The 64,610-nt window shown below is 46.0% G+C and overlaps 8 non-coding genes across 8 annotated transcripts; 5 read left to right on the top strand and 3 right to left on the bottom strand.

Annotated features, from left to right (window-relative positions):
* The first annotated feature begins 15,887 nt into the window (after positions 1–15,887).
* Positions 15,888–15,961, top strand: TRNAN-GUU (transfer RNA asparagine (anticodon GUU)). The gene has a single exon. It is a non-coding gene; the product is annotated as a tRNA-Asn (tRNA).
* Positions 15,962–23,136: 7,175 nt separating this feature from the next.
* On the top strand, positions 23,137–23,209 carry TRNAV-CAC (transfer RNA valine (anticodon CAC)). The gene has a single exon. It is a non-coding gene; the product is annotated as a tRNA-Val (tRNA).
* Positions 23,210–35,771: 12,562 nt separating this feature from the next.
* Positions 35,772–35,845, bottom strand: TRNAN-GUU (transfer RNA asparagine (anticodon GUU)). The gene has a single exon. It is a non-coding gene; the product is annotated as a tRNA-Asn (tRNA).
* A 4,570-nt stretch (positions 35,846–40,415) lies between these two features.
* TRNAE-UUC (transfer RNA glutamic acid (anticodon UUC)) lies at positions 40,416–40,487 on the top strand. Its single transcript has one exon. It is a non-coding gene; the product is annotated as a tRNA-Glu (tRNA).
* Positions 40,488–46,724: 6,237 nt separating this feature from the next.
* Positions 46,725–46,795, top strand: TRNAG-CCC (transfer RNA glycine (anticodon CCC)). The gene has a single exon. It is a non-coding gene; the product is annotated as a tRNA-Gly (tRNA).
* Positions 46,796–51,132: 4,337 nt separating this feature from the next.
* TRNAG-CCC (transfer RNA glycine (anticodon CCC)) lies at positions 51,133–51,203 on the bottom strand. The gene has a single exon. It is a non-coding gene; the product is annotated as a tRNA-Gly (tRNA).
* A 6,237-nt stretch (positions 51,204–57,440) lies between these two features.
* Positions 57,441–57,512, bottom strand: TRNAE-UUC (transfer RNA glutamic acid (anticodon UUC)). Its single transcript has one exon. It is a non-coding gene; the product is annotated as a tRNA-Glu (tRNA).
* Positions 57,513–62,078: 4,566 nt separating this feature from the next.
* TRNAN-GUU (transfer RNA asparagine (anticodon GUU)) lies at positions 62,079–62,152 on the top strand. The gene has a single exon. It is a non-coding gene; the product is annotated as a tRNA-Asn (tRNA).
* Positions 62,153–64,610: the final 2,458 nt, after the last annotated feature.

Below are 64,610 nucleotides of genomic sequence, written 5' to 3'. Positions count from 1 at the left end.
CCCTCACGGGGAAGCATGTCGGCTTTTCATTAAGACTGAAGTCAAGTTTGACATTCCCACTTCCTAGCCCCACTGTCTTTCTCTACAAGCTGGTTGCTCTGTGTTTTAATCTCTACATACATTATTTTGTGCTTGTCACTTTGTAACCAAGAATGAATGAGTTAAAACTTTCCCTGGATTAGAGTGAAACTGTGCCTGGTACCCACAAGGTTAACATGGGAAACAAAGTAACCAAGTTTCTGAGCTCTTTGCAGAACAACAGGAAAACCACTGATAAAAGAGCAGCTTGCTGACAGCCCCCACCCCTGCCTGAGTAACTATCACACAGCTACACTGAGAAGCTGAAATGACAGATTGTAAACTTTAGACTTCACAGACTAAAAATCCACTGCATGCAACACGTAGAACTCCTCCAAATTTGCACGTGACCCATGAAGAATTATGAAAGACAGTTGCCCCTATGCAGAGGACCCTTAAAAAACTTCAGTCCCCAACACCTTCCTACTCCCTCTTCTTCCCCAAACCCTAGATAAAAAGCTCTATCTTTTTCCCTTTGAGGATGTGGATTTGAGTTTTAGCTCCCATCTCCTCATCTGGCTGCCATTCAATAATAAACCTCTTTCCTTGCTACAAGCCTGATGTTTTGGTAATTGGCTTTGGTGCCTATCAGGTAAATGAACCTGTGTTTGTGTTTGATTTCAACTTATGAATTTCATTCTAGCTCCACAAGATCTCCTTCCAATTTGTCAAAGTCATTGAAATAGTTTTTGTACATTTCTTCGAGTACACGCAGTGGCTGCTGAATTTCGAATGACTTATAAACTAATGCTGTTCCTTATTTTCAGAGCAGTTTTTATAGAACATTGATTGATAGTTTGTGTTGACCCAAAACCATTGATCTGTGGTTGTATTCCCAGACAGAGCATGGTAAAAATCAAGGTTTATGATGGTTAGTGGTGATCCACAGCATTCCTGTGGGATGGGATTTAGTGACATAGAATCTGGGATTTTAAAGAGGCACAGACTGGCAAGAGAGAAAGTGTTCCGCTGACATCTCCTTACTTCCTATGTATCAATTCCTCCCTGGTTTTGTGAACCTGAAACAAAGAAAACTTCCTTGGAATATCTATCTCTTCCCTTCAGCTGCCTACTTTTCTGGGCTAGTGTCCTACATACATATGTGACCATGGCCACTTCCATATGTGCTACTGAACATTTATGACAAAGTGAAGGAAGGAGGACCAGACAAACTACCCACCCCACTTGCCGACCTGAAACTGTACTGTGTGATAGTATTGGTTTGTGAGATGTCTCAAAATTTTATATGATTTCAGTCTTTTTAAGTGTATTGATGCTTATTTTATGGCTTAGTGTATGGTCTATCCTAGACAATGTTCTTTTTTTTTCCCCCCCCTGAGGAAGATTTACCCTGAGCAGACATCTGTTGCCAATATTCCTCTTTTTTTTTTTTTTCATGTGAGCTGCTGCCACATCATGGCCACTAACAGATGAGTGATGTCACTTCTCACCTGGGAACCGAACCTGGGCTGCCAAAGCAGAGCATGTTGAACTTTAACCACTAGGCCACTGGGGCTGGCCCTTTGAGAATGTTCTAAGTGCACTTAAGAGAAACTGTATTCTGCTCTCATTGGGTGGAGTGTTCTATAGATGTCCGTTAGGTCACGCTGTTCTTCTATTTCCTTGTTGATTTTCTGCCTGGCTGGTCTATCCATTATTGAAAGTGTGGCAGCAAAGTCTCCAACTCTTATTGTTGAATTGTCTACTTCTCCTTTCAATTCTATCAGTTTTTGCTTCCTGCATTTTGGGACGCCGTTGGATATAAATGTGCTTATGTCTTCCTGATGGATTAACCCTTTTATCATTATAAAATATCCATCTTTATCTCTGGTAACATTTTTAGTTTTAAAGTCTCCTGTCTATTTTGTCTTGGATTAGTATAGTCATGCCAACTTTCTTTGTGGTTACTATTTGTATAATTATCTTACATTATATGGCAAAAGTGATTTTGCAGATGTAATCAAGTTGACCTTAAAATGGGGAGATTAGGGCTGGCCTGGTGGTGTAGTGGTTAAGTGCGCATGTTCCGCTTTGGCAGCCCGGGGTTCGCCAGTTCAGATCCCGGGTGTGGACATAGCACCACTTGGCATGCCATGCTGTGGCAGGCATCCCACATATAAAGCAGAGGAAGACGGGCATGGATGTTAGCTCAGAGCCAGTCTCCCTCAGCAAAAAGAGGAGGATTGGCGGCAGTTAGCTCAGGGCTAATCTTCCTCAAAAAAAAAAAAAATGGGGAGATTATCCAGGTAGACTGACCTAATCACCTGAACCCTTTAAAGCTGGGTGTAGAGATCAGAGAACTAGAAAGTCAGAGAGAGTCAAGCTTGTCAGAGATTCAATGAGGGAGAAACTCTTCATTGCTGGCACTGAAGATGAAGGGAGTCATGGGCAAAGTCCTCAGTCCTACAGCTTCATCATTAGTGCTACCTACAAACATAAGCTGGTAATTTTTAAAAATGTATTTATGATATGTGCTGCACAGATTCAGACACTCTCACTGCCCCCGGCCTCCTTCTCTTCTGCTCTGTCCTTGCACATTGCTATGTCTGTCTAGACTGGGGGTCACAACTGCCAGTGCTTCGTTCAGCCTTTTCTCCTCTCTCACATGTGCAATGGCTCTCTGGAGCCAGATGACACTGCTGAGGGGGGCTGAGCACTGGCAGGTAGTGTTATTGGAAGGCACAGGCTCTTGATTCATCTAGACTTTGACCTTCACCCACCTGGAAGGCCCAAGTGCCCTTCTCACAGCTTTCTATCAGCAATATATGGATTATTATGTACAAGCCTTGCCTTTCCCTGGACCTCTAAGGCCATGACTTCTAACATCTTTCTCACTTTTGGGGTATCTAGCCCTCTCCTTCCTGGAGGCTCAGTTACCTCATCCCTACCGCATAGTGAGAAGCTACCAGGTAACCAGCCCAAGGCCCAGCATGCATATCGGTGTTAAACAGTGACCTGATGATATGCTGTCTAAAGCAACCAGAGGTGTAGGCAAATGTGCCAAGGATATTATTTCTAATGTTCTACACTAGAGAAACACACCAGAACTTACTTCCCACCTTGGAAGATACAACTTGGAGGAATGGTTGTTACACCTCAGGCCAACCACTAATCCATCCAGGATCACAACCTGGCCCCCAAGGCTGCCAAGCTGCTGTTTAGAGAAACTCTTGAATATCTTTTATTTCAAAATCACTGCTGGATTCCCCACAATTACTCCGGTTGACAGCAGCATTGCTCCTGGCTGGCAGATCTCTGCATAGACCAGACTTACGTGTGAAATACATATTCCAGTAGAGGTAGTAAAAAGGATTACTGTTCTAATCTTGCATGCACAATAAATATCCCCACAGATGCTCTGCAGAGGCAGTGAATGAACTGTGGTAGAGTGAATGGCAAACATGTACATTGGCCAGGAATCAAAAATGGGCACTCCACATGAAACCACAGGTCCTGCCATTGAACCGCCAATATTCAGAATTCAAGGTTGCTTACGTAGCTCATAACACTCTCAATGGTTCAGGTTCAGCAACCACTATACTTAGACTCAGTGACACCACAGGTCCCAACTACACTGAGAGCCCTTCTGTTTTGGAATCTTGGTCTGGAAAGAACCAACTGAAAGAGAACTGCAACTAGGATCAAACTCCTCTTCAAGCTTACAAATAGCCAGCTGAGGTCTGGAGTTCCAAAATGCCCCTGTTCAAAAGTCTCTGTGGTCCAATGGCAACTTTGAGACCTGACTACTAAGAATTCCCCTAAGGCAAGTTCCATAACATTTCTTCCAGGGAGCTTCCTTAGAGGGATCTTTCGTGGCCTTCATCCTAGCTGCTGCCTTGAATGGATTCAGAAGCCAGAAGGTCAGGCACACCAGAGTTGTTACTTGATTTGGTCCCTGCTTCCTAATTTCTGAGCACTGGCAGAGGCTCTTGGTTCTTCCGATATGAATCTGTGTTTCAAAGCTAACAAAAGTACAGTCGCCACTACCTCAGCTGAACTCTGTTCCAGGAGGCTGGGCCCTGCAAATGTTCTCCCATCACCTCTCAGGATCAGCACAGCCCTAAAGGCCAAGGGAGAGAAGATCGCTGTTGATCGGTTACTCCTCTGATTAGTGTGGTCCAGATGCCTTCAGGACCTTGATAATTAGGAACCAACACATCAGGGTGGTGCAAATCTTTAGAATTTTGTGTTCAAGGAGTAACACCCAGGGAAAGCACAAACTCAGTCTCAAACCACTATAAATTTTGCTGTATATCTTTCCACACTTGGGAAATAAACCAGTATCATTTGGAAGAGCCAACTGAGAACTCCCTGACAGCATTTAGTGAAATTAAGCGTGTACATATCCTGTTCTCCAGCCATCCTATCCTTGTGTGTATACCACAAAGAAAGAGTTGTGTGATTCCATGATGAGATGTGGATGGGAATGATCTTTTTACCTTTACTTGTAGTGTCCTGGAAGTGGGAACAAACTATTATCTATTTTATTATCTATGTGGGAATAGATAATAAAATGTGGTAAAAACATGCCATAGTATTCTGTGTAGCACATGGATATAATGGGTAAGATCCTGAAAAGAGTGCTAGTAGAAAAAATCAGGAAATAGAAAAAAAGATTTATTGTTATTCAATAATCTTATTGAATCAACTACAGTTCAGTTTAGGAAACAAATTGCCAAGAAGCTGTTAATTCCACCTTGGAAAGGCTGGAGAATTAGTATTCAGGTGGAAGCACTGGTACATGAAATTCAGTGACTTTCCTCCCTAACTGCCATCTAGGAGTCAGGAAGTTTTGATTTCCGTAGGAAGGGAATCCTTTGATTTCCATAGGAAAGGGCCTTACTCAGAGCTGCCACTATTGTGTGTTCTGAACTAAGGAGTGAAGTTATCTTTATCTTATGTATCTGAGACCTACGAAAATACATTAACTAATCGGTGACATAGGCTTTCAAAAAATGCTATAGGGAAACAGAAATTTTTTTCTGAACAGACTAATCTGGTTTAAATAGGCACAAAGGAATTTTTTTTTTATCCCCAAATCCCCCCAGTACATAGTTGCATATTTTAGTTGTGGGTCCTTCTAGTTGTGGCATGTGGGACGCAGCCTCAGCATGACGTGATGAGCGGTGCCATGTCCACACCCAGGATCCGAACCAGTGAAACCCTGGGCCACCAAAGCACAGTGTGAGAACTTAACTACTCGACCACAGGGCCAGCCCCAGAAAGAAATATTTTTAAAGCACAGAAATCACACAATCAGGTGGTAAAAATGAAAGCAACTCTGTCAGCAATCTTCAACTAACACTAAATACAAGTAATTATAACGGATCCAAATCTTCTTGGATTGGGTATAAAAGTAAATTTCAGCTATAGCCGTGCATTAGACAGAAAAATGTTATATGTTGAGAACAGCACAAGTCTGTACCAGGCTAATTGTAAATAAAAGAACGAAAATAGGACTCTTAGGCAAAGGCAAATGGGAGGGAGAAGCTTTAAACTAAAGGAATAATGTTCTAGGAAATTGTCAAATTGTTTTTCCCTAACACGTTTTTCTTTCTGTGGCCAAGAGGATGTGATGAAGGGAAGAAATCTTGGAATGAATTTTCACTTTAATTCATCCTGTGTAGGTCTCTATAAGACGTCACAGTTTAAAGTGGGACTATTTGATGTTCGGTCTTTTCCAGACACTCAAAAGAGGCTCCAGAGGAGAGAAATTCAATTATCAGCCAGATTTTTCTGAGTAACTCAGCACATACCCAAAGATCCAGCCTCCTGACCTGAGTAAAGAACTGGCATGTGAAAAATTGGGAGGAAAGAGTTTGGAAGACACCAAGCAATGGGAAGGCAAAGAGATTGCTTCAGCCAGTGAGGAAATGAACTTTCCATAAGACACACTAGATCTAGGACCAGACACATAGGCCTGAATGAATTTTTAATGTTTTTCTACAGAGGTCTAGTATCTACTCGGAAAAACCTTTTTTCAGAATTAGGCTCTTTCAAATCAAACTTTTTTATTTCTGTGCCGTAACTTTATAGTGCTTCCTTATATAAATCCCCTATGCAAGCCTTTGCTCCAGGTATTTCTATGTGCTATGTGTCTTCCAAAGAAAACTGTTGTGTAAACCTATTTTAGAACTGCTTTTTCAAAGTCCTTCCAGGAACTATTCCTTATTAGACCTACTCCAACAGTTGAGAAGCAAGCATCAGTGGGTCAGGAGCAGAATCTTGGTCTCCCATGCAGCGGGTCTGGGTTCCATTCCTGGTCAAAGGAGGGTTTTCCTTATGCTCTTACGTGTCCAGTGCTCTCTCTGCTGTGCATTAAATATTGCAGCAGCAGGATGAGTTATTACAGGGTTTGGGCCTCAGGAGGCAAAGATAAAAAGAAAGAAAGGACAATCATACTCCTTGGGTTAATTCCAGAGCAGAAGAGATTAAGGTCTGAACAAGGAATTTTTCCGAACTCTGTCTTTGAAACTACACATGAGGATGGTGGGTCATTTTGAATACTTGAAACCAAAACCTTTGCTACTTCTATCCTTTCTCTTGGCAGGTATCTGGAATTTAAAGAGTCAGCAAGTCATTGATTCATGTGCTGGACCTTGGGCTGACTTTTGAGCAGCGTCTCACTATGGAGTGAGGATCGAGAAATGAAAGTCAGGAGAAGAGAGAAGCTGCAGGCCCAGCAGACAGTCTGGTGGTAGAGAAGGCATTAGAGGCCCAGGAAAAGGGAAGGTGTGTGGAGGAGTCAGCACGGACATGAGGGAAGCTGCAGAAAGGGGCCTCAGACCTTTCTGTGGAGGTAGGCCGAAGACTTTGCTGATCTCGGTAAAATTAAGGACAAGGGTGAGCCCCAAGAGGGCAGCAGCAGGTACAAGAAAATCATTTTGATCACCCTTGTTTATTTCATACCCCACCAGGCCAGACTTTTGGTCAAGGGCTCATTTTTAATGCTTATGGGTAAGCAACATTGAGAGGAAGCTATGACAAATCATTGGCTCTGGAGGTTTGGAGGAGGAGGCCCTGGAAAAGGAAACCCTTATTTTCATCAACTCTTTTCCTCAGCAAAGCTTATGTGGGTCTCAGATATCCCATTGCAGCTACCATATGTAGATTGAATGAGTGCTGCTGATGATTTCTTTCTTGAAAGGGCAAGCAGTGATTGACCCATAGTTATGACAACGAGATGCAAGAGCAGAGCTTAAAATACTTTTCTCTATCTTGTCTTCTTTCTGCCACTTCTGAATATCAACCTTTCACACATACACTGGTTTGAAATAGCTCTGAGTCTCCATGGAGAGTTACAATTTTTTCATAGGTTCTGAAACCATGTTTCTCTTCTGTTTCTATAATTCTTCTAGAGGAAGCTGGCTTTTTAGGAAGCCAGTCTGCAGCCCAGACTTGTTCAGCATGCTATATTATTTGAATATTCCCAGCTCTCAATAAATATCACGTAATGCTCAGTTTTATTTTATTTCATTTTTCCTGAATACTTCCCACATTGAGTCCTCCATCCTTCTGCTGACATTTCCTCTAATTGCTCTCTAAGCTAACATCCTACTTGTCATCCTGCAGTTTCCCTACCCTCCTCTATTGTGTTGCATTTCCTGTGTTTTAGATTTTATGTCTTTCTCTTCCTTGATTTTCACTCTCATTTTACTGGGAGCTACTGTTCCTAAGACACCTTCACACGTTTGATAGTTTGTGTATAAAATTCTAGTTTAAAAGTAGTTTTCCTTGATTTTTTTTATTGCTTTAATGCTGTTTTAAGACCCTCAGTGACATTCTGAGATTTAATCCTTTGTGTACAGTCTTCTTTTTTCTCTAGAAGTCTCTAGAGACTTTTCTTCAACCCTGGTATTCTGAAATTCCAGGATGGTGTAACTTACTGTGATTTTTCATTCCTTCTTTGGGTCAGGCTATCCACCTAGCCTTCCAATAAGGCAATGTATGTGCTTAAGTTGTAGGATATTTTCTCATAATGATTATTTCCTAATTTCCTCTGCTTTCTTTTCTCAGCAAGTATAAGAAATGGTTTCTGTTGGTAGTGGTATATTATGTACCCTCTTCACAGAAAACCATGTTTTTTCATGAGAGATATTTTTTTGTATTATAGAAAGTATTACCAAATATCAAATTACAAAATATATACATAGAGAGTTATACTCAAATTCTGAGGAGATACCAAAAGGAGGACCTTGAGGAGAAGTTCATTTACATTTCCACCCAGTCTATGATTTTCCAATGGTTAGTTCTAGGAATGTTAGCCAAGCCCAAAAGCCTGCTAAAAGACAAACAAGCATACTATTATATTTTGTAGAACAATTTTCACAGAGAACTAACTGGAGATAATTTCTCTCACACTCCTGAGTCTTTGGAATTTACTATAATTAGTAGATTTGTGCAGGCAGGAGAAAGTAGAATGTATTCCTACTTTTCAAGAGCTGTTGAAGAAATCTTTGTCTGGAGTTTTAGAAGCATTATCTTTCAGTGCAAATTATGCTTATAGAATCAATTGTGTCACTGCCTGTCTTGACTTTGAAAACTAGCCTTAAATGTTACCTTGAAAGATTGACACCACTAGATGAGCAGTGAAACAATGTGGGATTCCTCTGGACCTCAATCCTCTGCATGTTAACAGGATTGTCAGGAGCCAAAATGCTTCCCCAACAAATCATGTCACTCAGCATCTCTGACTCTCAAAAGTACCTTGGATGGACTAATCCTTTGAGTCTTGATTTGGGTGGGGCGGTTGAAAACCTTATCTTAGATTTTAATTAATAAAACTTTATATAGCTATCCTAGATATCAACCTTATCCTAGATATCCTAGATATAATAGCTTTTCTTATATAAGTACACAAGTACTTTCTCCAATTTTTCCCTTTTCCTTGTAACTGGATACCCAGTTTTTTTATGTGTACATATTCATTTTTTCATCTTTAAATAGTGAATATTTTGATTAATAAGGCTAACTGAATGTGTGATTAAAATGCTAAAGATGGTAAATTTTGTGGGTTTTTTTATTGAGGTCATAATAGTTTATAACATTGTGAAATTTCAGTTGTACATTATTATTTGTCAGACACCATATAAATGTGCCCCTTCACCTCATGTGCCCACCCCCCCAGCCCCCTTCCCATCGGTAACCACTAAGCTGTCCATGTGTTTGTTTATATTCCAAAAATGAGTGAAATCATATGGTGAAATCAAATGGTGTTTGTCTGGCTTATCTCACTTAATATAATACCCTCAAGGTCCATCCATGTGGCTGTGAATGGGACGATTTTGTCATTTTTATGACTGAGTAGTATTCCATTGTATATATATATATACATCTTCTTTATCCAATCATTAGTCGATGGGCACTTTGGTTGCTTCCACATCTTGGCTATTGTGAATAATGCTGGAATGAGCATAGGGGTGCATAAGTCTCTCTGTATTGTTTATTTCAAGTTTTTTGGATAAATACCCAGTAGTGGGATAGCTGGGTCATATGGTATTTCTATTTTCAAATTTTTGAGAACTCTCCATACTGTTTTCCATAGTGGCTGCACCAGCTTGCATTTCCAACAGCAGTGTATGAGGGTCCCCTTTTCTCCACAACCTCTCCAACATTTCTTAATTTTTTTCTTGGTGATTATAGCCATTCTAACGGGCATTAGGCGATATCTAAGTGTAGTTTTGATTTGCATTTCCCTGATGACTAGTGATGTTGAGCATCTTTTCATGTGCCTCTTGGCCATCTGTATATCTTCTTTGGGAAAATGTCTGTTCATCTCCTCTGCCCATTTTTTGATTGGGTTGTTTGTTTTTTTGTAGTTCAGTTGTGTGAGTTCTTTATATATTGTGGAGATTTATATCCTTTATATCCTTGTTGGATATATGGTTTGCAAATATTTTCTCCCATTTGGTAGGTTGTTTTTTCATTTTGATCCTGATTTCCTTTGCCTTCCTGAAGCTCTTTAGTCTGATCAAGTTCCACTTGTTTATTTTTTCTTTTATTTCCCTCATCTGAGTAGACATGCTATTCGAAAAGATTCTTTTAAGGCTGACATCAAAGAGTGTACTGCCTATATTTTCTTCCAGAAGTTTTGTGCTTTCAGATCTTACCTTCAAGTCTTTGGTCCATTTTGAGTCTATTTTTGTGTATGGAGAAAGATAATGGTCCACTTTCATTCTTTTGCATGTGGCTGTCCAGTTTCCCCAGCACCATTTATTGAAGAGGGTTTCCTTTCTCCATTGTATGTTCTTGGTTCCTTTGTTAAAGATTAGATGTCTGTAGATGTGTGGTTTTATTTATGGGCTTTCAATTCTGTTCCATTGATCTGTGTGCCTATTTCTGTACCAGTACCATGCTGTTTTGATTACTATGGCTTTGTAATATATTTTGAAGTTAGGGATTGTGATGCCACCAGCTTTGTTCTTGTTTCTCAGTATTGCTTTGGTTATTCAGGGCCTTTTGTTGCCCCATATGAATTTTAAGATTCTTTGTTCTATTTCTGTGAAGAATGTCATTGGGATTCTGATTGGGATTGTAATGAATCTGTAGACAGTTTTAGGTAGTATGGACATTTTAACTATCTTTATTTTTCCAATCCATGTGCGTGGAATATCTTTCCATTTCTTTATGTCGTTATCAATCTCTTTCAGTAATGTCTTATAGTTTTCCTTGTATAGGCCTTCCACCTCTTTGGTTAAATTTATTCCTAGATATTTTATTCTCTTTGTTGTGATTGTAAATGGGATTGTATTTTTGAGTTCTCATTCTGTTAGTTTTTTATTGGCATACAGAAATATGTTATGCGTTTTTTATGACAATTTTTAATTATTTTTTTATTTATATTTTTGAGGAAGATTAGCCCTGAGCTAACATCTGCCACCAATCCTCCTCTTTTTTGCTGAGGAATACGGGCCCTGAGCTAACATCCATGCCCATCTTCCTCTACTTTATATATGGGATGCCTGCCACAGCATGGCTGGACAAGTGGTGCGTGGTCCGCACCCAGAATCCAAACCAGCAAACCCTGGGCCGCTGAAGCGGAAGGTACAAACTTAACCACAGCACCACAGGGCTGGCCCCACCACAATTTTTTTTTAAAGTCTCACCCACAATTTGTTCATGAGGACTGTTGAAGAAAAAATTATGCAGTGACACTTGTTAAACCATGGTAAGGAAAACTTTATTCAAGGGAGACCATGGCTATAGGTGTCGGGATCACTGCGATGGGGTCTCGCAGTGGGGGAGAGAGATTGGCTTCAACTCTGAATACAACAATGAAAAGTGGGAATTTGTAGCCAAGGGGTAGGGTGAGGGATCAGTGGATAGGAAATTACTAAGGGTAAACATCAGAGGTTAGGAGAATTCTGGCTAAACCAACCCAACAGGATTCTTGCTGAAGGCAGGCCAGGGCGATTAGGCATCACATGGGGGATGGCTGAGGAAGAGGAACCTGATTAAACATTGAGGGTGATCAGATATGGAGGGTGGGGGATTCTGGTTAAACTGACTTAGCAAGATTATTACTAAAATTAGACAATGCTGAGACAAACACAGAAGTCCACAAGTTGAGGCCTGGTTGAAAGTTCAGAGGACAGTGAATAGAGTTTGATCAAGGAGAGAATCTTTGTCAGCATCTGTCAAAGGTTTATTTCAAACTGATCCCAATAGAAGAAGCTTATACGTAAGCCAATTCAAATATTTGTGTCTTGATAGAGAATATAAAAAGTCATTGGTAATCAATGCTAAGTTGAATACAAAAAAAAAGAATGTCTGGATAAAGACAGTTACATTTATATGAAAATGGATCAAGATTATTTGGCTTCACCCAAAATTGATAATAAACTAGCCAGAGTTCTCAGAAAGAACTCTTAAACTCATTGTAATCTATCAACATTTTATCAGTGGTGCTATTGTTTTCCCAGAGGAAGTAGCTTATCATATCAGATTGCAAAAGTTCTTTCCAAGCTCAGGTTGATACAATTTTCTACCTCAATGTTATCCTTTATTCATTTCTGAATTTAAATAGTTTAATCCACATTTATTTTGCATAGTATGTATTAATGTTTTACTGCAACGACAACAAACCAAATACTAAATACCTCAAGCCAAGAAAGGAAAGGTGGTCATCAGGAAAATTTTCAAAGACTGAAAATAGGTAAAAGAAATTACTGGGTATCTTTTCTAGGAAGTATTGGGCATAATTTCATGCAGAGTTCGACAAACTTGCTCTGTAAAGAGCTAGAGAGTAAATATTTTAGGTTTGAGGGCCAAGAGGCAAAAGCAAGGATATTATGTAGGTACATATAAGAAAGAAAGCAAATTTCCATAGAGTTTTTATTGACAAAATTCATAATTAATAGTAACGAGCACAACTTCTTGGATAGTAAATGTCCTTGGCATCCAGAACCTGGCACTGCCCAACTTGCATGGGCTCCCTGGTGCCACCCACCCTCCCCTCCACTCCCCTCCCGTCCCTTCCCCACAAGCTGTTCCCTCCCAGCTTTTTCCAAAAGGGGAGCCCCACACGAAAGGCCTAGTGCTCTGCCGGACAGTGATCTGCCGTGAGGCCGGCCAGATCCACCAGTCCCGGAGGGTGACACCTCAGAACTGCCCTGGAGACACATCTTTGCGAGGCACCCACGTGTGGAGGGAAGGTCACCGGGGCCTGGGAGCGGACGTGGTTGCCAGGAGGAGGTGGGAGGAGAGGCGTCCAGGTGAGACCCCGGCATCTCCAACATCATAAAGGACCCTGAGGGATGCAGGAACGGAGACGGCTAGGATGGAAAACTCTTTGAAGGAAGGCCCCAGGGCTCTGGACTAAATTCCAGGTCTTTCCCCTAAAACCCGCTGCGCCTGTACTTTGAACCTACCTTAGTTGATGAGTTTGCTCAGACCAAAACACAGAGTTCTCTTTGACGCCGGTCTTTCTCTCACACCAGACATCCAGTTTGTCACAAAATCGTGTTTCCTCTCTGGTTAATTGCGGACTATAGTCCACACAATCTTTTCTCTTTCTTAGTCTCTGATCTTGGCAAACGAATCTCCTGATAAAGGCGTGGAGATCGAGTCAACTCCCAACCCTCGTCCGTTAAGACTTTAGGGTTTGAGACCTTTAATCTCGGGATCCTGGGGTTGGGCCGCCGTTGAGACTTCCTTTGGCTCTGCCCGTCAACATCAGCCTCTTCCGGTCCTGTCCTCCAGGGCCAGTGGCGAAGCCCCCTCAGCGCGGCCCCTCTCGCCGGGTCAGGAGCCCCACACACGCCTCCAGCGGCGCCTGCACAGAAGCGTCGAGAGGCGTTGATGCAGTTTGAGCCGAGCTCGCGGGGCGCGCGGGCGCCGACGGCGCGTTTGTGGGTTCCGGCACCGCTGTGCTCCGCCCCCCGGTTCTCAGCCGCCGGCAGTAACGTCCGCGTTAGATTGAGCGGCGAGCACGCGCAGGCAGGGAGAGAGCGGTAGGAGAAGGTCGGCTTCCCCAAGTCCTGTCCAGTAAGGATCAAAAAACGATCTTGAAGAGACAGAAAGGGAGAGGTAGAAACAGAGCAAAGGGAAAGGAAGAAATCCTATGAGATTTCCATGAAGATCAAATCGGAGTCCTCTGGGACCCGGTCCTCCTGTTGCTGGTGAAGGTGAGTCCAGTTCCCGTCTATAGCTGGAGCCAACGCAGACAAACTTGGCCTGATTACCAGCGAGTAAGCAGCTGCTCTTCCTCCCTCATTGGGCAGCACGTGGTCTTGTGGTGCTTGAACGTCTCTTTCTGGGCTTTCTATTGTAGGGGAGGAAAACATTTCCTCTACCCGCTCTGGGTTCTTCTGGCTGGAGAAGGAGTTAAATTCACATGAGACAGAATAACAGGAGAAAATTAAACAAAGCTTTATAACATGTATACATGGGAGAGGCTCAGACAACCTGAGTAACTCACCAAAATGGCTGAAGTCACCACCGTAAATATCTTCAGCTAAAGACAAAGGAGGATGTTGGGGGTGGGGGGAGTCAGTTACAGGAGTTTACCAGACAAGTTCAGTAAACCAGAGGAAGATTATTATGCAGATTTAAGTCCTTGCCTTCAGGATGGATTAAGAGTTTCTAGAGATAAGGTCATTCTCCCCTTCTTCCTGGTACAGAGAGGGAGACACCTTTACAGATGGAGATTTCCTTTACAAATGTAAACGTCTCTTAACAAAGGGTAAGTAAATTCTACTTTTCAGAGTTTCTTTCCTGTTTGCAGTTTTTTAAAAGTGACCAGCCCCAAATAATCCTCATGCCAAAGAGACATATCTTGGCGTGGCCAAGTCCAGTCCCCTACAAATGGAATATTACTCAACAATTTAAAAGAAAGGAAAATTTGATATACTCAGTGACACAGATAAAACTCAAAGACATTGTGCAGAGAGAAAGAAGTGGACACAAAAGCACATATACCCTTTGATTCCATTTAGAGGAATTTCTAGAAGAAACAAAACTAATTTAAGGTGAAAAAAAAATCAGGATAGTGGTGGTCAAAAGATTCAGAAGATAAGGACAATAATATTCACGATTCTGCTGCTTATAACGTTATTGATCCAGTAGTTACTAAATCCAGGCATATCTGACAGCAACAGAATGAAGGAGAATATCCTTATTAGTCCCATTTTACAGAAGAAAGAAGTGAGGCACATAAAGTGTACTTTATTTGTCCAAGGCCACACGAGGGCAGAACCAGATTTACAGCCCAGAGCTGATAGTCTTGAGGACGGATTAGGTTGGGTCTTTCTTTTCAGATTTGGATATTTCAGGATTTCTCAACTGTAGGGATGGGGAGAAGAGCGAGAAGGAGAGAGGGCAAGAGAGGGAGTGAAAGAGGGATGGAAGCACAAATTCTCTCCCCGCCCCCCCATTCCTTCCTCCCTCCCTCTGTCGTTTTCTCTCTTGCTTTCTCTCCCACTTCAGCTCTCTCCCTCCTTCCCCATTCTGCTATATACCAAAACCAATTCTCATCTTTATGGATCTGGCCTGGGGTTTCTTGGCTCTTGTCCAAACCCCACCTACCCCGCTGGTTTTCTCTGGGTACCATTTCCCTGTTGGCCCCGCCCCTTTCCCTCTCCTGGGGATCTACTCCGCAGAACAAGTGGCCTAGTGGAGCACCAGGAGCCCACAGCGCAGACTGGCATCGTAGGCCTTTCCCGTTGCCCGCCCCACGAAATCAATTAACCGGAGTGAAGTCCGGTTCTTTTAGAAAGAACTTTCCGCTTTGAAAGACCTTTCATTATTTCCATTCTCAGGATTCTTCATGGAACTAAAAGCTACAGACGACAATGTATTCATTCAACAAGTCCTAGTAGAGAGTCCTGTGGAGTGGCAAATCCTATTGTCGACAAAGGGACACAGGAGCGACCACTGCCCTCGTGGAGCTCCGGTGCTGGACACAGGAACCTGCAGCATCTTTCCGAAGGCGTCTCAGAAGCCTGGGCAAACGCTCATTCTTTTAGGTGAAAATGAAGAAAACGGCAAGAGCCATCACGAGAGCCCACAGGCTGTTCACCTTCCCTAGGCCCCCACGTGGCCCGGGGGATCGCGCACCCGGGCGTCTCCAGGGACGCTGGCCTCTGAGGCGGGTGACGGGCAGGGCGGGACGAGGCCGTTCTGCTGCCCTTCTAGTTTCGGAATCATCAAGTGCACCAGTTTCCAACGCGACAAACAGCATGATTCATCGCTCTGGTCTCTCCGTTTTTCCGAGGCTTTGGACTTGCAGGTGGACTTCAGGGCGGGCGACACATCGTGGGGGCTGAGTAGGTGCTCACATCCTAAGGAGACCAGGAGGCGGAAGCGCTCGAGTCCCTGTGGCGCAATCGGTTAGCGCGTTCGGCTGTTAACCGAGAGGTTGGTGGTTCGATCCCACCCGGGGACGTAAGCCCGTGGATTCCAACTTCGTCCTACGTGTTTCCTGCTCTCCATCTCCTGTGGATTTTTCTCTTACACAATTTACCCTCCTGTGTTCTGGGCTCTATCCTCCTCACACCTCCACAACCAGATTCTCACACAGTGTCTGCTGGGATGTCAGGTTTCTACATGCAGTAGAGGAATTCCTGAAACAGAGTTCTGCTTCTGGTGTGGTGAGATAAAATCTTTATTCTGCCCTTTACAGGCTTGAAGAGTAAGCTGAACTTTTGGTGCTTCAGCATTTCTCTGTGCGTGTGTGTGTGTGTGTGTGTGTGTGTGTTTAATTTTCTAGACATACTTGCATTCCTTTTTCAAAATGCTTACTTTGGGAAGATTGAGCTTCTCAATTGTGCTTACTTTTTTGTTTTAATTAAGACTAATATTTAGAGCGTTTCGGGTTCACAGCAAAATTGGAGGGGAAGGTACAGAGATTCCTCGCACGCTCCCTGTCTCCCTCCCATATGCATAGCCTCCCTCTTTATTAGCATCCCCTAACAGAGTGGTACATTTGTTGCGGCTGATGAATCTACATTGACACATCACAATCTCCAAAGTCCGTAGTATACATTACAGGTCACTCTTGGTGTTGCACATTCCATGGGTTTGGAGAATTTATAATGACATGTATCTGCCATTATAGTCTCATACAGAGTATTTTTACTATCCTGAAAGTCCTTCCTGCTCTGCCTATCCATCCCCCTCACCCCACCGCTGGCAACCACTGATCTTTTTACATACAGTATGGAGCCTTTTCACATTGGCTTCTGTCACTTAGGAATATGCATTTAAGATTCCTTCATGTTTTTCATGGCTTGATAGCTTATTTCTTTTTAATGCTGAATAATATTCCATTACCTGGATGGACCACTGTTTATCCATTTAACTAGTGAAAAACATCTTGATTGCTTCAAAGTTTTGGCAATTATAAATAAAGCTGCTATAAATATCTGTGTGCAAGTTTTTGCGTGGGCATAACTTTTCGACTCCTTTGGATAAATAGCAAGGAGTGCAATTGCTGGATCATATGTTAAGAATATTTTTAGTTTTGGAAGACACTACCAAACTCTTGCAAAGTGTCTGTACCATTTTGCGTTCCCACCAGCAGTGAATGAGAGTTCCTGTTGCTCCACATCCTTGGCAGCATTTGGGGTTGGTGTGCCACAGGTTTTTCATCTGTAAATATGAGGCCAACGAAAGTTTCCTTCCCCCAGGATGTGCCTGGATTTGGTAACTGCTCTATCAATAATGTTGTGATCTGGTGAATCATCATTATCCTCTGCATTATTTTTGACAAAGGCACTTCTTCCATAGTTTGTGCATTATTTATTTAACCTTTTTCATATTGCTTTTTAAATTAAGTTGACTTCATGGTTTTATGACTACAAATAATGCTGCAACCCTCATTCTTGTTCCCATATCTTTGGCTACTTACACAGGTATTTCTGTAGAGTGGACAACTGGAAGTGCACTGTCTAAATTGTAGTGTTTATACGCTTGTAATTTCAGTAAATCCTGCAAATTTGCCTTCCACAGAAGCAGTACCAAATTACTCTCCAATTTATTTTCCAACTCTATCAATGTCCCCTTCTTCACTTACTTGCCAACACAATAATCTTTCTATACATCCATCTATGATATTCTAAGAAGGGAGTGGTACCCTTCTGACTTATCTAAGGGGGAGGTACAACAGAAGGGTGTTTGAGCATTACACAGAGAGATTCTATTGCGTACGTTGGACAGCTAATGGTGGTTGACAGGGATCTATTCCCTGTTAGGTAGTAGATGACAGCTAATCTAGTCTGTGAGTCTCTTTTGATTGCCTGTTGTGCTGTGGATTCTGGTATTTCCTGGTACTTGAGACCGTAGTGATACTGAGCAATGAGTTCACTCTGTTCTCCTTGATCTGAGCCAATTAATCACAATGAGTTAGGGAGTGAGAAAGGAAGATTTAATTGGATTAGCTGACGTGATCAGGAAGATGACAGACTAATGTCTCAAAAAAAAACCATCTTCAAGGATTACAGAACCTTGAGGTAGTTATATAGGGAAAATGGGCAGTAAGGAGGGGTTTTGTTTCAGGCATAGCGGACTCCAGGGCCTTTCATTGTTCCATTCTGCTGTCAGCTGTGATGGATACCTTGTAGGTGTGTTTCCCACCTGTGGTCAGCCCGTTTCTGGAGACAAACTCATAGAACAAAGTTTTAATTTATCAAGCTGTTGGGGAGTACATATGGAAGTGGAAGCCATAAATCACCAGAGCATGTGAATTTTTTTAGAGTATGTGCAGAGAAGTGAGTAGTCACACAGAGGAGGGGCTGGGGCCATTTGGCGTAACAAGATGGCCTCACTTATGCTCACTTACAGTAGCGATGAGAAGTTGTTCACATCTTGTCTCTCCAGTGAGGGAACTTTATGGGCCCAATCAGTAGTTGTCAATTTCTGCAAAAAGTGGAGTATCTGTAATAAGGATGATCTGAATACACTTGGTCCCTCCACAGGAACTCTTGGCTTTAATAAATTGCTTGAATGAAAGGAGGTGTTAGTACAGGAAGAAAACTGAATTTCTAGCATGCAGGGGGCAACTTTCATTGATTGGTAAACTCAAGTTTCTAAATAGCTAAAAGATTTTTCTTTAATGTTCTTTAAAGATTGTTCAAATGAGACCCAAGAAAGGAGAGGAAAAAAGATATTTATATCATGGCAAACAAGCAATTAAATGAGCAACATGAACAATTCTGACAATTATACAAATCAAGATTTAATACTTCCCAAAACTATAAGCAGTAAGGTCAGCCCTTAGTAAAATCATGAAAATCAATAACTTTGTGAACAGATATATACCCTGGAAAAGACAATGTCTTGCGCGACTCAAAAGGACGTCATGGAATTACTCCAATTTTTAGCAATGAGGGTCCTTCAAGGACCTCATGTTGCTAAATTATTTCCTTTTGTTTCCTTCACCAGTAAGCACTGTTAATAGATGTCATTGCCTCTCTTCCCACCTTAAATAATGATACCACAGTTAGTTCCTTTAGAATGCCCAGTAGGTTGATGGAATCTTTCCCTTTTGTAAATATATTTTCTCAGAGACAAATCGATATGCTTTCTCTTCCTCTGGAGGGAATAGACAAATTAGCTCTCAAAAACTTTAAAGGTGTTACTGCCAGATTAGTTTAAGGGTGGCAATAATCACTTATATAAATTTAAAATAAGAGAATTAAGAATTTCTAGAAAAAATGTTTTGCTACTTATGCTTTAAATGTGATATATCCATAAGGAAAAATTTTGTTGCTGAATTTGCAACATGGAAAAATAAATGATTTAGCTATAGATTGAATGAATGGTCTTGATTGCTTGGTACAAAAAAAGGAAAGAAATGAAGTTGATAGAGAGGAATCTTAATACTTTTCAACAATTTAAGTAATTTAAATATTTGATATATAATGGCATTGAACAAGTTTATGTCATGTTGGATATTTTATTTGTCAAGGTGACTCCTTACAAAAATTAGAATGGTTTAATAATTTTGGTTTAAAAAGTATCATGTATTTTCCTTCAGATTTTCTCATAATGTGGAAAATAATGGTTACATAATACTCTAGTATATACAAGTCTTGGGTTTCTTTTGGCTTGAAAGTCCTAATTCAGTTAAATTTCCTAAATTTCCTATACCGGTTGTACTGCTAAAATAAGCAAACGTTAATTCCAATAAGTATTTCAATTGATAAAATTTTAAAGTTATGAGTTCAAGTAATTAAATATTCCAGACGCTATCTTTAGAAGGGGATAAATTCTTACACTTCTAGCAACCAGAGGACTCAATTATTCCATTTACAACTTTTGATAAATATTTTTAGGTGTCTTCTAATATATGATCCCAACATTCTCACATTCCAATATGTATCAGCTTATTTTACAATTTAAAGACCGATAGTTAACCTTAAACCTTTGACTAATATTAAATTGTTATTTAATGAATAATCTTTGATTGCCTGCAAATTCTCTCTCTCTCTTTCCTGTTTGCTCTAATCTCCCGATAGATTGGCTGGCCACATAAATATCACTTTACTTGGGGAATGTTGTTGTTTGCTGAGTTTGCCTAGATTTCTGTATTTTGTGGGTATGTGGCTGGAGCTGTGGATATTCTTATGTGTTCTCTTGACTCTCTGCAAAGTGCAATAGAGTGGTTTGTTGTTTCCAGTGTTCTGACGTTTGAAACTCACATACCTTGGTGTTGTGCACTGCACAGCTTCTCAAACTGCCACCTACATTTCCTGTTTGACATGGACTTTTTGCATGGTACTTGCTTTTGATCACAGCAACCACCAAAATCCAGCTTTGCAAAGAAATGGTATCATTGAAAAATATGTAGTGTGATCTAATGTTGGTGAATTTTAATTTACGTGACTATCATCTCAATAAACCTGATTTAAAAAAAAAAGAAAAGACTGACAATTCCACGTGTTGACCGGATGGGGAGCCCTGGAAACTCTCATCCATTTCTGGTAAGAGTATAAATATGTTGAACAATGCTGGAAGAATTTTTGGAAGTATCACCTAAGGGTTGTACATACACACTTGTGTGCTGTGGCCCAGAAATTCTACTTTTAGCTCTATACCTTACACCTGCACTGTCCAGTATGGTAGCTACAAGACACGTGTAGCCTCTGAACACTTGAAATGTTGCTAGCATCTCATGTTGCAGTGATAATATTTTTGATACAGTAGGTCTCCTAAAACATTATTAAAATTGATTTCACCTTTTTTATTTTAATTTTTAAAATACACCTACCAGGAAATTTAAAATTCCTATGACTGGCATTACATTTCTATTGGAACGGGCCGCCCCAGAGAAACGTGTGAGTGTGTCCACCAAAAGACATATAAAAGATTGTTCCTACCAATTCGAAATATCCTAAACTGCAAACGACTCATATGCCCAACAACAGTAGAAGAAATACATATGTTGAGGTATGTTCATACAAGGAACACACACGGAAACAAAGAACTACGTGGAAAACATGCATACATTTCATAAACGTAATGTTGAAATGACAGGAGTCACACCCACGCCCCTCTCCCACAAAAAAACCCTGTACATACTTTATAATTCAATTTATGTGGAAGTAAAGGGCAGGAAAAACTAACAGACATTGGTGGAAGTTGGTGAGTGGTGGGGGTGGAGATGACTCTGTGAGCTCTTGCACGGGAAGAGTCACGAGGAAGCTTTCTGGGGTCTGGAAACATGCTACACCTCAGTCCGGGCACCACATCAGTAGTTATTCAGGTCGGTTTACATTGGTAAAGGTTTTCGAACTGTACACGTTAGGTCCTTTATATTTATTACACCACAACAAAAAAAGTTGAAAGCCACTCGATTATTGCTAAAGTGATATTGAGATTTATTCTTCTGGTTTGGCCTAGGCTGTTGGATGCAAAGTAAGTTCAAAATCTTTATTGTGATATTTCTGCTGTCCTCAGGTTTTTGACTTTCCTCTGCAATCTGATATCTGGTTACGTATATGTTGCTCACGACCGTTACTTTAAGCTGATATCCAACTGTGTGAGGGAGAGACCGAAGTGCCCATGGTCAAATCTGCTCTTTTGAGAATAATTGTGACCCCAAAAGGGGGAGAGAGGAGATTGAGAAATCCTGATGGGGAAAATAGCACAATTAGGCTTAACTGACTCAGAGGTGCCAAAGGAAGGACACTGGCAGGTATTACACAAAGAAAGTCACCCCATTCATTCCACAGCCAAGCCTTCGAGAATTTTTGGAGCATCTATAAGTAGCCAAAATTGTTTATCTGATGAGTTTGTCAGCTTCACCAGAACAAGCCATCAGACAAGCCGTTTGATGCCTTTCTGCTCACCCGTTTCCTAAGGAAAAGATAAATACAATTCCCCGTTCCCAAGCTATCTGTGGTTTCTTTTTCCTTTCTTCTGCCTCTTCTATAAATTCTGTTTTTGTCTTTGTTTCATGACAACATTCTAATAACTGTTTCCCATTTTTATGAGTAAGCATGTGAGCTAACACTCAAATCTCTTATTTACTACTACTATTTAAATATAGTTTTCACCCTAACGTCTGTAGACACATCGTAGCTAGCTTTGAACTATATTCCAGGCGGACACACTTCCATGGAAAGTTTAGCCCTCGAGCCGTTGGAAGACAGGTCCTTCTCAGTCTTTAAATAAAGCCAGTTCCCCGTTGGTGTGTAGGTAACAAACCCGTTGCAATTCTCTGTGTCTAAACCTCTTTCCTCCTCCACTCTGGTCCTTGTGTCTCACCCTCTGCTTCTGGTGGATCTGGGAAACCTGTTGCGCTCTTGCTTTGCTCCAGGATGCTCTTTTGCTCTCAGGAGGGACTCGGGAATGAAGGGTAATGGCCACCGGATCGGAGCCCCTGAGGTGCCAGAGCTTCCCCGGGCTCGGCCATTTGGCTCCCACTGAGGGTCAAGACCTCTCCATCACCGCTCAAGTCCTACCTCAAAACTTTTTCCCTATCTGTCCTCTAAGGCCATTGTTTCCGTGACTTCCATTCTTATACTGAAGTCTTGTCTGTGCGATAGAGAAATCCGCTCTGCAAAAGTCATTAAAACGCCGTTCTTGAGGATCAAACGCAGTGTCCTGGAGATGGGACAAAAATTCCACCTGTGTCCCGCAATTGCTGACAGACCGTCTTACTCCTGCATCACCTAATCCACACCAAGATTGCATAGCTCTATGTGGCTGTGAAAATGGCCACGGAGGCGCGCGTCCACAGCCCCGGAGGGGCGACGTCCGGACTCCTGGGCGGCGGCGGGCGCCCGGGGCTCAGACGCACCCACCCGCCGGCTCCTGCAGCTTCCGGGAGCTGCGATCAGCGGGGGCGACTCCTGCACAGGGGCGCCTAGTCCTGGGAGTGGAAATCCTGCGTGTGATGCGGGACCCCGAAGTCAAACTGTGGGGTCCCAGGGCCCTGGCTTCGGGGGTAGGCGCGGAACCCTGAGCCAGGGCCTCTCCGGAGCCGCAGTCTCCCTGCCTGAGGGGTCGCTGGTGCTTCCCGGAGCCTCTCCCAGTTCAAAGCAGTGGGCGTCTGGAATGGTTGCGGCAGGACCTAAGGTTTTCATGGATATGTCGTTACGTCTTCCAACACCCCTCGTTTCCGTAGTGTAGTGGTTATCACGTTCGCCTCACGCGCGAAAGGTCCCCGGATCGAAACCGGGCGGAAACAACCTCTTTTTTCCTCAAACTTACCTTCGTGTTGCAAAAACAAGCAGAGGAGGGGACCGGGCGTGGAGGTGCGGCCGCAGCCGCATTTTCCATTCACAAGAAACGTGGCACAACTTCAGTTACTCAGCCCTAGGCCAGTTACTCGGCCTCGGTTGTCTGCTCTGAGTCACAATGGAGACCGGGACACAGTCAGTGAGTCCAAGGCGGGCGCAGGACTAGGCTGGCTTCGCTTACCTTGAGATCCAGACAGACCCTAACCTTCTCATCTGTCTCTGAAGTATTCTCTACAGGCTGACAAGTATCATGTCTCTAAAAACCAAGAACTTCTTTCCTGTGAAGCACACTTGGCTTCCCCACTCCCAGCACACTTGCACAACAGGTTCATTTGCCTGACGGAGCAAAAGAAAACCAGCCGAAGAAACCGGGTCTCCAGGCAAAGGCACGGAGACGGAGCCTCGTGCTCCCCCGGTCAAGCTGGTCTGGGCACGAAAAGGAGCCTGTACACGTGCCGTTGTCAGGAGAGCCGCTTGAGCCAGGTCAGCGATCAGGGCGCAGACCGGCTCCGCTCCTCACCCCCTCAGACCCAAGGGCGCCCCTTACTCAGAAGGAAACCGAGGTTCGGAAAGAGCACGTCCTTGGCTCTGCCGCACACAGTGCTAAAGCTACACCAGAAGGGAAGACAGACCAGTTCCCCTGTGGTCAGGCCTCAGAGCCCAAAGCGTCCCGAGCGTCCCCCGGGCTGAGAGAGGTGAAGGGTGATGGGCAGCCGGCTGAGGGCTGGGGGCCCTGCACAGCTGCGTTCAGCCCTGGGCCGCTGGGACTCGTCTGCGCTTCTGCTCTCCGCGTCTCAGAAATCGAACCTTTGCTTTCAGAATTGTCACCTGGAGAGGCCAAGTTAGAGCCCTTGTGTGACTCCCCGGTGGCCTGGGGCTAGGAGTAGGCACTTTCACTGGGCTCCGGGATTGGTTCCCCATCAGCGACGTCTCTGGGCACGGCCTCCGCATGCAGGAGTCTTCTCTTCACCCCCAGAGGTGAGGTGGGCCTCAAGCTCCAGACGCAGGGAAGAGCCTCTGCGGGAGGCCAGGCCACAGGGGCCAAGGCATCTACCTCCCAGGCTGCAGAGGTGAGATGTGAGGGGCAGCCTGCGCTCCTCCTCCCTTGTCTCAGAAACCTAATGTCTCACTTTGAGTTTTCATCTAAAGAGAACTTGGGGCTTAGGTTCCAATTGCTGCTTAAAAATAATTGAAACATTCAAAAAAGTTGCAGGCATTGTATTTCTTCACCTAAATGCACCAGTTAGCCGTTTCCCACTTTGGCTTTCTCGCTCTTTTTCCACATATTCGTGATTTGCGACACCCTTTGAGAGTAATTGCAGACATCTCAGAATCATTAGTGGACCGCTGTTGCCCCTTTCCTTTCGCAATGTCCCTTGGAACCAGCTGGAGGACTTTTCCTCCAAGGACAGGGGAGGCCTTTGTCCTCTGGAGGAGACCCCTCTTGTCCTTTCAGGAACCTGACACCCGTTTCCTTCAGGCTATAGAGAAGCTTCAGGCGGAGTTTGATTGGGCTCTCCCCTTCTCCCCGACAGTGCAGGCCAGGCCCGCCCTCTGCTTGGAGGAACAGATAGGTTGTCAGTCTCCCCAGCACCATCTGCCCTCCGGACTCCTCCTCGTTGCTTTGGCGGGCAGTGGGGTCTTGAGTCCGCCTGAGCTCCAGCGCTGCCCACCTCTTCAGGGAGACCCTCCAGGGGAGCGCAGCTGCCCCCTTGGCTCCTGCCTGGCTCTCTCTGCCCTGCTGGGATCTTCAAGAGTTGTGACCCGACAAAAAGGTGAAGGATCCTTTCTTGTGGTGCGAGGTTGAGGGGAGCAGGTGGAAAATGAATCAGAGGGAAGGCGAGAGTTCTCAAGACCTTTCCAGAATCCTGCATCTGGCACTGTCAGGTAGGCGGCTGCCCTGTGAGAATGGTGCTTAGTCTTGTCTTGACCTGACCCTGACCTGGTCCTGGGTTCAGTCTGAGTCCAAGCAGACAGAGGCAAGCTGATTCGGGCTGCGTACCCAGTTGTGCCTCTCCCCAAAGTGGGGTAATGACCGAGCTTCTATTTCCGGGATCCCAGTGGAGTCCCAAGGTGCTGTTGATGGGGGTTTTTTTCTTGCACTTCCTTTCTTGCTGAATCTGTGACTCAGAAAAAAAAGAAAAAGGATTTAGCTGTGGATAAATTAGTGGTCTCAGTGCTGGGTACAAGAAAAAAATTCAAGTTGATGATAAGCATGAATCTCAAATAATTTTAAACACTTTAAAGAATTTTAATAATTGACATATAATGGCATGGAAAATGTTTATGTCGTGTCATATTTCTAACGATGACTCCTTGTATGCATCAGACTGGTTTAGCAATTTTGGCCTAAGAACTACTTTTTGTTGCTGTCGTCCAGACTTTCTAAGAATGTGCAAAATATTGGTGGCATAGTATTCTAGTTTATACAAGTCTTGGACTTCTATTCTCTTCAAAATCCTAACGACACTGAACTGCCTAAATTTCCTACACTGGTTTTACTGGTCAAAAAAGCAAACTTTAACTCCAACCAATATTCCAATTTATAAAATTTTATGATCGGTAAATGAAAGATACCATATAATATCTTCTAAAAGGAGATCAAGTCTTATAATTCTAGAAATCACGATGACTCAATTATTCCACATGCTTCTTTTGAGTAAACGTCTTTAGGTATCATCTAATATATGATCCCAACCTGTCTTTCTTTATTACGTGTCAGCTCAATTTGAGATTTTAAGACCTACCATTCTCTTTAAGTTCTCTGACTGATATTAGATTAAGTTAATTAATGTATATTCTTTGCCTGGAGATCTAATTAAGATAGACATAACAAAACACTGTGTTAATGTAAAGCTGATGATATCATTAGAGATTATAGAGTGACCATATGTTAAGAGGTTAAGAGGAGGTGTGGGTCCCCTTAGGGGGTGTTGGTGAGCTTGGCCATCATCGTCACTTTAACAAATGTACCCACGAGCAATGCCTGCTCCAGGAAGTAAGGAGCTGTCACTGGAGGCCTGCTGTTTTCCTGCGGTGCTTGTTTATTAAAAGAAAGGAAAGAGAGAAAAAAAATCCTGGTTCTTGGTCATGCCTTCCGGATCTAGAGTCATCCGTCTTCCTGTTCTTTGCTGTGCTTCTCTGGTGGTGCTCACCGCTAGCGCCCTTAGGCCCGGGCTGGTGGAAGCACCTGGGAAGAACATGAACCAATTGTGCTCCCACTGCTCCGCCCCCCCCCTTTTTTTTTTTTTTTTACTTTTTATTAAGATTATGATAGTTTACAACCTTGTGAAATTTCAGTTGTACATTATTGTCAGTCATGTTGTAGGTGCACCACTTCACACTTTGTGCCCACCCCCTCACCCCCCTTTCCCCTGGTAACTACCAATCTGTTCTCTTTGTCTACATGTTTAACTTCCACCTATGAGTGGAGTCATACAGAGTTTCTTCTTTCTCTATCTGGCTTATTTCACTTAACATAATACCCTCAAGGTCCATCAATGTTGTTGTGAATGGGATGATTTTATCCTTTTTTATGGCTGAGTAGTATTCCATTGTATATATATACACCATATCTTCTTTATCCAATCATCACTTGATGGGCGCTTAGGTTGCTTCCACACCTTGGCTATTGTAAATAATGCTGCAATGAACAAAGGGGTGCATGGGACTTTTGGAATTGCTGATTTCAAGTTCTTTGGATAGATAGCCAGCAGTGGGATGGCTGGGTCATACGATATTTCTATTTTTAATTTTTTGAGAAATCTCCATACCGTTTTCCATAGTGGCTGCACCAGTTTGCATTCCCACCAACAGTGTATGAGGGTTCATTTTTCTCCACAACCTCTCCAACACTTGTCACTTTTTGTTTTGTTTATTTTTGCCATTCTAACAGGTGTAAGGTGATATCTTAGTGTAGCTTTGATTTGCATTTCCCTGGTGATTAGTGATGATGAGCATCTTTTCATGTGTCTATTGGCTATCCGTATATCTTCTTTGGAGAAATGTCTATTCATGTCCTCTGCCCATTTTTTGATCAGGTTGTTTGATTTTTTTTTTTGTTGAGTTGTGTGATGTCTTTATATATTATGGAGATTAACCCTTTGTCGGATACATAACTTGCAAATATTTTTTCCCATTTAGCTCGTTGTTTTTTTTGTTTCAATCCTGTTTTCCCTTGCCTTTAAGAAGGTCTTTAGTCTGATGAAATCCCATCTGTTTATTCTTTCTATTGTTTCCCTTGTCTGAGAAGACATGGTGTCCAAAAAGATCCTTTTGATACTGATGACAAAGAGTGTACTGCCTATATTTTCTTCTGGAAGCTTATGGTTTCAGAACTAATCTTTAGGTCTTTGATCCATTTCGAGTTTATTTTTGTGACTGGTGAAAAAGAATGGTCAATTTTCATTCTTTTACATGTGGCTGTCCAGTTTTCCCAGCACCATTTGTTGAAGAGACTTTCTTTTCTCCATTGTAGGCCCTCAGTTCCTTTGTCGAAGAGTAGCTGTCCATAGATGTGTGGTTTTATTTCTGGGCTTTCAATTCCGTTCCATTGATCTGTGCACCTGTTTTTGTACCAGTAACATGCTGTTTTCATTACTGTAGCTTTGTAGTACGTTTTGAAGACAGGGATTGTGATGCCTCCAGCTTTGTTCTTTTTTCTCAGGATTGCTTTAGCAGTTCAGGGTCTTTTCTTGCCCCATATGAAATTTAGGATTCTTTGTTCTGTTTCTGTAAAGAATGTCATTGGGATTCTGATTGGGATAGTGTTGAATCTGTAGATTGCTTTAGGTAGAGATTTTAACGATGTTTATTCTTCCAATCCATGTGCATGGAATGCCTTTCCATCTCTTTATGTCGTCATCAATTTCTTTCAGGAAAGTCTTGTAGTTTTCATTGTATAGGTCTTTCACTTCCTTGGTTAAATTTACCCCCAGGTATTTTATTCTTTTTTTTGCAATTGTGAACTGGATTGTGTTCTTGAGATCATTCTCTCTTAGTTCATTGTTAGAGTATAGAAATGCTACTGATTTATGTATGTTGATTTTTATACCCTGCAACTTTGCTGTAGTTGTTGATTATTTCCTAGTAGTTTTCCAATGGATTCTTTGGAGTTTTCTATATATAAGATCATGTCGTCTGCAAGAAGTGAGAGTTTCACTTCCTCATTGCCTATTTGGATTCCTTTTCTTTCTTTTTCCTGCCGAATTGCTCTGGTCAAAACCTCCAGTACTATGTTGAATAAGAGTGGTGAGAGTGGACACCCTTGTCTTGTACCTGTTCTCAGAGGGACGACTTTCAGTTTTTGCCCATTGAGTATGATGTTGGCTGTGGGTTTGTCATATATGGGCTTTATTATGTTGAGGTACTTTCATTCTATAGCCATTTTATTGAGAGTTTTTATCATAAATGGCTGTTGGATCTTGTCGAATGCTTTCTCTGCATCTATTGAGATGATCGTGTGGTTTTTGTTTCTCACTTTGTTAATGTAGTGTATCACGTAGACTGACTTGCCGATGTTGAACCATCCCTGTGTCCCTGGTATACATCCCACTTGATCATGGTGTATAATCTTTTGAATGTATTGCTGTATTCGGTTTGCTAAAATTTTGTTGACGATTTTTGTGTCTATGTTCATCAGTGATGTTGTCCTGTAGTTTTCCTTCTTTGTGTTGTCCTTGTCTGGTTTTGGAATCAGGGCTATGTTGGCTTCATAGAATGTATTAGGGAGTGCTCCATCTTCCTCAGTTTTCTGAAATAGTTTGAGAAGGATAGGTATTAAATCTTCTTTCAATGTTTGGTAGAATTCTCCAGAGAAGCCGTCTGCTGCTGGACTTTTATTTTTGGGAGGTTTTTGATTACTGTTTCGATTTCTTTACTTGTCATTGGTCTATTCAGATTCTCTATTTCTTCCTGCTTCAGTTTTGGGAGGTTGTAAGAGTCTAAGAATTTATCCATTTCTTCCAGGTTGTCCAGTTTCTTGGCATATAGCTTTTCATAGTATTCTCCTATGATCTTTTGTATTTCTGTGGTATCCGTTTTGATTTCTCCTCTCTCATTTCTAATTTTATTTATTGAGTCTTCTCTCTTTTTTTCTTAGTGAGCCTGGCTAAGGGTTTGTCAATTTTGTTTATTTTTTCAAAGAACCAACTCTTTGTTTCGTTGATCCTTTCGACTGTTTTTTTGGTTTCAATTTCATTTATGTCTGCTCTAATTTTTACTATTTCCCTCCTTCTACTGACTTTGGGCTTCGTTTGTACTTCTTTTTCTAATTCGGTTAGATGTCATTTGAGATTGCTTATCTGAGGTTTTTTTGTTTATTGAGGTGAGCCTGGATTGCAAGGAATTTCCCTCTTAGGACTGCTTTTGCTGCGTCCCAAATGAGTTGGTATGGTGTGTCTTCATTTTCATTTGTCTCCAGATAATATTTGATTTCTTTTTTAATTTCTTCAATGATCCATCGCTTGTTCAGTAGCATGTTGTTTAGTCTCCACATTTTTGCCCCTTTCCCAGCTTTATTCTTGTGATTGATTTCTAGTTTCATAGCATTATGGTTGGAAAACATGCTTGATATTATTTCAACCCTCTTGAATTTGTTGAGGCTTGCTTTGTTTCCCAAGAGACGGTCTATCTTTGAGAGCATTCCATGCGCACTTGAGAAGAATGTGTAACCTGCTGTTTTTGGATGGAGTGTTCTAAATATATCTATTAAGGCCATCTGGCCTAGTTTTTCATTTAATTCTATAATTTCCTTGTTGACTTTCTGTCTGGATGATCTGTCCATTGGTGTTAGTGGGATGTTGAGGTCCCCTACTATTATTGTATTGTTGTTGATATCTCCTTTCAGCTTTGTTAATAGTTGCTTTATGTACTTTGGTGCTCCTGTGTTGTGTGCGTGTATATTTATAAGTGTTATGTCTTCTTGGTGGAGTGTCCCTTTTATCATTATAAACTGCCCCTCCTTGTCTCTCTTTATGTGTTTTGCTTTGAAGCCTACTTTGTCTGATATAAGTATGGCGACGCCTGCCTTCTTATGTTCCTTATTAGCTTGGACTGTTGTCTTCCATCCTTTCACCCTGAGTCTGTGTTTGTCTTTGGGGCTGAGGTGTGTTTCCTGGAGGCAGCATATTGGGTCTTGCTCTTTAATCCATCCTGCTACTCTGTGTCTTTTGATTGGAGAGTTCATTCCATTTACATTTAGAGTGATTATTGAAATGTGGGGGCCTAATGCTGCCATCCTATCGCTTGTTTTCCGCTTCTCTTGCATTTGCTTTGTTTCTCGTCCCATGATTTTTGGACTACCAATTCAGGTAGGTAGTTTTCTACATTGGCTTTCTTCTTATTTGTAATTTGTGTCTTTATCCTTGATATTTGTTTAGTGATTACCATGTGGTTTGTATAAAACATCTCATAGATGAGATGATCCATTTTCTGATAGCCTCTTATTTGCTTAGATTAAGCTGTTCCATCCCTTTCTTCTTCCCCTTCTAGGTTGTTATTGTCAGATTTTTTTTTCCCTTCTTGTGTTGTGAGTTTGTGGTTAAAATGACAAGATTATAGTTATTCTTGGTGTTTCCCTTCCTTTTATCTTTAATATTGTACTTGGCCTTTGCTAACCCGTTCTGATGGAGAGCCGCAACTTTCTGATTTTGTCTTTCTACTTATTTCCTTTGTTCTGGGTTTTGTAACCCCTTTACTTTTTTTGTTTTTTTCAGGTATGAGGGTCTTCCTGAGCATTTCTTGTAGGGGAGGTCTTGTGGTGATGAACTCCCTTAACTTTTGTTTATCTGGGAAAGTTTTTATTTCTCCATCATATTTGAAGGATATTTTCGCTGGATAGAGTATTCTTGGCTGCAAGTTTTTGTCCTTCAGAGTTTTGAATATATCATTCCACTCTCTTCCAGCCTGTAAGGTATCTGCTGAGAAATCTGCTGACAGCCTTATGGGGGTTCCTTTGTAGGTTATTTTCTTCTGCCTTGCTGTCCTTAGTATTTTCTCTTTGTCATTGACTTTTGCAAGCTTCACTACTACATGCCTTGGGGTTGATCTTCTCACATTGATAAAGTTTGGAGATCTATTAGCTTCTGTCACCTGCAGTTCCATCTCTCTCCCCAGGTTTGCGAAGTTCCCAGCCATTATTTCTTTGAACAGGCTTTCTGCCCCTTCTCCTTCTCTTCCCCCTCTCGGATACCTATAATCCTTATGTTGCATCTCCTAATTGAGTCGGCTATTTCTCTGAGAGTTTCTTCATTTTTTTTAGGCTTAGTTCTCTCTCCTCCTCTATCTGCAGCATTTCTATATTCCTATCTTCCAAATTGCTAATTCCATTTTCCATATTATGGACCCTACTGTTCAGAGAGTCCAGATTTTCCTTAATCTCCTCCATTGTGTTCTTCATCTCCAACATTTATGATTGGTTCTTCTTTATAGTATCCAGCTCTTTTGTGACATAGCTCCTGAACTCATTGAGTTGTCTATCTGTGTTCTCTTTTATCTCATTCAGTTTTTTAATGATGGCTATTTTGAATTCATTGTCATTTAGGTTATAGATTTCAGTGTCTTCGGGATTGTTTTCTGGGTACTTGTTGTTTTCCTTCTGTTCTGGAGATTTAATATATTTTTTCATACTGCTTGATGGCGTGGATTTGTGCCTCCACATATAGGTAGGGTTGAGTTACTGCTTCCACTCGCTTCTACTGGTGTGGGGGGTGGGGCAGCAGCTGTGTAATCTGCACTGACCAGGATCCCTGTCAGCTGTTGCTGACCAGACCTGGGGCCCTCCTCGTGATCACAGTGGCCTTGTAGGGTCTCACGTCAGCTGTGTGGACAATCGCAAGGGGGCCTCAGGTTGCTGGTGCCTGCTGTCACAGACCACCTAGACATGCTCCCTCCTTAGGGTCTGCAGCGGTGTTATGGGCTTTCACAGCTGCCAGGAGCAGGTTCACCTAGACTCGCAGCTCTGCCACCGTCAGGGCCCACAAGACCTCACTTGTCCACTACGGGCTGCAGCAGAGCTATGGGTATCTACTGCAGTCTGTGGTTGGCTCACCCAGGTGTGTTACTTCTGCCCCAGGGCCTTCCAGCCTTGTGATTGCTGGGCGGGGCCTCTCCACTAATGCTGAGTACAGGCTTTCCCTGTGGCTGCTGTGGGGCTGTGGATTTTTCCCCTGGACCACAGAGCAGACTCACTGGGACTCCAACCTGCCGTCGGCCACTCAAACGGTCTCTCTGGGTCTCCCTTCCCCCCTCAGGGCCTCAGCAGGACTTTGAGTGTTAGAGGTGGCTGGCGGGTTGCTGCTCAGGCTGGGCAGCTGTTGCCCCAGGGCCTCCCAGCGTTCTGAATACTGGGCGTGGTAGAGGCTTTCCCTGCAGCTGCTGTGGGACCATGGGTTTTCGCCTTGGGGTATGGAGCAATCGATGGGTGCTTAGGTAGGGCTGTAGTCACCTGTTTCCACCATCACACCGCTGACGTGCATGGACGCCAGCCCTGGGTCTGTGGCGATGCTATGAGTGTGTCAGCCAGTAGAAAGTCACTTGCAGGTACTAGGCTGTCTGGTGGTTGGAGAGTTTTCACCTATCTCCACCTCCTCCCCTGGGGGAAGTCCGTCCACCTTCCGATGACGTATAGCAGCGCGGGTCTCTCAGGCATCCTGAAACGCTGTGTGGATATCCTTAGTTGACCGATGAATGTCCAATTAGTTGCAGTTTGAAGAGGGAGAGACAAAGAAAACTGCTCACTCTGCCACGTTGCTGACGTCCTGCTCCGCCCCTTTTTGATGCCTCCAGGTGTCGGTATCTTGGGGCAGGGATCTTCTATTTGCTCAAGATGCAGCATTTCTCCCCGAGCAGGGCCTGCCACCTACTAAACACCTAATGAACACTTGAAGATTGAAGGCATTCTAATGCAAGGTCCTGGAAAGCTGAAAAGGAGGACAAGAAAGTGGGTAAGATTCGGGGCAGCCTGGAGTATGAGAGACGGAGAGAGAGACAGACAAACAGACACAGACACATACGTGGAGAGGGAGAGACACGGAGAGAGAGAGAGAGAGAGAATGTCCAAGAACCAGAGTTAGTGTATAAGAGCCAAAGAGGTCTTTTTTTGCTCAAGAAATTCAACAGAAGAACCAAGGGAAGGTGAGCCAACAACTCTAAGGGTCCAGGTCTGCACAAGGTGCATTGTCAGGTGCAGGGTTCTGTTGTTTTCTATGATTTGTCTCAAACGGGATAATTACTGCTCTCAGAGAGTTTCCAGGCTGGGCACGAGGAGGGGGATCTGAGGCCAAATCCTTGGATTGTGGGCATGAAGCTGGGTGTCCACAGAGAGCAAGGCAGCTAGAGTTCATAGGACAATGATCCAGTGATGAGAGAGATGGACAGAGAGACAATCCAGGCGGATGTGAAGGGTCTCCCTCGAGTATTCAGCAGAGTAGTGATCAGGGCCCGCTTATGAAGAAACTGCCTGAGGCCAAGGGAAGAGACTTCTGAAAAGATCACGGAACAGTGCCTGGTGCTCACCCAGGACAGGAAGTCATACTTGCTCCCACCTGCCAGATGGGACTACTCGTAATTCGTGGGCCATTGGGAAGAACACCCAGGAAGGTCTTGTTTCAGTGGTGGGAATAATCAGCCCTAGACTGACCCACATAGAAAATCATAAAAGCAGGATCAAAGGAATCAAACTGTTTAAAAGTCACTTCGCTGTACCCCAGAACAAAACTCAAGAAGATTTATAGGAATACCAAGATAGCCAGTACCCAAGAAGGAAAACTTTCACAATGTCTGGCATCCAATCAAAGAACGCCAGGCGTGCGGAGAGGCAGGAAAACATGATCCTTAAGGAGAAGAATACGCAATCTATGGAAACTGAACCAGAACCGACACAATGTTAAAATTAACAGAGAAGACTTTAAAACAGTTATTCTGACTGTGTCACATACGTCCATGGAGTTAAGTAGAAACGTGGAGCATATACAAATGGACAGAATCAAACTTTAGAGATGGAAACTGTAACACCTGAGATAACAGGTTCGCCAGATGGAATCAACAGCAGTTAGACATTGCAGAAGAAAAGGATCAGGGGACACAAAGCCAAGAACAATTGAAAATGTACAAAATGAAACTCAGTCAAAAAAATTTTTTCTAATACACATCTATCAGTGAATGCTAGGGCAACTTTCAAAGGCCTAATATACGAGTAATTGAGTCCGGGGAAAGACTGGGGATGAAGAAATAATTTTAGAAGAAACGATGGCAGAAAGATTTCCAGTTATAATACAAATTATAAACCCACTGATCCACACAGTGGATCACAATGAACACAATGAATGAGCACAAGAAACATGAAGAAAAGTGCGTCCAGTCACATTATAATTCAATCGCTCGAATCCATTGAAAACGAAAAACTCTCCAAAGCAGCCATGGCAAAATGACATGGTACATACAGAAAACAAAAATAAAGATGATACCAGATTTCTCATCAGAAGCAGTACAAGTGAGAAGACAGTGGAGCAATATCTATAAACGACTGAGGGGAAAAAAGGCAACATGGAATTGTATGCTTCCTCCCCCAAAAAGTCTTTCAAAAATGAAGGTGACTAATGACATTTACAGACATACAAAGGCTGAAAGAATTCATTGCTAGCAGATCCACACTACAGGAAACATTGAAGGAGTCCTCCAGGAAGGAGGACGCTGATGCCACATGGAAATCTGCATGTACACGAAGGGATGACGGACAACAGAAATGGTATCTGCACAGGAAAATGTTTAAGATTTTTCTTAGTATTTAAACCTCTCTCAAAACATGGGACAGATTAAACAAAAGTAGTAACGATGGATTGTGGGGTTTATACCATGTGTAAAGTGCAGTGCAGGACAACCATGTCATACAGGCGGGCAGGGGAGAAATGTGAAGAGGTATGATACCACTTGAAGGCAGACTGTGGTAAGTTGCAGATGTGTGCTGTAAATCCTAAAGCAGCCGCTGAAATGACGAAGAGTCATAGCGAATAAGCCAACAAAGGAGAGAAATGGAACCATACGGAAGCCGTGTAAACACTATGACAGAGCAATTGCTCTTCCAGGACTCTACCCTATAGAAATACTGGGGCAAGTGGCCAAAGATATGTGTACAAGAATGATGACTACAGCATTATTTGTAATCATAAAATCATAGAACTAACAACTTAAAAAGCATATGGAAAGGGTTAAGTAAATACTAGTCCCAACCAATGATGGAAGAAACTCCATTGTGAAAGAGAACTTCGAGTCACGACGATGTGTGTACTCTCTCAGGGATTTCCGTACTCCCGGAGACCTGTTTTCCTCCTCAGCTCTTCTGTGAGGATCTGTGATGACCTTATGATGTTGACTTAGGTCCCCATTTTATGCACTCTACACAGAGAAGAGGAGGGTACCGGCGGAGGAAGCCTCTCTCCGCCTTTCCCCCCAGAGGATGGGCAGAGTAGAGACAACTACAAACACTTCTCTAGAACCTAAAAAGGTGCGAATCGTCCCTGGGTGGGTTTGAACCACCAACCTTTCGGTTAACAGCCGAACGCGCTAACCGATTGCGCCACAGAGACACGCAGAGGCTCTACCCCCGCCCCCTTCAGGGAGTAGTCACTGATTCAACGCCAGGCGGAGCCACCCGCCCTTGCAGGACAGCAGTGCCGGCTCCAGAGCCTCGGAAAACCCGACAGGCGGAGTCGGCGCAGCGTGTTGATCGCCTTTGAGACCCGTGCGGTGGGTGATTCCGGAGGCAGAAGGGCAGCCGAGCGGCCTCGCCCCGCCTTGCTCCACACCCGCCTCAGTTGCCAGCACCAGGGAGACACCTGGGGCCGCGACCCCCCGGGCCTGGGCCGAGTGGGGCCCAAGGGAAGCTGAACGCCCGGTGGGCTCCGGTGACAGACGGCTCGTCCCGTTTGCTCCGCCTGCACCCGACCATCTGGGCCGCCGGCGCTCCCCTCACTCCACTCGGCTCCGCTGCGGTGGGGGACGTGGGGGTGGGGAGCCGGGAGGACGGAGTGGGGGTGGTCGAAAGGGGCAAAGGCGAAGAGGCGGGAAAGAAGTGGGGGAGGCGTGGGCGGAGGACCAGGAGACTTCCCAGGAGGCCTGGGCAGAGACGCGGGCCTGATTTGGGGAGGTGAGAGTTGTTACGTTGCTTTTTTCAAGTCATGTACCGGAATGGAGAGGAAGGAAGGGAGGGGAAAATGGAGAGCGGGCACGACAGAGAAGAACAGGAGCGCCTGCGGTTAGTTGTACAAGAACAAAGCAGCGGAGTCATTGGAATGATGTTACATCGAAATTCACAGACGCAAGGACCGTGATTGCTGCTGGTTCTGCGGCGCGCCCTGATCGTATAGTGGTTAGTACTCTGCGTTGTGGCCGCAGCAACCTCGGTTCGAATCCGAGTCACGGCACTGTGGTCTGCTTTGCCTGGCGTTTCGCTTTTACTTTGTGTTGAATCCCGCACGGGGCTGCGCCCCTTGCCTGGGGGCCAGGGAGCAGCTCTTTCGGCCGGCCACCGGGCGCGAGGCGGTCAGGAGAAGGGAGAGAAACCACACAGTGTGCTAACCTGGGGGTGGGGACATTCTCTGTTCCCGTGGCTGAGAGGAAGTAAACTGAAGTAAATGGTTTATCTTCAGTGGTACTCCGAAAGAGGAGCGTCCTTGATGCTCTAAATGCTCAGCAGGAGGCTCAGTGGCACAACTGATGAAAAATACTGTTTCTGTGTTACTCAAAATCTACAGGGTCTTAAAGACCAGATAAAATTGTTCATCAGATAAGTGATACCTCTTCTGTAGACCTGCTTAGCTGGTTAAACCTTGGCTCCTGGGAATCTGTGCTCCGGGGACGTTTTCAATCTTTGGCTATTGTTCTCCTTAGGGCCCTGGTTAATACCTCTGTGGTGCGTTGTATACACTCAAGGATTTTAAATGCCTGTGGGCAGCCACTCATACACTCAGTGGTATCCATCAGGCTCAGACAACTGGAGGAACTCAACAACCACCACATACGTGATGATGATGGTGACCACAGGCCCCTCTGCCCTGACGACTCAACTAACAGAGACAGCGAATATGTGATTCTTTGGTCTGACTACATCCACAGTGGTAACTGAGAGTAACACTGCGCTGGTGGAGCAGGCTGAGAACATGACCAAGATGGGGGAGTTGTTAAAATCAAACACAGATGGAGATCAGACTTGAAAATTCCCTGAGCAGACAAACCCGTGTAGTCATACAGGCAAAAGCTAATGTCGCCTATTTTGCAAAACCAGTGGAACTTCACTAGGGCCACTTCTTATTAATGTCTCTGAAAATCATAACCAAAACTTAAACCGTTCCCTAAAATTGATATGAGGTAACCACTTTAACCAATTCCCTATCGCCGGTAAAAGTCTGAGGTTATGGCCCATCCCTGGGAAGAATGATCAGCCACTGCCTCCTCACTCTATGAGCTGCTTTATGACCCTATACCTCTGGGCCTCTTTCTATATTTGGTTTGAGTGCTCCCAGTTCCCACACTGTCTTTTTGTGCACAACAAACTTTTACTTATGACTACTTCAGTGATCCAGTGGTTTTACTTCTGCTAGTTCTAAACTTTGGGCAGGGCCTCAACATTTTCATCTGCCAGATTGGGCCAACAAGAGAACTCCACTTCATACTGTTTTTGACACAGAGTCCCACAGAGGGTCCCTAATCTGCTAAGCTGATCTTTGGGCGCCCTGTTGCACATTGGAGGCTGAGGGAGAGCCGACTTTTTCTGCATAAGAAAGAAGAGGAGGAAGAGGCAGAGATACAGAGAGGGTGAAAAAACAGGCTGGAACCAGAAAACTGATTTTAGCGTCTGGCACTGGATATCATATTTTAGAGAAAGAGAAGCCACCGAAGAGCGTATCCAGGGAAGAAGATCTTCCGTGGAAGCAGCAGACACTTGGGGCCATTCTATGATGTTTTCCATTTGTTTATGTATAATTCTTCTTCCCCATCTTTGTAGAAAAGGCATGGGTGAGCTCGATATGTTTGTTTTGTGAGTTTGGAATGAATGCTTACACAAAAATCCCTCCTACCGTGCTTCAAATATTCACCCGTGGACCTTCTAGTCTTCTCTTAGGTTCCACCAACTGTGCATTAAACTTAGAATGGGCCCAACTTGGGGACTCTACCTTGGGAAGTGCCATTTAAATTAAGGGGGTGTGAGAGGAATGTGACACTCTCAACAATAGTTGCTTTCCTTACTGTAGGTTGTTGCACATGCTTCCCATCAGATCGATCCCTTCTTCTAAGGAGAGCGATGGGGAAAATAAAACGTATTCAGTTGCATCCACAGAAACCTTGGGTAGGGAAGTTCAGGTACTACCAAGTGGGCGGACCAGGGATGGCCTATTCACTGGTACCCAGGGCCATGGCCCTCTGCTTTGACGACTTTGGCAAACTTCAGACGGGACTCTACTCACCTTCACCAGTCACGGGAGACCGCTGTGCCAGAGGAGGTCGACTTCACGCTAACTGTAGATCCCGAAACCTCATAGGATTTTTCTCCTCTTCCCTTTAGTCTCTCTTCCACCTGCCCAGTAAGGGAGGACCCACGGCCTTTCTCTCCTGTGAGGACCCTTTCTGGCTCCCTCTACGGAACTGAAGCGGCCAGCCGGTTTCCCCAAGGTGTCCCTCTCGGCCTGTTTGTCTCCCAGGACGTAACTCCCCGCGGGCGGGACCAGGGGGAGCCTAGAAAACCGTGTGCTGGCTGTGGAGGTCGGGCACCGCGGGTCGGGCACCGCGGGTCCGGCGCCACAGTCAAAGCTCATTCTTTCACCTGCCCCGCTCACCTACTCCTCGGGGATGCCGAGGGAAGTCGAGTAAAGTGGCCCCTAAAGCTTCTCTGCAGGTTGAACCCCAAGAGCTGTGAAGTTCCAGAAGGGGCAAGAGGAACCTCACAGAGCGGAACCACCCCCCTGCCTGGCTGGCCCTCGTGGGCAGGCTCGAAAGAGGCTGATTTCGAGGACAGAGCCAAAGAAAAGTCCTAATGGCAAAAAGACCCATAATCTCGACGTGAAAGTCTCAATTCCTAACGTCCACTTGGGCCCGGAGTGGGGGGCCGGGGGGGGGGGGGGTGGCCGGGGGCGGGGCGGAGAGTTGAATTGACCCCGCACCCTGATCAGGAGAGTCGTCTGGACAAGTTCAGAGACCAGGAACAGGAGGGACTGTGCCCATCGCTGGTTCTCAATCCGGGGCGATTTGGGTCCCCGGTCCACAGGCCCCAGCCCCCTAGAGTGACCCCAGGCCTTGTCTGGAGATACTTTTGATTGTCACGCCTGGGGGGAGGCGGGTGGGAGGGTTTTCCTCTGCCATCAAATCATCAAAGGCCAGGGAGGTCACTAAACATCCTGCAATGCACGGGGAAGCCCTACCCCCACAAAAAAAGAGCCGATCCTGACTGTCAACCCGGCCGAGGCTGAGAAAACCCGGTGTGGATCAGTGTCCCACACGCCTGACAGACGAGAAAACACGAATTCCTGACTAATTGGATGTGGGGTCTGAGGAAAACTCCGGCGACGGAGAGAACGCCGAGTCTTTCGGTCTGAGCATATGGAAGGATGGAGCTGGCATCGACTAAGGCGGGAAAACTGCAGGTGCAGCGGGTCGTCGCGGGAAGATCCGGCATCCACTTCGGGGCCGCCTGGAAAGGAGATTTGCTTGAAAGCCTTTCCCCTCCACCGTCTGTCTCCGTTCCTGCATGCACCTGAGTCCTTTGGGAGGTTGGAGATGCCAAGGACTCAGGTCTAGGTGTGCGGCCCCTTCTCACCCTGGACGCCTCCCCTCCCCCTCCTCCCGCCAACCTCGGCCACTCCCCGGCCCCCGCGTCCTTCTCTCCTCACGTGGGCGCCTCGCAGAGGCGCGTCTCCAGGGCAGTTCAGAGGTGCCGCCGCGACGAGGCGACTTGCTCTGGCACGGGTGGCCCTGGCGGGCCTCGGGGGCGCTCGGTGCGTCGGCTTCGGGCTCCCTTTTCCGGAGAAAGCAGGGAGGGAAGGGCTTTACGAAAGGATTCCTGGTTTAAGACGTGTGACTGGCTCCCAGAGCCCAAGGCCTCCCGGAGCGCAGAGCAAACGTCCCTCTGGGCGGAAGCAAGGAAGAGCATCACCAACTTCCACTTCCCTGGTGGTCTAGTGGCTAGGATTCGGCGCTTTCACCGCCGCGGCCCGGGTTCGATTCCCGGTCAGGGAATCCTTTTGCACCCTCTGCCCGCACACACGAGCCTTCCTTTCCTCTGCTGAGGGCTCGTGCCCTCTGCTCCTCGCACCGAGTCTTCAACTCCCGCAGAGGAAGGGAAACAAGGGCGGGCCCCTTCTCAGGGCACACCGCTCTTGCTTGTCTCCACGTCAGCCACCGGCAGAAGCGCCTTCACGGGGCTGCGAAGCATCTTGCTCAGGTTTACACAGCCCTGCAGACCTTCAAAGCCCTGTGGGGCTGCACCCGAGGCGGCTCGGACCTGGCTCAGCTCTCTGTGACCGAGACGAGGCCAAGCCCAGGCGGCCTGTTGGTGCGGGCCCTGCAAACGGGCCGGTCGGCCGGGCCTCCCCAGCCCACTTCGCAGATAGAACGCTTCCAAGGCCTTCGGACGAAAGAGGGGCCCGGAGGCGATGCCCGCGGGGGTTGAGCGGAAGGTGAGCGGTGGGGTCAGGTCCTTGAGGCCTGTCCCGTTTGCGGATTAAGCGGCTAGGGAGCTGACGTTGACTGACCCCACAAAGGCAGCACGTGAAGTACGCACAAAATGGCAAACTCTTAACTGCTGCTATGAGAGGAAGGCAGGAGTAAAAATCAGCACCAGAAATATCAAAACGATGGTACCACAGTCAAATCCCACGGCTATTTCTACAACGGCTGTAGCATGTAAACTGTGTAGGCTCCACCAGGCTCTGAGAGCGTTTTCCACTTTCCCTTCCACCCTCCCTCTGAAGGCCTGTGAAAAGACAAGCCACAGACTGAGAGAAAATATTTGCAAAACATATCTGATTAAGGACTTGTATCCAAAACATGCAAGGAACTCTAAAACTCAACAAGAAAAATTTTAAAACCCATTTGAAAATGGGCAAAATATTGAACGGACACCTCACCAAAGAAGACAGACAGATCATACAGATGAACAGATGGCAATCCAGTATATGAAAAGATGCTCAACATCATATGTCACTAGGGGATTGCAAGTTGAAACAACAATGGGCTACCACTACACACCAAATGGTTAGAATGGTTAAATCCCAAAAACTAACAATATCAAATGCTGGTGAATTGTGGAGCAATGGAAACCATCATTTGTTGCTCGGGGGAATGCAAAATGGTACAGCCACTTGGGGAGAGAGTCTGGCTGAACATAGTCTTACCGTATGATCCAGCATCGTGATTGTAGGTATTTACTGAAAAATGTTGAAACTTTATATCCATACAGAAATTCGCACACAAACATTTATAACAGCTTTATTCATAATTGGCCCAACCTGGAAGCAACCAAGACATCCTTCAATAGGTGAATGGATTGAACAAACCATGGAATCATTTTAAGCAATAACAAGGAATGGACTACCACAAAAAGGCATGAGAGAATCTTATGTTCATATTGCCAAGTGAAAGATGCCGGTCTGAAAAGACCACACACTGCATGATTCCAACTATATGATATTGTTGAAAAGACAAAGGTAAAAAAAGATCAGTGGTTGCCCAGACTTGGAAGGGAAGGTGAGAAAATGATTAGGTGGAGTACAGGGGATTTTTTTACGGCGTCAAAAGTAATCTGTATGACACGGTAATGGTGGACATGTGGTATCACCGATTTGCCAAAACTCACAGAACTGTAAAAGAGAGTGGACCTTAATGTAAGCTATGAACTTTTGTTAATGATAATGTACCAATATTGGTTCACTCATTGTAACAAATGTATCACATAAATGCAAGATGTTAATAATAGGGGAAGCCGTGAGCAGGGAAGGAGTGAATATGAGAACTCTCTTTGCTATCTGCTCAATTTTTTTGGTAACCCTAAAATGGTTCTAAACGTAAAGCGTATTAATTAGTACAAAAACAAAGATCTCCTGACCGGATATTTGACCGGTGGAGTCTAAAACAAAAAAGCATGATAAAAATGATTTTTGGACTCTCCACTCGGGGCTCATCCTTGTCCTTAATTTTACCAAGACCGGCAAACTAGGGCCTACGTCCACAGGAGGGTGAGAGGCCCCACTACCCAACTCCCCTCATCTCCACAGGAATTCCTCCCCACAAGCGTCCCCCTGCCCTGGGCCCCTAATGCTTCTCCCAGCGCAGCTTCTGTCCTTCAGTGACCTCTTTCTTGATCCCTGCTCCTCAGTGCCATGTAGCCAAAGGATGGAATAGGACAAAAGATAACAGTAACAATGGTTTTGGTTTCAAGAATTCCAAACTGCAGAGACCCACCAGACCCACCTGTGGCTTCAAAGACGTGCTCTGGCCAGGTGGTGGCTGCTCTGCAGGACAAGCACTAAAGCATGGGTGATCATTTCAGGGCCTGGGAGCGCTGCAGAATCCCTGTGTAGACCACTTCCTTAATGTCTTCTGCCCCGGAATTAACTCAAGGGGTACAGTTGTCTTTTTCCTCCCTTTACCACCGCCACCACTCCCAGGGGCCAGAAACCACCCCTCGTGCCTGTGCAAAAGAGAACCCAGCAGAGAAAGGTATGCACTGGCTGGGAATTAAACCCAGGTCTCCCACAGGGGAGGCGAGGCGAGAATTCTGCCGTTGAACCACCGAAGCCCTGCCCCTCCCCATTACAGTTGGTCTCATCAGGTAGTCTCAGGAAGGACTTTGAAAACACGGTTCTAGAAAGAAGTTCATACAGTCCTCTTTGGTAGACATGCAGAACAAACAGAAAAGACACCAGAGCACAGGCTTGCCTAGGAGACTTAGATCAGGCAATATCATAAACCTCTGGCATTCAAATCATAATACTAGAATTCAAATTCAAATCAAATTTCCTCGCTGATGATGGATTCTCTTTGCCCTCCCATTGCTTGGTGCCTCCCAGACCCTTTCCTCTCAACCTTGAGACAAACATCAATCAGCTCTTTCCCTGATCAGGCAGTCGGGACCCAGGGACTGTTGGGGAGGCACCCGTTTGGGGATGTGCCTGAGTTACTCCAGAAGATCTGGGTGATAACTGAGCTTCTCCCCTCCTGTGCCTCTTTGGAGTCCTTGGAAAAGGCCAAGGATCAAACGGTTCTGCTTTTAAACTCTTGCGTTCCCACCAAAGGGGGAACAAGTGAAAATTTCACTCTCAGATTTCTTCCCTTCCCTACACCCTCCTTGGCCACTTGAGGAGGCCATGCCAGGGGAAAAGAATTTGACTGGATTCCAGGTAGATGCTAGAAGGTTACTCTTCTAGCCAATGTAAGGCTTTTTTTTTTTTTTCCCCCTTTGCTTTTGTCTGATGTTCATATTTTCACTCTTTGATTCTTTTGTTCACGATTAGCCTGGTACAGGCCAAGCAGTAACCCGTGCACAATCGCCCCAGGGCCCCAGAGCCTCCCTCCTCCGGTGCCTCTTTTGAGTCCCTAGAAAAGCCCAAGGGTCAACATGATCAGCTGTCAAACTCTGGTGTCTTACAGAGACCCACACAAGAGTCTGAGTATAACTTTCTCTGCAAGATTTATTCCCTTCACCACACCACACCATACCCTTCCCCTCTCCTTTCTGGCTCTTGGCTTTTTTTTCAACTGTGAAGCTCCACCCAAGATCCTTTTACTACCTTACACTCAAGCAAAACTTTATTCTTGATCACTGTATCCTCTACCCTTTCCGATTGCTCTGCTGGAGTCGCTCTACTTTGTGGATTAACCATTCTGCTGCCTATCTTGCTAAGTTTATTTTCTCGTTTGTCTATCTGTGACTGTGTGTGTGTGTTTGGGAGAGAGAAAGTTTCCTTATCTGATTCTCTCTCTCTCTCATTGTTTAACAGCCTGAGACTATTGAGTATGCTCGGCACTGTGCTACCGCTTGAGAATTTTTTTATTTTTATACACAAACTTGGTTTCCCAGGAACTATGAATCTTTTTCATACGAGAATATGTCTTTGGAAGACAGAATCAATTAAAATGTGACTTTGTTAGAGCACAATTCACACCAAAACAAAAGTGGACACTCTGCACACTAAATTCAGTCAGGAGAGTCTTTCCAGAGGAAAAGACTTCTGAACTGAGGCCTGAAGGATGAGAATGATGTTGAAGAAGGACGAGGAAGTTGTGAGAGACCATCCCCTGTAGAGAGAAGCAAGTGCCTGAAAGTGAGAGAGTTCCTGATGTGTCCAGTACTTCACTGTTGCTGGACTTGAGAACTGGCAAGAGACATTCAGATGATGAGGATGAGGGGAGCCAGAGTTTATGTCGTAAAGGTATTACAACATTTTAGTGAAGGAATCTGGGGACACTAGGCGGTGTTAGGCTACAGATATGTCCAGATGTAGGCTGTGGAAGGATCACTCAGGATGCAATGTGGCAAATGGATTGGAGTAGACCAGACTGGCTGTAGGGAGGCTGGCTTTTTATCCAGTTGTATTAATGGGGGTAAGAGTTGACGGATGGAAGAGTGCAGTCATAAAGTGGCAGTAAGGCAGTGGTGCAGCCGATAAAGTTAAGCACTATCTACTGATTACGACAGACATAAATTTCTGTGCTGGGAAGATGAGAGTATATCCAAAAAGGGTAGCAAGATGTGGTTCGGGTGACAGGGTGGTTGGTGGTGAGGGTACGCATACCAGGCAGGGGTAGGAAAAGATTAGGGTGTTGTGTTGGTGATTGATTGAAATGCTTGGGAGAGTGCACTAGAGTTTGGGAGACACTGTGCCTGGGTCTGATCACAGAGTATCGCGTGATGTGTGATGCTGACGGGAACTCACTGGTGCACTGAGTTTTAGCATTTGTGACTCTGAGACGCGTACGAGGCATTGACTTGTGAATCAGGCGTTGCAAGATGGCAGTGCAGGTTTGTAGTTTAGAGAGAGACGTGGGAATCGATGTAGATCTGGTTGATGGAGGTGGTAACTGAAAGCATGTTGACCAGAACTGATGTGTGTCTTGGGTGTTGGGCAGAGGACAGATAGAGCCAAAGCTCTTCAAGGTCAAAATGACAGTCATTTTCCTTGTTGAGCCCAGGTTTGTGACTCAGCCTCCACCCAGCTCAGCTTCTCAGCAAGAGAACAATGATTGCAGGTCTGCAGCTGCTGTCTTCAAAAAGTCATAATGATTCCTGGTCTCAACATGTAGGGGAGCTCTCCAGGTTCCTTTCTTCAGTTTAATTTCCCCAGGAATAATCGGGGAGAGAAACCTCTCTATATATTTCAATTTCATCCAAGGACCAATATGTTAACATTTCAACCATTAACATTTTTCGGAAACTTGGTCTGCTCCTTAGACAACCCATTCACTGTAGCCTGTGCCTCATGTGCATCTCAGAGTCACAAATGCTAAACCTCAGCGCAACAGGGAGTCCAATTTAGGAGATTAGAGTCTCCCAAACAATTAACATTGACTGCAAACTTAATATTAATTAATCTTTTAATGATTATGATATATCATATATCCATCCAAATGCTTTGAACACCTTACCAAGCAGCCACGTGCTGCTGATATAATGATTATGAGTCTGGCTCATTATTCTTGTACAAAAAAACAGTTACAAAGAACTAATCCCATTGACCAAAATGTGTTTCTTCATTATCCCTATTTGATTCTGGCCCTTTCTGTCTTCTAACTCCAATCTAATTCTGCTTCTGCTCCTTATTTCCTCCCTGGATTAGAGTTTTTCTCCCCTAACCTAGCGAGTTAGGTTACTCCCTCAGACCCTCTAAGGCAACAGTGTGAGGTTGACAGTCAGCGGTTCAGGATCCTAAACAAGGGATCTGGATGAATTTCCAATGTTTTTCTGTTATACAGCTGGAAAAGAGTCTTTTTCAGAGTTGTGGTGTGAGCAGACCAAACAGATACTTTGATGCTTTAATTTGAATGTCCCCCCTTTATGCTGTTGCCTGACAGGAGTAAGCCTCTTCCGCAAGCCTTGGCTTCCAGTGCCTTTCTGTCTGTGAGCTCTGTCCAAAGACAACTGTGTGAGCCTCTCCGGGAACTTTTTGTTTTTGTTTTTTTAAAGATTTTTTGTTTGTTTGTTTTTCTCCCCAAAGCCCCCCAGTACATAGTTGTATATTCTTCGTTGTGGGTCCTTCTAGTTGTGGCATGTGGGACGCTGCCTCAGCGTGGTTTGATGAGCAGTGCCATGTCCGCGCCCAGCGAAACACTGGGCCGCCTGCAGCGGAGCGCGCGAACTTAACCACTCGGCCACGGGGCCAGCCCCCTCTCCGGGAACTTTTTGGTTCCCCCACCTCCCATCCTTCGGCCGCTGTCAAGATTCTTTCTAGAGACCCATCAGGGTCATGTTAACGGGAAGCATTGGTGGTTCAGTGGTAGAATTCTCGCCTCCCACGCGGGTGACCCGGGTTCGATTCCCGGCCAATGCATTATGCCCACTCTCCTTTTACCCACCCCGTCCTTTCACATGCCTCCTCCTTGCTTGCCTGTAGCACGGGCGAGTCTGGTCATTTCCTGGTTCTGGCCGCCAGGAGTTGGAAAATGAGAACTAAAATCCACAGGGCAATTCTCAGCAGAGCACGGTAAGGAGTCTGTCTAAAACGGGGACTTGGCAGAGCCCTGGGGCCGCGACGCGCTCGCGAATACGGAGCAGCATTTGGCGTGCAGCGTAGTAACCACCTCGCTCGCGACTTCGTGCCTTTCAAGCCGCAGGTGTTTCCGGTAGGTCTGCGATTTCGAATATTTAGACCTAAGACCCTGGTGACTTTCAGCCTTTCTCCTGGAACATCGCAGGCACCCAAAGAGCCATCGGGTCACTGATTCGCGGGCTGGACCGTGGGCTGACTGCTGGGCCACGTCTCACCGTGGAGCGAGGATCAACAGATGAAGGTCTCGGAAGGAGCACCGCCACGGGGCCCGGCAGTCACCCCAGTGGCGGGGGAGGCGTGTGGGGAGGAACCCGCGTGGACAGGAGGGGAGCTGCGGAGAGGGGGGCCTCGCACAGAGGTGACGGGAGGCCCCTGGCGTCTGTACACCAGACGCCGTGAACCGAGTTTATTAACATCGTCAGCCACCGCGCCTCCGCGTGTCCCCACCGTGGGCCCATCGGTGTTCCGGGAAGGATTCCGTCTACCTGGCAATGTGTGGCAACAGGTGTGAGCCTGAAAATTACACTTTTCAAAAGAGGAAATGAGCGACAGAGTCTGGGGACTGTTTATCCCGCTTGGACGCTCCCTCGAAAGCACTGCGATTTGAGGGTGACTGCGTTAGAGAGACTACCAGTGATTAATTTGCACCCCAAAATCTTGGGAGGAGATTTCATCCAAGGACCAAACTACCCAACTGTAGTTTCAAAGAGAAGATCAGTGACATCTGGGCAGTTTTTATTCTCTTCCTATTTTAAAAATAAACTTGATTTACCCCTTTACTGTTTGCTGGGGGGGGGGGGGGGGGAATCTATCTTTGACTCCCGTCCTTACTCCCAGCTTGCGAGAAGCTTCCTCCATATTCAGGTCATCTTCTCCTCCTTCCCCTCCTCCTCCTTCTCCTCCTAGTCCTCCTCTTTCTCCTCCTCATCCTTGTCCTCCTCCCCTCCCGCCTCCTTTTCCTTTTCCTCCTCTTTCTCCTCTTCCTACCTCTCCTTTTCCTCCTCCTTCTTCAATGGGAGAAAGTGGAGTGGGAGGAAAACCCATGAGGCAAGGAATGCAGGAGAATTTTGTTGGAGAGCTTGGAGGAGAGGAAGGGAAGACGACCTGTGGGTTCTGAAACAAGCATTGGGAAAGCAAAGGAGAGTTTTGGATAGTTATGATTTGGCCTGCAGCCTTTTCAGAGTAGTCAAATAACACCCTCAATGGTTAGACTGCTGGCATGCAGAAGGCAAATATGATAGGAAAGCCTTCCCATGGGATGAGAAGATATCTCTATAGTCCCTTTGGGGACAGGATGGAAGGAGTCACCCCTTCCTGGAGTAAGGAGACCCACAGACCTGACTTCTCAGGAAAGCTCCTAGGTCCAGCATGCCTTCTCCCTGCCTGAACTAGCCAGGTGCTTCTCACCTCTCACTGGGCTACCACTCTCCCTCCTTCTCTTCCACTCTCGATGTGTTCTCAGGGACAATGAGGCCTACTAGTCTGAAAAATGACCGAGCTGACTCTCCAGTGCTTGGGGAGGGAGTTGGATCCTCGTTCTTTGAACAACAGGAGGAGAGAGAATCTGCGGGGAGCAGGAGGCAACCAGTTTCCTGGCTAGTTCTCCTGCATTGGCCCATCAGCCCATGGCCTATCGAGGGGCCTGGCTCAGGAGCCTGGAAACCTCATTCCTCTTTGAGGGGCCTGTGTTGCATGAGGCCTATGGAGCTGGCTAAGTTGGCATCTCTCCACCGCTCCTCAGGAACTGGCAGGAATATCCTGTGGGTTCTGCTCTTACCCAGAAGAGACACATGGAAAATGCTACAGCAAAAGCACAGACTCTGCGCACTGGACCACTTTGGAGCAATGCTTCTGTCAGCCCATCCTTCCCTCAGAGGTCCTTGGAGAGGGGAGAAATGATCTAGGAAGATGCACTCTTCAGCATCTCAATTGAGACAAGAGGAAAGAAGGAGGGTCTTCCAAGAAGGCAGCCTCAATGTCTGTGGTCACAGAGAGGCTTGTACAGCAAGGCTGTCCTCTCTCCACCAGGCTTATCCAGCTGCTTTGGACACCTCACATGGCTTGGTCTCTTCCTCTTCCTTCTCTTTAGTCCTCCTTCTTGTCCTCCTCTGGGTCTTCTATTCTGGTGTTCCTTGAGTGCCTATCTTCCTTTTATGACAGAACCTGTCACTCTCCACTACAGATTACACATTTACTTGGGTTGTTCTGAACTTCAAATAAAGAAATATATGTAAGGTTGCCACAAATGCTCAATAATTGTGATCTTATTTTTACTGGTAACATTATCTGAATCATCAGGATTGTGTAACTCTTTCTCTTTTAACAGTTCATTGTCTGAATATATTAATATACATTTAAACACTATGTAATTGTTGAATAAGAAATTGTTTTGGTTATTTTGTTGTCAAAACTAGTGATACAGACATATGTATGGTGATTGATAAAAACTAGACTATTGGTGGTGGGCACGATGCAGTCCACACAGAAACTGAAATATGATAATGTACACCTGAAATCACACAATTTTATAAACCAATATGACATCAAGAAAATATTTTTTGAAACAAGTGGTGCAGAGCATATTCTTACACATATATCCCTTTGCACTTTTGTATGATAGACACTGTTCTCTTATCAATCTTGTGATGAACTATCAATGTTAAATACCTTTAAAAATTTTTGCCAGCAGTCTAACCATTGAGGGTGTTATTTGACTACTCTGAAAAGGCTGCAGGCCAAATCATAACTATCCAAAACTCTCCTTTGCTTTCCCAATGCTTGTTTCAGAACCCACAGGTCGTCTTCCCTTCCTCTCCTCCAAGCTCTCCAACAAAATTCTCCTGCATTCCTTGCCTCATGGGTTTTCCTCCCACTCCACTTTCTCCCATTGAAGAAGGAGGAGGAAAAGGAGAGGTAGGAAGAGGAGAAAGAGGAGGAAAAGGAAAAGGAGGCGGGAGGGGAGGAGGACAAGGATGAGGAGGAGAAAGAGGAGGACTAGGAGGAGAAGGAGGAGGAGGGGAAGGAGGAGAAGATGACCTGAATATGGAGGAAGCTTCTCGCAAGCTGGGAGTAAGGACGGGAGTCAAAGATAGATTCCCCCCCCCCCCCCCCAGCAAACAGTAAAGGGGTAAATCAAGTTTATTTTTAAAATAGGAAGAGAATAAAAACTGCCCAGATGTCACTGATCTTCTCTTTGAAACTACAGTTGGGTAGTTTGGTCCTTGGATGAAATCTCCTCCCAAGATTTTGGGGTGCAAATTAATCACTGGTAGTCTCTCTAACGCAGTCACCCTCAAATCGCAGTGCTTTCGAGGGAGCGTCCAAGCGGGATAAACAGTCCCCAGACTCTGTCGCTCATTTCCTCTTTTGAAAAGTGTAATTTTCAGGCTCACACCTGTTGCCACACATTGCCAGGTAGACGGAATCCTTCCCGGAACACCGATGGGCCCACGGTGGGGACACGCGGAGGCGCGGTGGCTGACGATGTTAATAAACTCGGTTCACGGCGTCTGGTGTACAGACGCCAGGGGCCTCCCGTCACCTCTGTGCGAGGCCCCCCTCTCCGCAGCTCCCCTCCTGTCCACGCGGGTTCCTCCCCACACGCCTCCCCCGCCACTGGGGTGACTGCCGGGCCCCGTGGCGGTGCTCCTTCCGAGACCTTCATCTGTTGATCCTCGCTCCACGGTGAGACGTGGCCCAGCAGTCAGCCCACGGTCCAGCCCGCGAATCAGTGACCCGATGGCTCTTTGGGTGCCTGCGATGTTCCAGGAGAAAGGCTGAAAGTCACCAGGGTCTTAGGTCTAAATATTCGAAATCGCAGACCTACCGGAAACACCTGCGGCTTGAAAGGCACGAAGTCGCGAGCGAGGTGGTTACTACGCTGCACGCCAAATGCTGCTCCGTATTCGCGAGCGCGTCGCGGCCCCAGGGCTCTGCCAAGTCCCCGTTTTAGACAGACTCCTTACCGTGCTCTGCTGAGAATTGCCCTGTGGATTTTAGTTCTCATTTTCCAACTCCTGGCGGCCAGAACCAGGAAATGACCAGACTCGCCCGTGCTACAGGCAAGCAAGGAGGAGGCATGTGAAAGGACGGGGTGGGTAAAAGGAGAGTGGGCATAATGCATTGGCCGGGAATCGAACCCGGGTCACCCGCGTGGGAGGCGAGAATTCTACCACTGAACCACCAATGCTTCCCGTTAACATGACCCTGATGGGTCTCTAGAAAGAATCTTGACAGCGGCCGAAGGATGGGAGGTGGGGGAACCAAAAAGTTCCCGGAGAGGGGGCTGGCCCCGTGGCCGAGTGGTTAAGTTCGCGCGCTCCGCTGCAGGCGGCCCAGTGTTTCGCTGGGCGCGGACATGGCACTGCTCATCAAACCACGCTGAGGCAGCGTCCCACATGCCACAACTAGAAGGACCCACAACGAAGAATATACAACTATGTACTGGGGGGCTTTGGGGAGAAAAACAAACAAACAAAAAATCTTTAAAAAAACAAAAACAAAAAGTTCCCGGAGAGGCTCACACAGTTGTCTTTGGACAGAGCTCACAGACAGAAAGGCACTGGAAGCCAAGGCTTGCGGAAGAGGCTTACTCCTGTCAGGCAACAGCATAAAGGGGGGACATTCAAATTAAAGCATCAAAGTATCTGTTTGGTCTGCTCACACCACAACTCTGAAAAAGACTCTTTTCCAGCTGTATAACAGAAAAACATTGGAAATTCATCCAGATCCCTTGTTTAGGATCCTGAACCGCTGACTGTCAACCTCACACTGTTGCCTTAGAGGGTCTGAGGGAGTAACCTAACTCGCTAGGTTAGGGGAGAAAAACTCTAATCCAGGGAGGAAATAAGGAGCAGAAGCAGAATTAGATTGGAGTTAGAAGACAGAAAGGGCCAGAATCAAATAGGGATAATGAAGAAACACATTTTGGTCAATGGGATTAGTTCTTTGTAACTGTTTTTTTGTACAAGAATAATGAGCCAGACTCATAATCATTATATCAGCAGCACGTGGCTGCTTGGTAAGGTGTTCAAAGCATTTGGATGGATATATGATATATCATAATCATTAAAAGATTAATTAATATTAAGTTTGCAGTCAATGTTAATTGTTTGGGAGACTCTAATCTCCTAAATTGGACTCCCTGTTGCGCTGAGGTTTAGCATTTGTGACTCTGAGATGCACATGAGGCACAGGCTACAGTGAATGGGTTGTCTAAGGAGCAGACCAAGTTTCCGAAAAATGTTAATGGTTGAAATGTTAACATATTGGTCCTTGGATGAAATTGAAATATATAGAGAGGTTTCTCTCCCCGATTATTCCTGGGGAAATTAAACTGAAGAAAGGAACCTGGAGAGCTCCCCTACATGTTGAGACCAGGAATCATTATGACTTTTTGAAGACAGCAGCTGCAGACCTGCAATCATTGTTCTCTTGCTGAGAAGCTGAGCTGGGTGGAGGCTGAGTCACAAACCTGGGCTCAACAAGGAAAATGACTGTCATTTTGACCTTGAAGAGCTTTGGCTCTATCTGTCCTCTGCCCAACACCCAAGACACACATCAGTTCTGGTCAACATGCTTTCAGTTACCACCTCCATCAACCAGATCTACATCGATTCCCACGTCTCTCTCTAAACTACAAACCTGCACTGCCATCTTGCAACGCCTGATTCACAAGTCAATGCCTCGTACGCGTCTCAGAGTCACAAATGCTAAAACTCAGTGCACCAGTGAGTTCCCGTCAGCATCACACATCACGCGATACTCTGTGATCAGACCCAGGCACAGTGTCTCCCAAACTCTAGTGCACTCTCCCAAGCATTTCAATCAATCACCAACACAACACCCTAATCTTTTCCTACCCCTGCCTGGTATGCGTACCCTCACCACCAACCACCCTGTCACCCGAACCACATCTTGCTACCCTTTTTGGATATACTCTCATCTTCCCAGCACAGAAATTTATGTCTGTCGTAATCAGTAGATAGTGCTTAACTTTATCGGCTGCACCACTGCCTTACTGCCACTTTATGACTGCACTCTTCCATCCGTCAACTCTTACCCCCATTAATACAACTGGATAAAAAGCCAGCCTCCCTACAGCCAGTCTGGTCTACTCCAATCCATTTGCCACATTGCATCCTGAGTGATCCTTCCACAGCCTACATCTGGACATATCTGTAGCCTAACACCGCCTAGTGTCCCCAGATTCCTTCACTAAAATGTTGTAATACCTTTACGACATAAACTCTGGCTCCCCTCATCCTCATCATCTGAATGTCTCTTGCCAGTTCTCAAGTCCAGCAACAGTGAAGTACTGGACACATCAGGAACTCTCTCACTTTCAGGCACTTGCTTCTCTCTACAGGGGATGGTCTCTCACAACTTCCTCGTCCTTCTTCAACATCATTCTCATCCTTCAGGCCTCAGTTCAGAAGTCTTTTCCTCTGGAAAGACTCTCCTGACTGAATTTAGTGTGCAGAGTGTCCACTTTTGTTTTGGTGTGAATTGTGCTCTAACAAAGTCACATTTTAATTGATTCTGTCTTCCAAAGACATATTCTCGTATGAAAAAGATTCATAGTTCCTGGGAAACCAAGTTTGTGTATAAAAATAAAAAAATTCTCAAGCGGTAGCACAGTGCCGAGCATACTCAATAGTCTCAGGCTGTTAAACAATGAGAGAGAGAGAGAATCAGATAAGGAAACTTTCTCTCTCCCAAACACACACACACAGTCACAGATAGACAAACGAGAAAATAAACTTAGCAAGATAGGCAGCAGAATGGTTAATCCACAAAGTAGAGCGACTCCAGCAGAGCAATCGGAAAGGGTAGAGGATACAGTGATCAAGAATAAAGTTTTGCTTGAGTGTAAGGTAGTAAAAGGATCTTGGGTGGAGCTTCACAGTTGAAAAAAAAGCCAAGAGCCAGAAAGGAGAGGGGAAGGGTATGGTGTGGTGTGGTGAAGGGAATAAATCTTGCAGAGAAAGTTATACTCAGACTCTTGTGTGGGTCTCTGTAAGACACCAGAGTTTGACAGCTGATCATGTTGACCCTTGGGCTTTTCTAGGGACTCAAAAGAGGCACCGGAGGAGGGAGGCTCTGGGGCCCTGGGGCGATTGTGCACGGGTTACTGCTTGGCCTGTACCAGGCTAATCGTGAACAAAAGAATCAAAGAGTGAAAATATGAACATCAGACAAAAGCAAAGGGGGAAAAAAAAAAAAAAGCCTTACATTGGCTAGAAGAGTAACCTTCTAGCATCTACCTGGAATCCAGTCAAATTCTTTTCCCCTGGCATGGCCTCCTCAAGTGGCCAAGGAGGGTGTAGGGAAGGGAAGAAATCTGAGAGTGAAATTTTCACTTGTTCCCCCTTTGGTGGGAACGCAAGAGTTTAAAAGCAGAACCGTTTGATCCTTGGCCTTTTCCAAGGACTCCAAAGAGGCACAGGAGGGGAGAAGCTCAGTTATCACCCAGATCTTCTGGAGTAACTCAGGCACATCCCCAAACGGGTGCCTCCCCAACAGTCCCTGGGTCCCGACTGCCTGATCAGGGAAAGAGCTGATTGATGTTTGTCTCAAGGTTGAGAGGAAAGGGTCTGGGAGGCACCAAGCAATGGGAGGGCAAAGAGAATCCATCATCAGCGAGGAAATTTGATTTGAATTTGAATTCTAGTATTATGATTTGAATGCCAGAGGTTTATGATATTGCCTGATCTAAGTCTCCTAGGCAAGCCTGTGCTCTGGTGTCTTTTCTGTTTGTTCTGCATGTCTACCAAAGAGGACTGTATGAACTTCTTTCTAGAACCGTGTTTTCAAAGTCCTTCCTGAGACTACCTGATGAGACCAACTGTAATGGGGAGGGGCAGGGCTTCGGTGGTTCAACGGCAGAATTCTCGCCTCGCCTCCCCTGTGGGAGACCTGGGTTTAATTCCCAGCCAGTGCATACCTTTCTCTGCTGGGTTCTCTTTTGCACAGGCACGAGGGGTGGTTTCTGGCCCCTGGGAGTGGTGGCGGTGGTAAAGGGAGGAAAAAGACAACTGTACCCCTTGAGTTAATTCCGGGGCAGAAGACATTAAGGAAGTGGTCTACACAGGGATTCTGCAGCGCTCCCAGGCCCTGAAATGATCACCCATGCTTTAGTGCTTGTCCTGCAGAGCAGCCACCACCTGGCCAGAGCACGTCTTTGAAGCCACAGGTGGGTCTGGTGGGTCTCTGCAGTTTGGAATTCTTGAAACCAAAACCATTGTTACTGTTATCTTTTGTCCTATTCCATCCTTTGGCTACATGGCACTGAGGAGCAGGGATCAAGAAAGAGGTCACTGAAGGACAGAAGCTGCGCTGGGAGAAGCATTAGGGGCCCAGGGCAGGGGGACGCTTGTGGGGAGGAATTCCTGTGGAGATGAGGGGAGTTGGGTAGTGGGGCCTCTCACCCTCCTGTGGACGTAGGCCCTAGTTTGCCGGTCTTGGTAAAATTAAGGACAAGGATGAGCCCCGAGTGGAGAGTCCAAAAATCATTTTTATCATGCTTTTTTGTTTTAGACTCCACCGGTCAAATATCCGGTCAGGAGATCTTTGTTTTTGTACTAATTAATACGCTTTACGTTTAGAACCATTTTAGGGTTACCAAAAAAATTGAGCAGATAGCAAAGAGAGTTCTCATATTCACTCCTTCCCTGCTCACGGCTTCCCCTATTATTAACATCTTGCATTTATGTGATACATTTGTTACAATGAGTGAACCAATATTGGTACATTATCATTAACAAAAGTTCATAGCTTACATTAAGGTCCACTCTCTTTTACAGTTCTGTGAGTTTTGGCAAATCGGTGATACCACATGTCCACCATTACCGTGTCATACAGATTACTTTTGACGCCGTAAAAAAATCCCCTGTACTCCACCTAATCATTTTCTCACCTTCCCTTCCAAGTCTGGGCAACCACTGATCTTTTTTTACCTTTGTCTTTTCAACAATATCATATAGTTGGAATCATGCAGTGTGTGGTCTTTTCAGACCGGCATCTTTCACTTGGCAATATGAACATAAGATTCTCTCATGCCTTTTTGTGGTAGTCCATTCCTTGTTATTGCTTAAAATGATTCCATGGTTTGTTCAATCCATTCACCTATTGAAGGATGTCTTGGTTGCTTCCAGGTTGGGCCAATTATGAATAAAGCTGTTATAAATGTTTGTGTGCGAATTTCTGTATGGATATAAAGTTTCAACATTTTTCAGTAAATACCTACAATCACGATGCTGGATCATACGGTAAGACTATGTTCAGCCAGACTCTCTCCCCAAGTGGCTGTACCATTTTGCATTCCCCCGAGCAACAAATGATGGTTTCCATTGCTCCACAATTCACCAGCATTTGATATTGTTAGTTTTTGGGATTTAACCATTCTAACCATTTGGTGTGTAGTGGTAGCCCATTGTTGTTTCAACTTGCAATCCCCTAGTGACATATGATGTTGAGCATCTTTTCATATACTGGATTGCCATCTGTTCATCTGTATGATCTGTCTGTCTTCTTTGGTGAGGTGTCCGTTCAATATTTTGCCCATTTTCAAATGGGTTTTAAAATTTTTCTTGTTGAGTTTTAGAGTTCCTTGCATGTTTTGGATACAAGTCCTTAATCAGATATGTTTTGCAAATATTTTCTCTCAGTCTGTGGCTTGTCTTTTCACAGGCCTTCAGAGGGAGGGTGGAAGGGAAAGTGGAAAACGCTCTCAGAGCCTGGTGGAGCCTACACAGTTTACATGCTACAGCCGTTGTAGAAATAGCCGTGGGATTTGACTGTGGTACCATCGTTTTGATATTTCTGGTGCTGATTTTTACTCCTGCCTTCCTCTCATAGCAGCAGTTAAGAGTTTGCCATTTTGTGCGTACTTCACGTGCTGCCTTTGTGGGGTCAGTCAACGTCAGCTCCCTAGCCGCTTAATCCGCAAACGGGACAGGCCTCAAGGACCTGACCCCACCGCTCACCTTCCGCTCAACCCCCGCGGGCATCGCCTCCGGGCCCCTCTTTCGTCCGAAGGCCTTGGAAGCGTTCTATCTGCGAAGTGGGCTGGGGAGGCCCGGCCGACCGGCCCGTTTGCAGGGCCCGCACCAACAGGCCGCCTGGGCTTGGCCTCGTCTCGGTCACAGAGAGCTGAGCCAGGTCCGAGCCGCCTCGGGTGCAGCCCCACAGGGCTTTGAAGGTCTGCAGGGCTGTGTAAACCTGAGCAAGATGCTTCGCAGCCCCGTGAAGGCGCTTCTGCCGGTGGCTGACGTGGAGACAAGCAAGAGCGGTGTGCCCTGAGAAGGGGCCCGCCCTTGTTTCCCTTCCTCTGCGGGAGTTGAAGACTCGGTGCGAGGAGCAGAGGGCACGAGCCCTCAGCAGAGGAAAGGAAGGCTCGTGTGTGCGGGCAGAGGGTGCAAAAGGATTCCCTGACCGGGAATCGAACCCGGGCCGCGGCGGTGAAAGCGCCGAATCCTAGCCACTAGACCACCAGGGAAGTGGAAGTTGGTGATGCTCTTCCTTGCTTCCGCCCAGAGGGACGTTTGCTCTGCGCTCCGGGAGGCCTTGGGCTCTGGGAGCCAGTCACACGTCTTAAACCAGGAATCCTTTCGTAAAGCCCTTCCCTCCCTGCTTTCTCCGGAAAAGGGAGCCCGAAGCCGACGCACCGAGCGCCCCCGAGGCCCGCCAGGGCCACCCGTGCCAGAGCAAGTCGCCTCGTCGCGGCGGCACCTCTGAACTGCCCTGGAGACGCGCCTCTGCGAGGCGCCCACGTGAGGAGAGAAGGACGCGGGGGCCGGGGAGTGGCCGAGGTTGGCGGGAGGAGGGGGAGGGGAGGCGTCCAGGGTGAGAAGGGGCCGCACACCTAGACCTGAGTCCTTGGCATCTCCAACCTCCCAAAGGACTCAGGTGCATGCAGGAACGGAGACAGACGGTGGAGGGGAAAGGCTTTCAAGCAAATCTCCTTTCCAGGCGGCCCCGAAGTGGATGCCGGATCTTCCCGCGACGACCCGCTGCACCTGCAGTTTTCCCGCCTTAGTCGATGCCAGCTCCATCCTTCCATATGCTCAGACCGAAAGACTCGGCGTTCTCTCCGTCGCCGGAGTTTTCCTCAGACCCCACATCCAATTAGTCAGGAATTCGTGTTTTCTCGTCTGTCAGGCGTGTGGGACACTGATCCACACCGGGTTTTCTCAGCCTCGGCCGGGTTGACAGTCAGGATCGGCTCTTTTTTTGTGGGGGTAGGGCTTCCCCGTGCATTGCAGGATGTTTAGTGACCTCCCTGGCCTTTGATGATTTGATGGCAGAGGAAAACCCTCCCACCCGCCTCCCCCCAGGCGTGACAATCAAAAGTATCTCCAGACAAGGCCTGGGGTCACTCTAGGGGGCTGGGGCCTGTGGACCGGGGACCCAAATCGCCCCGGATTGAGAACCAGCGATGGGCACAGTCCCTCCTGTTCCTGGTCTCTGAACTTGTCCAGACGACTCTCCTGATCAGGGTGCGGGGTCAATTCAACTCTCCGCCCCGCCCCCGGCCACCCCCCCCCCCGCCCCCCACTCCGGGCCCAAGTGGACGTTAGGAATTGAGACTTTCACGTCGAGATTATGGGTCTTTTTGCCATTAGGACTTTTCTTTGGCTCTGTCCTCGAAATCAGCCTCTTTCGAGCCTGCCCACGAGGGCCAGCCAGGCAGGGGGGTGGTTCCGCTCTGTGAGGTTCCTCTTGCCCCTTCTGGAACTTCACAGCTCTTGGGGTTCAACCTGCAGAGAAGCTTTAGGGGCCACTTTACTCGACTTCCCTCGGCATCCCCGAGGAGTAGGTGAGCGGGGCAGGTGAAAGAATGAGCTTTGACTGTGGCGCCGGACCCGCGGTGCCCGACCCGCGGTGCCCGACCTCCACAGCCAGCACACGGTTTTCTAGGCTCCCCCTGGTCCCGCCCGCGGGGAGTTACGTCCTGGGAGACAAACAGGCCGAGAGGGACACCTTGGGGAAACCGGCTGGCCGCTTCAGTTCCGTAGAGGGAGCCAGAAAGGGTCCTCACAGGAGAGAAAGGCCGTGGGTCCTCCCTTACTGGGCAGGTGGAAGAGAGACTAAAGGGAAGAGGAGAAAAATCCTATGAGGTTTCGGGATCTACAGTTAGCGTGAAGTCGACCTCCTCTGGCACAGCGGTCTCCCGTGACTGGTGAAGGTGAGTAGAGTCCCGTCTGAAGTTTGCCAAAGTCGTCAAAGCAGAGGGCCATGGCCCTGGGTACCAGTGAATAGGCCATCCCTGGTCCGCCCACTTGGTAGTACCTGAACTTCCCTACCCAAGGTTTCTGTGGATGCAACTGAATACGTTTTATTTTCCCCATCGCTCTCCTTAGAAGAAGGGATCGATCTGATGGGAAGCATGTGCAACAACCTACAGTAAGGAAAGCAACTATTGTTGAGAGTGTCACATTCCTCTCACACCCCCTTAATTTAAATGGCACTTCCCAAGGTAGAGTCCCCAAGTTGGGCCCATTCTAAGTTTAATGCACAGTTGGTGGAACCTAAGAGAAGACTAGAAGGTCCACGGGTGAATATTTGAAGCACGGTAGGAGGGATTTTTGTGTAAGCATTCATTCCAAACTCACAAAACAAACATATCGAGCTCACCCATGCCTTTTCTACAAAGATGGGGAAGAAGAATTATACATAAACAAATGGAAAACATCATAGAATGGCCCCAAGTGTCTGCTGCTTCCACGGAAGATCTTCTTCCCTGGATACGCTCTTCGGTGGCTTCTCTTTCTCTAAAATATGATATCCAGTGCCAGACGCTAAAATCAGTTTTCTGGTTCCAGCCTGTTTTTTCACCCTCTCTGTATCTCTGCCTCTTCCTCCTCTTCTTTCTTATGCAGAAAAAGTCGGCTCTCCCTCAGCCTCCAATGTGCAACAGGGCGCCCAAAGATCAGCTTAGCAGATTAGGGACCCTCTGTGGGACTCTGTGTCAAAAACAGTATGAAGTGGAGTTCTCTTGTTGGCCCAATCTGGCAGATGAAAATGTTGAGGCCCTGCCCAAAGTTTAGAACTAGCAGAAGTAAAACCACTGGATCACTGAAGTAGTCATAAGTAAAAGTTTGTTGTGCACAAAAAGACAGTGTGGGAACTGGGAGCACTCAAACCAAATATAGAAAGAGGCCCAGAGGTATAGGGTCATAAAGCAGCTCATAGAGTGAGGAGGCAGTGGCTGATCATTCTTCCCAGGGATGGGCCATAACCTCAGACTTTTACCGGCGATAGGGAATTGGTTAAAGTGGTTACCTCATATCAATTTTAGGGAACGGTTTAAGTTTTGGTTATGATTTTCAGAGACATTAATAAGAAGTGGCCCTAGTGAAGTTCCACTGGTTTTGCAAAATAGGCGACATTAGCTTTTGCCTGTATGACTACACGGGTTTGTCTGCTCAGGGAATTTTCAAGTCTGATCTCCATCTGTGTTTGATTTTAACAACTCCCCCATCTTGGTCATGTTCTCAGCCTGCTCCACCAGCGCAGTGTTACTCTCAGTTACCACTGTCGATGTAGTCAGACCAAAGAATCACATATTCGCTGTCTCTGTTAGTTGAGTCGTCAGGGCAGAGGGGCCTGTGGTCACCATCATCATCACGTATGTGGTGGTTGTTGAGTTCCTCCAGTTGTCTGAGCCTGATGGATACCACTGAGTGTATGAGTGGCTGCCCACAGGCATTTAAAATCCTTGAGTGTATACAACGCACCACAGAGGTATTAACCAGGGCCCTAAGGAGAACAATAGCCAAAGATTGAAAACGTCCCCGGAGCACAGATTCCCAGGAGCCAAGGTTTAACCAGCTAAGCAGGTCTACAGAAGAGGTATCACTTATCTGATGAACAATTTTATCTGGTCTTTAAGACCCTGTAGATTTTGAGTAACACAGAAACAGTATTTTTCATCAGTTGTGCCACTGAGCCTCCTGCTGAGCATTTAGAGCATCAAGGACGCTCCTCTTTCGGAGTACCACTGAAGATAAACCATTTACTTCAGTTTACTTCCTCTCAGCCACGGGAACAGAGAATGTCCCCACCCCCAGGTTAGCACACTGTGTGGTTTCTCTCCCTTCTCCTGACCGCCTCGCGCCCGGTGGCCGGCCGAAAGAGCTGCTCCCTGGCCCCCAGGCAAGGGGCGCAGCCCCGTGCGGGATTCAACACAAAGTAAAAGCGAAACGCCAGGCAAAGCAGACCACAGTGCCGTGACTCGGATTCGAACCGAGGTTGCTGCGGCCACAACGCAGAGTACTAACCACTATACGATCAGGGCGCGCCGCAGAACCAGCAGCAATCACGGTCCTTGCGTCTGTGAATTTCGATGTAACATCATTCCAATGACTCCGCTGCTTTGTTCTTGTACAACTAACCGCAGGCGCTCCTGTTCTTCTCTGTCGTGCCCGCTCTCCATTTTCCCCTCCCTTCCTTCCTCTCCATTCCGGTACATGACTTGAAAAAAGCAACGTAACAACTCTCACCTCCCCAAATCAGGCCCGCGTCTCTGCCCAGGCCTCCTGGGAAGTCTCCTGGTCCTCCGCCCACGCCTCCCCCACTTCTTTCCCGCCTCTTCGCCTTTGCCCCTTTCGACCACCCCCACTCCGTCCTCCCGGCTCCCCACCCCCACGTCCCCCACCGCAGCGGAGCCGAGTGGAGTGAGGGGAGCGCCGGCGGCCCAGATGGTCGGGTGCAGGCGGAGCAAACGGGACGAGCCGTCTGTCACCGGAGCCCACCGGGCGTTCAGCTTCCCTTGGGCCCCACTCGGCCCAGGCCCGGGGGGTCGCGGCCCCAGGTGTCTCCCTGGTGCTGGCAACTGAGGCGGGTGTGGAGCAAGGCGGGGCGAGGCCGCTCGGCTGCCCTTCTGCCTCCGGAATCACCCACCGCACGGGTCTCAAAGGCGATCAACACGCTGCGCCGACTCCGCCTGTCGGGTTTTCCGAGGCTCTGGAGCCGGCACTGCTGTCCTGCAAGGGCGGGTGGCTCCGCCTGGCGTTGAATCAGTGACTACTCCCTGAAGGGGGCGGGGGTAGAGCCTCTGCGTGTCTCTGTGGCGCAATCGGTTAGCGCGTTCGGCTGTTAACCGAAAGGTTGGTGGTTCAAACCCACCCAGGGACGATTCGCACCTTTTTAGGTTCTAGAGAAGTGTTTGTAGTTGTCTCTACTCTGCCCATCCTCTGGGGGGAAAGGCGGAGAGAGGCTTCCTCCGCCGGTACCCTCCTCTTCTCTGTGTAGAGTGCATAAAATGGGGACCTAAGTCAACATCATAAGGTCATCACAGATCCTCACAGAAGAGCTGAGGAGGAAAACAGGTCTCCGGGAGTACGGAAATCCCTGAGAGAGTACACACATCGTCGTGACTCGAAGTTCTTTTTCACAATGGAGTTTCTTCCATCATTGGTTGGGACTAGTATTTACTTAACCCTTTCCATATGCTTTTTAAGTTGTTAGTTCTATGATTTTATGATTACAAATAATGCTGTAGTCATCATTCTTGTACACATATCTTTGGCCACTTGCCCCAGTATTTCTATAGGGTAGAGTCCTGGAAGAGCAATTGCTCTGTCATAGTGTTTACACGGCTTCCGTATGGTTCCATTTCTCTCCTTTGTTGGCTTATTCGCTATGACTCTTCGTCATTTCAGCGGCTGCTTTAGGATTTACAGCACACATCTGCAACTTACCACAGTCTGCCTTCAAGTGGTATCATACCTCTTCACATTTCTCCCCTGCCCGCCTGTATGACATGGTTGTCCTGCACTGCACTTTACACATGGTATAAACCCCACAATCCATCGTTACTACTTTTGTTTAATCTGTCCCATGTTTTGAGAGAGGTTTAAATACTAAGAAAAATCTTAAACATTTTCCTGTGCAGATACCATTTCTGTTGTCCGTCATCCCTTCGTGTACATGCAGATTTCCATGTGGCATCAGCGTCCTCCTTCCTGGAGGACTCCTTCAACGTTTCCTGTAGTGTGGATCTGCTAGCAATGAATTCTTTCAGCCTTTGTATGTCTGTAAATGTCATTAGTCACCTTCATTTTTGAAAGACTTTTTGGGGGAGGAAGCATACAATTCCATGTTGCCTTTTTTCCCCTCAGTCGTTTGTAGATATTGCTCCACTGTCTTCTCACTTGTACTGCTTCTGATGAGAAATCTGGTATCATCTTTATTTTTGTTTTCTGTATGTACCATGTCATTTTGCCATGGCTGCTTTGGAGAGTTTTTCGTTTTCAATGGATTCGAGCGATTGAATTATAATGTGACTGGACGCACTTTTCTTCATGTTTCTTGTGCTCATTCATTGTGTTCATTGTGATCCACTGTGTGGATCAGTGGGTTTATAATTTGTATTATAACTGGAAATCTTTCTGCCATCGTTTCTTCTAAAATTATTTCTTCATCCCCAGTCTTTCCCCGGACTCAATTACTCGTATATTAGGCCTTTGAAAGTTGCCCTAGCATTCACTGATAGATGTGTATTAGAAAAAATTTTTTTGACTGAGTTTCATTTTGTACATTTTCAATTGTTCTTGGCTTTGTGTCCCCTGATCCTTTTCTTCTGCAATGTCTAACTGCTGTTGATTCCATCTGGTGAGCCTGTTATCTCAGGTGTTACAGTTTCCATCTCTAAAGTTTGATTCTGTCCATTTGTATATGCTCCACGTTTCTACTTAACTCCATGGACGTATGTGACACAGTCAGAATAACTGTTTTAAAGTCTTCTCTGTTAATTTTAACATTGTGTCGGTTCTGGTTCAGTTTCCATAGATTGCGTATTCTTCTCCTTAAGGATCATGTTTTCCTGCCTCTCCGCACGCCTGGCGTTCTTTGATTGGATGCCAGACATTGTGAAAGTTTTCCTTCTTGGGTACTGGCTATCTTGGTATTCCTATAAATCTTCTTGAGTTTTGTTCTGGGGTACAGCGAAGTGACTTTTAAACAGTTTGATTCCTTTGATCCTGCTTTTATGATTTTCTATGTGGGTCAGTCTAGGGCTGATTATTCCCACCACTGAAACAAGACCTTCCTGGGTGTTCTTCCCAATGGCCCACGAATTACGAGTAGTCCCATCTGGCAGGTGGGAGCAAGTATGACTTCCTGTCCTGGGTGAGCACCAGGCACTGTTCCGTGATCTTTTCAGAAGTCTCTTCCCTTGGCCTCAGGCAGTTTCTTCATAAGCGGGCCCTGATCACTACTCTGCTGAATACTCGAGGGAGACCCTTCACATCCGCCTGGATTGTCTCTCTGTCCATCTCTCTCATCACTGGATCATTGTCCTATGAACTCTAGCTGCCTTGCTCTCTGTGGACACCCAGCTTCATGCCCACAATCCAAGGATTTGGCCTCAGATCCCCCTCCTCGTGCCCAGCCTGGAAACTCTCTGAGAGCAGTAATTATCCCGTTTGAGACAAATCATAGAAAACAACAGAACCCTGCACCTGACAATGCACCTTGTGCAGACCTGGACCCTTAGAGTTGTTGGCTCACCTTCCCTTGGTTCTTCTGTTGAATTTCTTGAGCAAAAAAAGACCTCTTTGGCTCTTATACACTAACTCTGGTTCTTGGACAT

Source organism: Equus asinus, chromosome 25 (assembly GCF_041296235.1).
Source record: "Equus asinus isolate D_3611 breed Donkey chromosome 25, EquAss-T2T_v2, whole genome shotgun sequence".
In the NCBI taxonomy this organism is placed as follows: domain Eukaryota; kingdom Metazoa; phylum Chordata; class Mammalia; order Perissodactyla; family Equidae; genus Equus; species Equus asinus.
This window is presented reverse-complemented; position numbering and strand designations above follow the sequence as displayed.